Source organism: Saccopteryx leptura, chromosome 1, assembly GCF_036850995.1.
Source record: "Saccopteryx leptura isolate mSacLep1 chromosome 1, mSacLep1_pri_phased_curated, whole genome shotgun sequence".
Taxonomy (NCBI): Eukaryota; Metazoa; Chordata; class Mammalia; order Chiroptera; family Emballonuridae; genus Saccopteryx; species Saccopteryx leptura.
Genome location: NC_089503.1, coordinates 222078849 through 222150937, shown reverse-complemented (window position 1 = coordinate 222150937; position 72089 = coordinate 222078849). Strand labels below are relative to the sequence as shown.

Below are 72089 nucleotides of genomic sequence, written 5' to 3'. Positions count from 1 at the left end.
TTTCTGCCCAAAAGAAAGTTCTTCCTTATGTTAAGCAGGAATTTTTCTTTCTAAAATTTCCACTGAATTATTCATTCTATGAGGCCATTAGGAGGTAGAACTTAGAGAAACAAGACATGCCCCCCACAAATAGTAATAAAAATCCAGTGTTTCCTGGAGCTAGCTGCACATTGCTCTAACGAAGGAGGTGGGACACCGGACAGGAGTTCATTGTGATGGGGTTAACCCCTCGGCAAGCCCACAAACACAACTCAGAGAAGAGAGCTCAGAAGACTGGTGTGGTCAGGGGGTACTTTGCAGAGGTGGTACCAGAATGGCCATGTTCATAATAAGCAAATGATAAATTTTGTTGATAGATGGATTTAGTTTGTATTAGGCAACCTGGTGTCTAAGCACGGTTCCTTTATCATTATTCCTGACTTCTGCTTTTGATTGATTTTAATCAAGACTCAGCTGTAAAATGCCCCAAACGTGCCAAATTAGTTTCCTGCAGTTCGAGGTAGAAACACAACCCAGCAAGCCTTGGGTGATTATTTCATTCTTCTGGATCTGCCCCCAGCCTGCTGCTGATTTTGAATTGTAAGTTGTTGATTACCAAGTGGGCCACATGGAACAAGGCTGTTATGCATACCTGGGCAAAGTGTAAATAACAAATGACAGATTTGTCCACGTTAGAAAACCTCAGTCTTCATATTGATAATAAGAATAATGAAAAAATATTACTAACAAGAATGCTTGGGCAGTACTTTTTTAAATGCTTGTACTTTTAATTCAGATTCACACAGCATCCTTTGAATAAAGAGAATCACAGTTGGAATGCTTCTAAAATCAAACATTTAGTAAATATGAGATTTGATACCATAATTCAGATAGTCAGACACCCAATTCAAACAGTAAATCTAGGACCAACAATGAGACAACGCTGATCTGTAGACGTAAGGTTTGTGCATTTTACTGAGTAAGATTGTAACTCAGTAAAAATACGAAAAAGGCCCTGGCCGGTTGGCTCAGCGGTAGAGCGTCGGTCTGGCGTGCGGGGGACCTGGGTTCGATTCCCGGCCAGGGCACATAGAAGAAGCGCCCATTTGCTTCTCCACCCCTCCCCCTCCTTCCTCTCTGTCTCTCTCTTCCCCTCCCGCAGCCAAGGCTCCATTGGAGCAAAGATGGCCCGGGCGCTGGGAATGGCTCCTTGGCCTCTGCCCCAGGCGCTAGAGTGGCTCTGGTCGCAGCAGAGCGACGCCCCGGAGGGGCAGAGCATCACCCCCTGGTGGGCAGAGCGTCGCCCCTGGTGGGCGTGCCGGGTGGATCCTGGGGTGGATCCTGGTCGGGCGCATGCGGGAGTCTGTCTGACTGTCTCTCCCCATTTCCAGCTTCAGAAAAATACAAAAAAATAAAAAATAAAAAATAAAAAAATACAAAAAAATAAGACCCAGAAAGAGATAACGGAGCCTGGAATGAAGGCAAATCTACTGCTCACAAAAATTAGGGGATATTTTAAAATGAATACAAAGCGATAAAATATTCCCTAATTTTTGTGAGCAGTATAGTAAATGGAAAAAGAAATTTATCTATAGAGCATCTCCTCTGGACTCTACCATTTAGTCATTGAGTTCTGAGCATCATATTACTATCCTCCCTTGAAGTTAGGGATCTACCTTTTACAGATAAAGAATTTAAGTCTCAGAGTAATCTTCCCTTCTGGAAAGTCTAAGATGCGATACCAAACGTAGTAACTCCAAAACTCATGTTCTTTCTCTGTTACTAGTTTCCCCCAGAGTGTGCTAGGAATACCACTCGCAGTACCTAACATAATGTTTGGTGTAGGTGTATGTAGATGGGTCAGATTTTCTCTGTGTTTGTTTAATGTGAACTTGTGAAGATAAAACAGCTTTGTTTCAAGGGCATGGCTTAAAATGTCAGTAAAAATAAATTTATGGATTTAAAAGTTACCCAATTTAAAGAAAAATATGAAATATTACAAATAATAATACAATTGGTTTGCAGATGTGTTACCCCATGATGTCATGGCAAAAATTATAATGGTAGTATGGGATGTGTAAAGTGTGGAAAAACAGGGCCACAGCCTGCTTTCTTCCCACGGGTGGCAGTCAACAACTTTGTCAACAGCTTAAACTGAACACTGAACTGCTATCCACAATACATTCTACACATGCTAAAGAAAAGAATTCCAGAAAAGCTTGAATCACATTTTTGGCACAAATGGAATTTTAAGGACTTTCCATTCATAAATACACTCCACCTAAATTTTTGTATATTTTCTCTACCTCCTGGCACTACTTCCTGTCACGTCCTGTTTGTCTCATTCTGGGTCATTTGATTTTCCCTAATAAAAAAGGTTGGTCTCTGCCTGACCAGGAGGTGGCACAGTGGATAGAGCATCAGCTTGGGACACAGCGGACCCAGGTTCAAAACCCAAGGTCACTGGCTTGAGTCCTAAGGTCACTGGCTTGAAGCCCAAGGCTGCTGGCTTGAAGCCCAAAGTCACTGGCTTGAGCCCAAGGTTGATGCCTTGAATAAGGGGTCACTTGCTCTGTTGGATCTCCCCCACACCTGTGGTCAAGACACATATAAGAAAGCAATCAATGAACAACTAAGGTGCCACAATGAAGAACTGATGCTTCTCATCTCTCTCCCTTCCTGTCTGTTCCTATCTCTGCCTCTGTCTGTCTCTCTCACTAAAAAAAAAAAAAAAAAAGTCTCTGAAGAACCAGAATGTTAGGGGGATAAGAGAAGAATATTGTTCTAAGGTCACACAGAAAAGAAGTTTACAATTATAAATACAAACATTAATATTTTTATTACTGTAACCCACTCAAAAATGGTAAAGAGTCCAATGCCCCTGTTTGTGAAATACTAATGAGAGTTAGATGATAAAGAACAACAAGCCATACCAAAGGGGTTGGAGAGCACAGGGTACTGAATTATTCACTCATTCAACAAATATCAATTGATGACTATTATGTGGCCAAAGACTATCCTATCTGGAGAGGATATGTGGTGGAGAAAAAGCACCTAGACCTCCCAGTAGTGTGCTGGTAAACGTTTAAACAATCAGCAATTCAAGAAAAGGGGTGGGGAAAACAGTCTCTAACATTTGTGCATTTTCATGGCATAAATACTCCCACCCTGGCTAACTCCCAGCAATCAAAGTGCTGTCTCTGACTATGCAGTTAGAAAAGAATGCCCACAATAGATTCTTTTTTTTTTATTTTTATTATTTTATTTTATTATTTTAATGGGGTGACATCAATAAATCAGGGTACATATATTCAAAGAAAACATGTCCAGGTTATCTTGTCATTCACTTATGTTGCATACCCATCACCCAAAGTCAGATTGTCTTCTGTCACCTTCTATCTAGTTTTCTTTGTGCCCCTCCCCCTCCCCTTTCCCTCTCCCTCTTCCCTCCGCCCCCTGTAACCACCACACTCTTATCAATGTCTCTTAGTCTCACTTTTATATCCCACCTATGTATAGAATAATGTAGTTCCTGGTTTTTTCTGATTTACTTATTTCACTTCATATAATGTTATCAAGATCCCACCGTTTTGCTGTAAATGATCCGATGTCATCATTTCTTATGGCTGAGTAGTATTCCATAGTGCAGGGGTCTCAAACTCGTGGCCCGCGGGCCGCATGCGGCCCGCCGAACAATTTTGTGTGGCCCACAGACTAATCCACGAATTTCAAAATATTTTGGATAAAATTAAGTAAGCCTAGGGGCCTACTTGTATTTTTCATTTCTCTAGCATTCTAGCTAGATATTAGCTTAGTTAACAGCAGTTGTGATGCGAACTACAGTTTCTGGTCATTTTGTGACACTGAGTAAACTGCATGTACGATTGTGCTTGTTGTACTGATTTTTTTTTTGTTTTCAACTGCAGTGAGAAAAGTGTTGCATAACAGTTGCCTTTTGTAGACCTAGTGCAGCCCGCCGAACGGCTGTGGTCTTGCTCTGCGGCCCACATGCTGAGTTGAGTTTGAGACACCTGCCATAGTGTATATGTGCCACATCTTCTTTATCCAGTCATCTATTGACGGGCTTTTTGGTTGTTTCCATGTCCTGGCCACTGTGAACAATGCTGCAATGAACATAGGGCTGCATGTGTCTTTACGTATCAATGTTTCTGAGTTTTGGGAGTATATACCCAGTAAAGGGATTGCTGGGTCATAAGGTAGTTCTATTTTCAGTTTTTTGAGGAACCACCATACTTTCTTCCATAATGGTTGTACTACTTTACATTCCTGCCAACAGTGTATGAGGGTTCCTTTTTCTCCACAGCCTCTCCAACATTTGCTATTACCTGTCTTGTTAATAATAGCTAATCTAACAGGTGTGAGGTGGTATCTCATTGCAGTTTTGATTTGCATTTCTCTAATAGCTAAAGAAGATGAGCATCTTTTCATATATCTGTTGGCCATTTGTATTTCTTCCTGGGAGAAGTGTCTGTTCATGTCCTTTTCCCATTTTTTATTGGATTGTTTGTTTGTTTGTTGTTGAGTTTTATGAGTTCTTTGTATATTTTGGATATTAGGCCTTTATCTGAGCAGTTGTTTGAAAATATCATTTCCCATTTAGTTGGCTATCTGTTTATTTTGTTATCAGTTTCTCTTGCTGAGCAAAAACTTCTTAGTCTGATGTAGTCTCATTCATTAATTTTTGCCTTCACTTCTCTTGCCTTTGGAGTCAAATTCATAAAATGCTCTTTACAACCCAGGTCCATGAGTTTAGTACCTATGTCTTCTTCTATGTACTTAATTGTTTCAGGTCTTATGTTTAGATCTTTGATCCATTTTGAGTTAATTTTAGTACAGGAGGACAAACTGTAGTCCAGTTTCATTCTTTTGCATGTGGCTTTCCAGTTTTCCCAGCACCATTTGTTGAAGAGGCTTTCTTTTCTCCATTGTATGTTGTTGGCCCCTTTATCAAAAATTATTTGACTATATATATATGTGGTTTTATTTCTGGGCTTTCTATTCTGTTCCATTGGTCTGAGTGTCTATTTTTCTGCCAATACCATGCTGTTTTGATTGTCGTGGCCCTATAATATAGTTTGAAGTCAGGTATTGTAATGTCCCCAGCTTCATTCTTTTTCTTTAGGATTGCTTTGGCTATTTGGGGTTTTTTATAGTACCATATAAATCTGATGATTTTTTGCTCCATTTCTTTAAAAAATGTCATTGGAATTTTGATGGGAATTGCATTAAATTTGTATATTGCTTTGGGTAATATGGTCATCTTGATTATATTTATTCTTCCTAACCAAGAACAAGGAATATTCTTCCATCTCATTATATCTTTTTTTATTTCCCTTAACAATGGTTTGTAGTTTTCATTATATAAATCCTTTAGAGTCTTTGTTATGTTTATTCCTAGGTATTTTATTTTTTTTGTTGCAATCGTGAAGGGGATTATTTTTTTTTTTAGTTCATTCTCAGATGTTTCATTGTTGGCATATAGAAAGGCTATTGACTTCTGCATGTTAATTTTGTATCCTGCGACCTTACTGTATTGGCTTATTGTTTCTAGTAGTCTTTTAGTGGATTCTTTGGGGTTTTCAATGTATAGGATCATATCATCTGCAAAAAGTGATACCTTTACTTCTTCTTTTCCAATATGGATGCCTTTTATTTCTTTGTCTTGTCTGATAGCTGTGGCTAGAACATCTAGCACCACGTTAAATAAGAGTGGAGAGAGTGAACAACCCTGTCTTGTTCCTGATTTAAGGGGGAAAGCCTTCAGTTTTGTGCCATTTAATATGATGTTAGCTGATGGTTTATCATATATGGCCTTTATCATGTTGAGATATTTTCCTTCTATACCCATTTTGTTGAGAGTCTTAAACATAAAATTGTGTTGTATTTTATCGAAAGCCTTTTCTGTGTCTATTGATAAGATCATGTGGTTTTTGTTCTTTGTTTTGTTGATATGGTGTATTACGTTAACCGTTTTGCGTATGTTGAACCACCCTTGAGATTCTGGGATGAATCCCACTTGATCATAATGTATTATTTTTTTAATATGTTGTTGTATTCGATTTGCTAGTATTTTGTTTAGTATTTTATTAACTATATTCATTAGAGATATTGGTCTGTAGTTTTCTTTTTTTGTGCTGTCCTTGCCTTGTCTTTTTTTGTGCCGTTTTTGGTATGAGGGTTATATTGGCCTCATAAAATGTGTTTGGAAGTATTGCTTCTTCTTCAATTTTTTGGAAGACTTTCAGTAGAATAGGAACCAAGTCTTCTTTGAATGTTTGATAAAATTCGCTGGTATAGCCGTCTGGGCCTGGACTTTTATTTTTGGGGAGGTTTTTTAATGGTTTTTTCTATTTCTTCTCTACTGATAGGTCTGTTTAGGCTTTCTGCTTCTTCTTGACTCAGTCTAGGAAGGTTGTATTGTTCTAGGAATTTATCCATTTCTTCTAGGTTGTTGAATTCAGTGGCATAAAGTTTTTCATAGTATTCTACAATAATTCTTTGTATATCTACAATGTCCGTGGTGATTTCTCCTCTTTCATTTTGGATTTTGTTTATATGAGTTCTTTCTCTTTTTTCCTTGGTAAGTCTTGCCAAGGGTTTGTCAATTTTGTTGATGTTTTCAAAGAACCAGCTCCTTGTTCTATTAATTTTTTCTATAGTTTTTCTGTTCTCTATTTCATTTATTTCTGCTCTGATTTTTATTATCTCCTTTCTTCGGCTGGTTTTGGGTTGTCTTTGCTCTTCTTTTTCCAGTTCCTTAAGGTGTGAAGTTAAGTGGTTCACTTGGGCTCTCTCTTGTTTGTTCATATATGCCTGAAGTGATATGAACTTCCCTCTTATCACTGCTTTTGCTGCATCCCATAGATTCTGATATGTTGTACTGTCATTTTCATTTGTCTGTATATATCTTTTGATCTCTGCGCTTATTTCTTCTTTGATCCATTCATTTTTTAAAAGTATGTTGTTTAGTTTCCACATTTTTGTGGGATTTTTTTCCTCTTTTTTGCAGTTGAATTCTAGTTTCAAGGCATTAAGATCAGAAAATATGCTTGGTACAACTTCGATTTTTCTGAATTTGCTGATGTTATTTTTGTGGCCCAACATATGGTCAGTTCTTGAGAATGATCCATGTACACTGGAGAAAAATGTATCCCTGTCACTTTGGGATGAAATGTCCTGTAGATGTCTATCATATCCAGGTGCTGTAGTGTTTTGTCTAAGGCCAATATATCTTTGATGATGCTGTTTGGATGACTGATCTAGAGCCGTCAGTGGTGTATTGAGGTCTCCAAGTATGACTGTATTTTTGTCAGTTTTTGTTTTAAGGTCAATAAGTAGCTGTCTTATATATATTGGTGCTCCTTGGTTTGGTGCATATATATTAAGAATCGTTATGTCTTCTTGATTCAGTGTCCCCTTAGCCATTATGAAATGGCCATTTTTGTCTCTGAGTACTTTTGCTGTCTTGTAGTCAGCATTATCAGATATGCGTATTGCTACGCCTGCTTTTTTTTGGATGTTATTTGCTTGGAGTATTGTTTTCCAGCCTTTCACTTTGAATTTGTTTTTATCCTTGTTGCTTAGATGAGTTTCTTGTAGGCAGCATACAGTTGGATTTTCTTTTTTAATCCATTCTGCTACTCTGTGCCTTTTTATTGGTGAGTTTAATCCATTTACATTTAGTGTAATTATTGATACTTGTGAGTTCCCTATTGCCATTTTGTATATTGCTTTCTGTTAGTTTTGTGTCTTGTTTGATCCTTCTTTTTCGTTTTTCTATCTTTTGTTTTTATTTGGTTGTATTCCATACATCTTTCCTCTGTTGCTATCTTTTTTAAATCATGTGCTTCTGTGGTGGTTTTTTCAATTGTGGTTATCATTAAGTAATGAAAAGGGTTCCTACCCTGTTCATTGTAGTGCACTATCTTGTGAGTACTTTTGCACTCCATCGTCCTTTGCTACTGTTAATCTCTATCCTCTCCCCCCCTTTCTTTTTGTTGTTGTCACAGTTTAAATTTGGTTTTATTTTGTTCTTCTTGGAGCTTTTACTTGAGGCTTTGTTGTGTTTTTTTGTTCTTTGTATCTGATTGGAGAAACCCCTTTAGTAATTTCTGGAGTGGGGGTTTTCTGATGATAAATTCCCTCATCTTTTCTGTATCTGTAAATATTTTTATTTCTCCTTCATATTTGAAGGTAGCTTTGATTAGTATAATATTTGTGGCTGAACGTTCCTCTCTTTCAGGACTTTAAATATTGGGGTCACTCTCTTCTAGCTTGTCGAGTTTCTGTTGAGAAATCTGATGACAATCTAATGGGCCTTCTTTTATATGTTGTATTCTTCTTTTCCCTGGCTGCCTTGAGAATTTTTTGTTTGCTGTTGGTTTGTGTGAATTTCATTATGATGTGCCTTGGAGTAGGTTTGTTGGGGTTAAGAAAACTCGAAGTTCTGTTTGCTTCTTGAACTTGAGGCTTTAGTTCTTTCCACAGGCTTGGGAAGTTCTCATCTATTATTTGTTTGAGTATGTTCTCCATTCTATTTTCTCTCTCTTCTCCCTCTGATATACCTATTATTCTTATGTTATTCTTTTTGATGGAGTCAGATAGTTCCTGTAGGATTATCTCATTTTTTTTTTATTTTTGAGTCTCTTCTTCTCTCTGTTGTGCCTCAAGTTGCTTATCTTCTATTTCACTAATCCTACCTTCTATCTTGTTTTTCTAATAGCTAAGCTTGTTACCTCGTTTTTCAGCTCGTGAATTGAGGTTTTCATCTCTGTTTGATTTGTTTTTATAGTTTCAATTTCCTTGGACATATATTCTTTGTGTTCATTGAGTTGTTTTCTGAGCTCCCTAAATTGCCTTTCTGTGTTTTCTTGTATATCTTGGAGGATTTTTAGGATTTCTATCTTGAATTCTCTGTCATTTAACTCCAAGGTTTCCAATACATTAAATTTTTTCTCCATAGATTTTTCCTCATCTAGCTGTGTTACCTCCCTTTCTTTTGTATCCATGATATTCGATTTTTTTTTCCTTAATGGCATCTGAGGGTGGTTTTGTTGATAATATTAATGAGATTTAATAAAGAATAAAAAGTTAAAAAAAATAAAAAATAGAAAAGAGTTTTTTAAAAAATAAATTAAAAATTAAAAAAAAGAAAATTATTTCCCCCCCCCCTCCTTTTTTCCTCTCCTCTCCTCGCCCCTCTTTCTTGAGAAAATTTTGTGGTGAACTGTGAATTATATTGTACTAAATAGAACAAACAATGCCTGCAATGAAGGGCCTGAATTGGGGAGAAATAATAAAGGGGCAAAAGAAGGGGGTATGGACCCACAAAATGCAAATAAGGAAAAAATTTTTTGCATTTTGTCAAGGATAAAATGATTTGCTTTTAGGTGTTGGTTGACCAAGAGATATGATGAGAGGAATAAGAGGGAAACAGGAAAATCGGGGGGAAAAATTTAAAAATTACTATTGTATTTAGTGGAACAAGAACTAGATGAAATGGAGAGCCAGGGTTGGGAGCACTGCGAGTTAGTTAAAAAAGTGAAATAAAAACCCCCAAAATGCCACAAACATAAGTTTGAGTTCCAGATAAGATAATTTGAATTGAATGAAAGGAGACATAAAGGAGAAAGGAAGAAACTAATATAGAGGGAGAAAAGAAAGAGAGAGAGAGAAAAAAAAGAGGGAACCACTAAATGAAGAAAAAAGAAAAAAAAAGGAGAGAGAGAGAGAGTTAAGGGTTTTGGAGTGCAACCCTCATAGAGAGAAAGGAAGAGAAAAGAAAAGATAATGGGAGATGTAACACTTATGGGTAGTGTAGTTCAAGGAGAGGAGAGAGTAAGACCGGCAGAGAATTAAACGACCAAATTGGAAGAGGAAAAAAAAAAATCAAGAATGAAGATAAGAGAAACAAACAAACAAATATAATAAAATGGGATAGGTTATAAAGTCTGTGGATTATTCTTGATTTTGAGAGGTTATCTTCTTGCTTTTTCTTTTCTCTCCCTCTTCCTGGTTGGTGACTTTGTACCCTGGGTTCTGCCCCTGTGACACACTCAGGTAGAGGTTTGCAGTTGACAAGTCTCTATGGCAATGTCATGTATTGGGCTTCAGTCTCGTTGGCAGTCGAGGCTCATTAGCATTTGCAGGCTCTGAAAGTGAGAGAGTCCGTGTTCCTGGAGCCTCTCTCCTAGTCTTTCCTTCCTCAATTAGTAGCCTGATAATCTAGCTATGGGGTTGCTGCTGCCTCTGCCTGGATAGTAAGAGGCTCAAAGAGCTGGCAACTCCCCACTCTATTCCCACTCAGCACAGGGCTCTGGGTAAGGCTCAGTCAGTCAGAGCTGCTAGCATAATCAGGCGGGGCTTCTGCCCACATAAAGACCTCTGACTCTGCCACTCTGTCCAGTAACATGTTCAGGTGCCTGCTCCCGGGGCGCTCGGAGGAAACTCTCGCTCACTATCTGTGCATAGACCAGGATATCAGGCCGGCAGTCTCTCACTCTGAGTGAAACCCCCGCCCACACAGAAAAGTTCCAGTGTTGGAATTAGCTCTCACTCCCTCCCTGTGCGCGGCTTTTTCAGGGCACTGGGGCGGCCTGGAGATTCCGCTTTTGGCCCACACAAAGGCCCCTGACTCTGCCTCTCTGTGGGGTAACATGGACGCCCACACCCGAGGTGCCCGGAGGAATCTCTTGCCCACTCTCCATGAGTGCCAACCAGGAGATCAGGCTGGCAGTCTCACACTTTGAGTGAAACCCCCACCCGCACAGAGAAGTTCCAGTGTTGGAATTAGCTCTCGCTCCCTCCCCGTGCACGGCTTTTTCAGGGTGCTGGGGTGGTCCCGAGATTTTGCTTTTGAGCCCACACAAAGGCCTCTGACTCTGCCTCTCTGTGGGATAACACGGGCGCCCACTCCCGAGGTGCTCGGAGGAATCTCTTGCCCACTATCTGCGCACGCCGACCAGGAGATCGGGGCGAATGGCTGCCCGACTTGTCTTTCTTAGTCTGGGTTTGGCGTGAGTGTTAGCTTGTATTGCCTGGGTTGCCATAGGCACAGTTTTTCCTCAGCTTGGATCTCCGTGCCACAGCCTGGTTCGGCCATTTGTGCCGCGGCCTGGATCTATTTGCCCCCTTTTCCCGCCTTAGTTTCTATACTCTCAGTTCCCAGTGAAAGCAACCCTATTTAGGTTAGTGAGGAAGGCAGAGCATTTCTTACTCAAATTTCTTTGATTATATATTTAGCCAATTTTTTGCTCGACCATACCTTCGGGTGTATTGCGGAACACCCGGAGGCTCCAAGGATAGATTTTTCTGTTTCTGGTTGAAGATCTTGTTGAGTTTTTGGGGAGATTTATCGGTATTGCTTCCTACCACGCCATTACTCTGACATCATCCTCCCACAATACATTCTTACAGTTGTCTCTAGCATACCATGGAGCCCTCTCTATTGGCACTTAGAGACATTAGTCAAAAGTCAGAAGGAAGGGTATTTTATCATTTATTCTTCATCCATGTGTAAGGCATTGTGCTAAGTGCCCGCCCACATCAGGTAGGGCAGTATGCTTTATTTATTCTACTTATTTAAATGTTAATTCCATCCAAAAACACCCTCATAGACACATCCAGAATGTTTAACTGGATATGTGAGCGCCTTGTAGTCTGGCACGTTGACACATAAAATTTACCATCACAGTATTTAATCAGAAGAGGTTGTGATAAATTTTAGCTGGCAATTAACATTTGAATCATGCCTGGTTTATTGAACTAATTGATTTTTCCCCTAAATCCTTCCCTTATGGAAAACAACACACTTGAGTTACTTTTCACATAAGACTTACGTTCATGTCCATCATAAAACACTTACCTTGTTTCATTACAGAACTAAATGCCATTGAAATGAATTTCAAAGAAATGATTTCCACTTATCAGAAATGAAAGAGCACATGTCTCTTTTAGAAATAAAGTATCTGCAAACAACTTTTGGTTAAGTAACCAGTTATGCCAAAGAAGTCTAGTACTATTAAAAAGCAAGCCACCCCTAGGTGGAAAATTGAAAGTATATGTCCACAAAAACTTGTACATGGATGTTTATAACAACATTATTTTCAACAGCCAAAAAGTAGGAAAAATTGAAATGTAAATCAACTGAAGAATGGATCAGCTAAATGTGATATATCCATATAATGGAATATTATTGTTATAAAAAAATGAAGCTCTTACACATGCTACATCGACAAACTTTAAAAACATTATGCTAAGTGAAAGCAGCCAGATACAGATGGTCACATATGCTATGATTCCATTTGTATAAAATGTCCAGAATAGGCAAAAATAAGAAGACAGAGGTAGATTAGTGGTTTCCAGGGATTGGAGGGAGGGAGGAATGAGGAGTGACTGGTAATAGGTACAGGATTTCTTTTTTGGGTGATGAGAATGTTCTAGAATTAGATGGAGATGATGGACGTGCAACTTTGTGCATATACTAAAATACCTGAATTCTACATTCCAAAGAGTGACTTTTATTTCAATAAACCTGTTACTTAAAAAATAATATTCTATTGCACTTGCCCTCCTTAGAGATAGTATGCATTTAAAATCTTTTAAATATAAATGTAATTTAGGGAGAAATAAAGATTCAGAACGTGTCTCACCTAAACTCCAATAAAGTATTTCTAAAGATATTAACAAACACATTTAAGGAACAGTATGGTATTAAAAATTTCTGTTTCAGTGCTCTCATTTTTGTTTTTTTAATTTTATTTATTTATTTATTTATTTTTTAGAGAGGAGAGGGAGAGACAGAGAGAGAAAGAGAGAGAGGAGAGACAGAGAGAGAAGGGGGAGGAGCTGGAAGCATCAACTCCCATATGTGCCTTGACCAGGCAAGCCCAGGGTTTTGAACCGGTGACCTCAGCATTTCCAGGTCGACACTTTATCCACTGTGCCACCACAGGTCAGGCCAGTGCTCTCATTTTTAAAGAAGACTCAAGGTTTAATAAAATTCAATGATTTCAGGGTCAGCCTGACATGAATTCAATTTTTAAAAACTCAATCTTTGGTCACTGAAGGAAAAATTGCAGGTTTGTCGCAGAAAATGCGGCACTCGGTGGTAAAAAGCTTTGAAGCCACTTCTGGGAAGCAGAAGTGAGTGGAAATGTACCTACCATCCCGGGGGCGATGTAATTTGGCAAAAGTAAACAGCCCTCGACACTTTATTAGAAAACTTGTCCTTTCCGGAACTTCAGTTCAATTTCTGAACTGCTGAAATTCTCCATTTGAACTGAAATGCCTAACCATTGGAGAATTGCCCATTCTTCTATTGTCTGGGCAAAACAATGTCCACCCATAGAAGGCAAAAGATCTTTCCACTAGAGCTTTTAGAATATCCCATTTTTCTCTGAAATGATCAAATCTATAACTTTTCACTAAAAACATATAGCCTTTATTTCTCTTTCTGATAGGAAGGACTACATGAAAACCTTAAGCTACTGCCCAAATCTACCATATTTGTACATTGGCCTTCATGTTAATGATGTAATTAATGCCTCAAAAATAAGAGTAAGCATTACATGTAATTTCACGCTTTGTGGGCATACATTCACTTTTTTTTTTCAGTACAAAATAACAAAAAGCCCAAGATAAAATAGACCTCTGCTCTGGTATTGCAGACCTATGTGTCATTAACTAGCTCTGTGACCTTGAACAAGCCACTTGCCCTCTCTAGATCTCAGTGTCTTCCACCATAAAATAAGGCAGTGGTCCCCAACCCCCGGTCCATGGTGCCAGTCCGCAGAGAAAGAATAAATAACTTACATTATTTCTGTTTTATTTATATTTAAGTCTAAACAATGTTTTATTTTTAAAAAATGACCAGATTCCCTCTGTTACATCCGTCTAAGAGTCACTCTTGATACTTGTCTCAGTCACGTGATTCATTTATCCGTCCCACCCTAAAGGCCGGTCCGTGAAAATATTTTCTGACATTAAACCAGTCCGTGGCCCAAAAAAGGTTGGGGACCACTGAAATAAGGGACACGAGTGAGATGCCTTCTAGGCCCTGCAGTGGTGTGACTTTGATTCTGCATTTTGTCTCAGTGAGTGGATGCACACACTGGCTCAAACCATGTGGCCTGTGACCTGCAGGCAGGACAGATGTGCTTTCAGATACTTCTAGTTCCTGGTGTTTCCGCTTTCCTGTGCACTTCCTGAGGGTGCGGTGGCAGTGAGGCAGTCACAATGAGAAGGGCAATCTCTTTTCTTAATTACGTAATAGCTTAGAACCTTATGTGTTTTCCAGAATGAAGGTCTCAAAGTTGGCCTTAGCAAGGAGGAAATACGAGTCCTCTCATCTGAGTAGGCGATGGGGTGGAGGAGTTGTGAGTGAATCTGAACCCTCAGTGACCAGATCTGACATCCCACTACTCCTGATTCACCCCCGAGTCTCCTTCCATCTCTGAATTTCCAAGCAAGTTTGAATTCTGTAGTTCCAATTGTCCACTGAATGGCTTTGTTTAAGAATCCCTCTGAGGCCTCAAATTCAACATTCCTAAAACTGAACTTACTTTTCTTCTCCTCAACGAATTAATTTTTCCAATCCTTCACGTCAAGCCTTTGCACAAATAAATCAAAGTTTATTTGGAAAATTTACCTTCTTCTGTTTCCTTAACTAAAATATTCTTTTTTTATTGATTTTAATTTGTTTACATAGAGTCTAGTGTGGCCCCAAATGCATCCCCCCTCCCCCATATTCCCTTCAACATCTCCCTTGCCCCCCTCCACATAGAGCCCTAAAATATTCTTTAAAAGTATGTTTCAATCCTGTGTTTCTAAGACCATTAGATTTGCGTGGGAGTTTGGATATGATGATTTATAGCCCTATAAAGACAAAGGGAAGGTAAATAACAGTAAATCAGTACATTACTGTTTTGCCATGAAAAAAATTTATGTTTTTTATTTTAATCACCTAATTTATACATGAGTAATCCAGAGTGATCCCTTAAATACTTAGCTTCAAAAATATAGAAAGGGGGACGTCACGGAAATGGCGCCGTGAGCAGCGCGTCCGACAGATCTCCCCAAAACCACAACAAATTTATCAACTAGAAACAGGAAAATTTATCTTCGGAGCAAACTGAAAGCAAAAGGACTGTTATCACTCGAATCTGAGAGACGAGGGTGTGGAGGAAGCTACCTCAGGGGCGTTCATTCAAGCCGCGAGAAAGTGCACCGGTGGTAAGTCATCCCGCACTCAGAAACCGCCGCCGCCGCGAGCGGTGGGTCGGTTGCAGAGCCAGCGGCAAACAGCCGCTGGCGCGCTCCCGGTCTGGTTGCAGACCGAGCATTGCAGACCGAGCACCGCTAACGTTCCCAGCGGCCCGCGCACGGGGAGCGGGAGAGGCCCCAGGGCGGTATTCCCTACTTGGGAGATTCTCTCCGCGGGCGGGGCACCTCACCCAGCCATTCAAGCTAACAATCAAGCGTTGGGGGAGGGGCCCGCGCAGGCAGCCTGAAATACCTTCGGGAGCACAGCTGCGACCCAATTACTGAAATTAACTTAACCCGTGAAATCTGCGCACCCTTGGTTCTGGTTGATAGGATCTCTCTCAGTTCACAGACCCGGGACGGGAGGCGTGATATTTTTTGGTGCCTCTCGCTAAAGGGGCGGGGGCAACTTCTGATTGATAGAGCCTCCATATTCAGGGATAAACGCTGACAAGAAGGACTTGGCAGATAATAAGATCTATACCACACTAGTCGCAAGCAGAGACTGGTGCCTCTTTTTACCGGCCAGGACAGGCTGCAAGGTGTGGAAAGCCTGGGTTGAGAGGTCCAACGGAATGCTAGGCGCTGAACAATCACCTTGACAACAATTGACTCCCACCCCCGCCTGATTGTACTGGAGGCCCTGACTGTCAGAGCCCTTCCCAGAGCCTTGCACTGAGTGGGGATAGAGTGGGGATTTCCCAGCTCTTTGAGCCTCTTACTCCCCAGGCAGAGGCAGTGGCAGCCTTGGGGCTGGATCGCCAGGCTGCTGGTTCGGGAGGGGGGGACTGGGAGAGAGAATCCACGAAGGCGAACTCTCTCGTCATTGGACCCTGCAGACGCCGGCAGGCCTTGACTACCAACAAGACTAAAGCCAATTGTGTGACATTGCCATAGAGCCCCATCAACTGTAAGTCCCTGCCTGGGTGTGGCGCAGGGGCAGGACCTGGGGTGCAGAGTCGCCGACCGGGAAGAGGGAGAGAGGAGAAGGAGGAAGAGGTTGACATCTCAAAATCAGGAAAAATCCACAGACTTTGCAGCTTGTTCCACTGTTTGTTGGTTTTTTTGTTTTTTTTTTTTTTTTTTTTGTAGTTGTTGTTGTTTGTTCCTTCTATCTTATTGCCTTTATTTCCTCCACCTCAGCCCTTCTATTCTCTGCCCATCTTATGCTTCCCTTTTCTTGAACTACACTACCCATAAGTGTTACATTTTATTTCTCTCCTTCATCCTGACCCTCCTTTGGGGTTATACTCCAGGACACTTAATTCTCACTCTCTCCTCTTTTGTTTTTTTTGCCTTATTTTGTTTTTTTCTCTTCCCTTTTTATTTCTTCCTTCGTTTTTCACTTTTTCTTATTTTTTCCTTTCTATTCGTTTTTTCTTTTCTCGTTTTACTTTCCTCCCATTTAATCCTCAATCACGAACAAATTAGTTAATTTGGGACTCAAGGTTTTTTTTTGGCTTTGTTTTTCTTTTTCGGTTTTGTTTTTGTTTTTTTCTGGTTGGTTTGTTTTTGTGGCATTTTGGGTCCTCCCAACCCAGGGTCTCCATTGTATTTGGTCTTTGCTCCACTTAATACAACGTATTTTTACTTATTATTTTTATTTTTTCTTCTTGATTATTCCTTTTTTTGGTCCTTTTTTCTGGTTCCCTCTTGTCCCTCTCATTATATCTCTTGGTTGACCGTCACCCGCAGGCAAATCAACTTATGCTTGTCTAAGATTTTCTTCCCTTTTTTTTTTTTTTTTTTTAATTTATTTATTTTTATTTTTATTTTTTTTGCCCCCTTGAACTCTTCACCGCAAACCAGGCCCTCCATTATAGGCACGATATTTCCCTGAGGAGGGGAGAGGAGGGAAGGAGAACAAAGAAAAAAAAAAGGGGGGAAATAATAAATTATTACTGCTTTTTTTTTTGTGGGGTGTTTTACCCTTTGCTTTTTTTTTTTTTTTTTTTTTTTGTGTGTGTTTTTGTTTTTGTTTTTGTTTTTTACTTTTTACTCTTTATTAATTCTAATTAGTGCTATCAACAAGACCACCCGCAGATGCCAATAAGAAAGAGGAAATCGAATATTATGGATACAAAAGAAAGAGAGGTAACACAAATAGATGTGGAAAAATCTATGGAGAAAAGACTTAACATATTGGAAGCCTTGGAGCTAAATGACAGAGAATTTAAAATAGAAATCTTAAAAATACTCAGAGATATACAAGAAAACACGGAAAGGCAATATAGGGAGATCAGAAAACAACTCAATGAACACAAAGAATATATTACCAAGGAAATTGAAACTATAAAAACAAATCAAACAGAAATGAAAAACTCAATTCACGAGCTGAAAAACGAGGTAACAAGCTTAGCTAGCAGAACAACCCAGATTGAAGATAGGATTAGTGAAATAGAAGACAAACAACTTGAGGCACAACAGAGAGAAGAAGAAAGAGACTCAAAAATAATAAAAAACGAGAAAGCCCTACAGGAATTATCTGACTCCATCAGAAAGAATAACATAAGAATAATAGGTATATCAGAGGGAGAAGAGAAAGAAAATGGAATGGAGAATATACTCAAACAAATAATAGACGAGAACTTCCCAAGCCTGTGGAAAGAACTAAAGCCTCAAGTTCAAGAAGCAAACAGAACACCGAGTTTTCTTAACCCCAACAAACCCACTCCAAGGCACATCATAATAAAGATGACACAAACCAGTGACAAAGAAAAAATTCTCAAGGCAGCCAGGGAAAAGAAGAGTACAACATATAAAGGAAGGCCTATTAGATTATCATCAGATTTCTCAGCAGAAACTCTACAAGCTAGAAGAGAGTGGACCCCAATATTTAAGGCCCTGAAAGAGAGGAACTTTCAGCCAAGAATACTATACCCATCAAAGCTATCCTTCAAGTATGAAGGAGATATAAAAACATTCACAAATACAGAAAAGATGAGAGAATTTATCACGAGAAAGCCCCCACTCCAGGAAATACTAAAGGGGGTTTTCCAACCAGATTCAAAGAACAAAAGAAAACAACACCACAAGTAACAGCTCCACCAAGAACACAATAAAACCAAACTTAAACTGTGACAACAAAGGAAAAAAAAAGGGGGGGAGAGAATGGAGATTAACAGTAGCAAAGGACGATGAAGTGCAGAAATACTTATAAGATAGGGTACTACAATGAATATGGTAGGTACCCTTTTCATTACTTAATGGTAACCACCCTTGAAAAAACCACCACAAAAACACATGACTTAAAAAAGGTAGCAACAAAGGAAAGAAGTATGGAACACAAACAAACAGAAACAAATGATAGAAAAACAAAAGAGAAGAATCAAACTAGATACAAAACTAACAGAAAGCAATTTATAAAATGGCAGTAGGGAACCCACAAGTATCAATAATTACACTAAATGTAAATGGATTAAACTTACCAATAAAAAGACACAGAGTAGCAGAATGGATTAAAAAAGAAAATCCAACTATATGCTGCCTACAAGAAACACATCTAAGCAACAAGGATAAAAACAAATTCAAAGTGAAAGGCTGGAAAACAATACTCCAAGCAAACAACACCCAAAAAAAAGCAGGTGTAGCAATACTCATATCTGATAATGCTGACTACAAGACAGAAAAAGTACTCAGAGACAAAAATGGTCACTTCATAATGATTAAGGGGACACTGAATCAAGAAGACATAACAATCCTTAATATATATGCACCAAACCAAGGAGCACCAAAATATATAAGACAGCTACTTATTGACCTTAAAACAAAAACTAACAAAAATACAATCATACTTGGAGACCTCAATACTCCGCTGACGGCTCTAGATCGGTCATCCAAACAGAGAATCAATAAAGATATAGTGGCCTTGAACGAAATACTAGAACACCTGGATATGATAGACATCTACAGGACACTTCATCCCAAAGCGACAGAGTATACATTTTTCTCTAGTGTACATGGAACATTCTCAAGAATTGACCATATGTTGGGCCACAAAGACAATATCAGCAAATTTAGAAAAATTGAAATTGTACCAAGCATATTTTCTGATCATAAAGCCTTGAAACTAGAATTCAACTGCAAAAAAGAGGGGGAAAAACCCACAAAAATGTGGAAACTAAACAACATACTTCTAAAAAATGAATGGGTCAAAGAAGAAATAAGCGCAGAGATCAAAAGATACATACAGACAAATGAAAATGAAAATACGACATATCAGAATCTCTGGGATGCAGCAAAAGCAGTAATAAGAGGAAAGTTCATATCACTTCAGGCCTATATGAACAAACAAGAGAGAGCCGAAGTAAACCACTTAACTTCACACCTTAAGGAACTAGAAAAAGAAGAACAAAGACAACCCAAAACCAGCCGAAGAAAGGAGATAATAAAAATCAGAGCAGAAATAAATGAAATAGAGAACAGAAAAACTATAGAAAAAATCAATAAAACAAGGAGCTGGTTCTTTGAAAAGGTCAACAAAATTGACAAACCCTTGGCAAGACTCACCAAGGAAAAAAGGCACAGGACTCAAATAAATAAAATCCAAAATGAAAGAGGAGAGATCACCACAGACATCATAGATATACAAAGAATTATTGTAGAATACTATGAAAAATTATATGCCACCAAATACAACAATCTAGAAGAAATGGATAAATTCCTAGAACAATACAACCTTCCTAGACTGAGTCATGAAGAAGCAGAAAGCCTAAACAGACCAATCAGCAGGGAGGAAATAGAAAAAACTATTAAAAACCTCCCCAAAAATAAAAGTCCAGGCCCAGACGGTTATACTAGTGAATTCTATCAAACATTCAAAGAAGACTTGGTTCCTATTCTACTCAAAGTCTTCCAAAAAATTGAAGAAGAAGCAATACTTCCAAACACATTTTATGAGGCCAACATAACCCTCATACCAAAACCTGGCAAGGATGGCACAAAGAAAGAAAACTACAGACCAATATCTCTAATGAATACAGATGCTAAAATTCTAAACAAAATACTGGCAAACCGAATACAACAACATATTAAAAAAATAATACATCATGATCAAGTGGGATTCATCCCAGAATCTCAAGGATGGTTCAACATACGCAAAACGGTTAACGTAATACACCATATCAACAAAACAAAGAACAAAAACCACATGATCTTATCAATAGATGCAGAAAAGGCTTTTGATAAAATACAACACAATTTTATGTTTAAGACTCTCAACAAAATGGGTATAGAAGGAAAATATCTCAACATGATAAAGGCCATATATGATAAACCATCAGCTAACATCATATTAAATGGCACTAAACTGAAGGCTTTCCCCCTTAAATCAGGAACAAGACAGGGTTGTCCACTCTCTCCACTCTTATTTAACGTGGTGCTAGAAGTTCTGGCCAGAGCAATCAGACAAGACAAAGAAATAAAAGGCATCCATATTGGAAAAGAAGAAGTAAAGGTATCACTTTTTGCTGATGATATGATCCTATACATCGAAAACCCGAAGGACTCCACAAAAAGATTATTAGAAACAATAAACCAATACAGTAAGGTCGCAGGATACAAAATTAACATACAGAATTCCATAGCCTTTCTCTATGCCAACAATGAAATATTAGAAAACGAACTCAAAAAAATAATCCCCTTCACGATTGCAACAAAAAAAATAAAATACCTAGGAATAAACATAACAAAGAATGTAAAGGACCTATATAATGAAAATTACAAAGCATTGTTAAGGGAAATCGAAAAAGATACAATGAGATGGAAAAATATTCCTTGTTCTTGGATAGGAAGAATAAATATAATCAAAATGGCCATATTACCCAAAGCAATATACAAATTTAATGCAATTCCCATCAAAATTCCTATGAGATTTTTTAAAGAAATGGAACAAAAAATCATCAGATTTATATGGAACTATAAAAAACCCCGAATAGCCAAAACAATCCTAAGGAAAAAGAATGAAGCTGGGGGCATTACAATACCTGACTTTAAACTATATTATAGGGCCACAATAATCAAAACAGCATGGTATTGGCAGAAAAATAGACACTCAGACCAATGGAACAGAATAGAAAGCCCAGAAATAAAACCACATATATATGGTCAAATAATCTTTGATAAAGGGGCCAACAACACACAATGGAGAAAAGAAAGCCTCTTCAACAAATGGTGTTGGGAAAACTGGAAAGCCACATGCAAAAGAATGAAACTCGACTACAGCCTGTCCCCGTGTACTAAAATTAATTCAAAATGGATCAAAGACCTAAATATAAGACCTGAAACAATAAAGTACATAGAAGAAGACATAGGTACTAAACTCATGGACCTGGGTTTTAAAGAACATTTTATGAACTTGACTCCAATGGCAAGAGAAGTGAAGGCAAAGATAAATGAATGGGACTACATCAGAATAAAAAGTTTTTGCTCAGCAAGAGAAACTGATATAAAAATAAACAGACAGCCAACTAAATGGGAAATGATATTTTCAAACAACAGCTCAGATAAGGGCCTAATTTCCAAAATTTACAAAGAACTCATAAAACTCAACAACAAACAAACAAACAATCCAATAAAAAAATGGGAAGAAGACATGAATAGACACTTCTCCCAGGAAGAGATACAAATGGCCAACAGATATATGAAAAAATGCTCAGCTTCATTAGTTATTAGGGAAATGCAAATCAAAACTACAATGAGATACCACCTCACACCTGTTAGATTAGCTATGATCAACAAGACGGGTAATAGCAAATGTTGGAGAGGCTGTGGAGAAAAAGGAACCCTCATTCACTGTTGGTGGGACTGTAAGGTAGTACAACCATTATGGAGGAAAGTATGGTGGTTCCTCAAAAAACTGCAAATAGAACTACCTTATGACCCAGCAATCCCTTTACTGGGTATATACCCCCAAAACTCAGAAACATTGATACGTGAAGACACATGTAGCCCCATGTTCATTGCAGCACTGTTCACAGTGGCCAAGACATGGAAACAACCAAAAAGCCCTTCAATAGAAGACTGGATAAAGAAGATGTGGCACATATACACTATGGAATACTACTCAGCCATAAGAAACGATGACATCAGATCATTTACAGCAAAATGGTGGGATCTTGATAACATTATAAGGAGTGAAATAAGTAAATCAGAAAAAAACAAGAACTACATGATTCCATACATTGGTGGAACATAAAAATGAGACTAAGAGACATGGACAAGAGTGTGGTGGTTACCAGGGGTGGGGGGAGGGAGGACAGGGGGAGAGTTAGGGGGAGGGGGAGGGGCACAGAGAACTAGATAGAGGGTGGCGAAGGACAATCTGACTTTGGGCGAGGGGTATGCAACATAATTTAATGACAAAATAACCTAGACATGTTTTCTTTGAATATATGTACCCTGATTTATTAATGTCATCCCATTACCATTAATAAAAATTTATTTAAAAAAAAAAAAAAAATATAGAAAGGGAAAATAGGCATTCAAAATACCCTTTTTGTTACCCAATTTTTCTTTTACTGTACTTTAAAATTATTTCTCATGTATGATAAGGCTATGAAAAAAAAATAAACTACATGATTTGATTTATGAATACAATGCAATAATGGTGAAACCCTCTGTTCACATTGTTATATAAATTACTCCCAAACCAATATATTTTTTCTGTTCTTAAGATGCTGAGATTGGCCCTGGCCGGTTGGCTCAGCGGTAGAGCGTTGGCCTGGCGTGTGGGGGACCCAGGTTCGATTCCCGGCCAGGGCACATAGGATAAGCGCCCATTTGCTTCTTCACCCCCCCTCCTCCTTCCTCTCTGTCTCTCTCTTCCCCTCCCGCAGCCAAGGCTCCATAGGAGCAATGGCCCGGGCGCTGGAGATGGCTCCTTGGCCTCTGCCCCAGGCGCTGGAGTGGCTCTGGTCGCGGCAGAGCGACGCCCCAGAGGGGCAGAGCATGGCCCCCTGGTGGGCAGAGCGTCGCCCCTGGTGGGCGTGCTGGGTGGATCCCGGTCGGGCGCATGCGGGAGTCTGTCTGACTATCTCTCCCCGCTTCCAGCTTCAGAAAAATACACACAAAAAAAAAAGATGCTGAGATTATGCTCTATTCGTTTCTAGATGCCAGGGTATGGTAAAGAATAGCACAGAAAAAAATCACGACTCTTATGAAGTTCACATTTTATTTGAGACAAACAGAAAATAAGCAAGCAAATTGCCTGACCAGGTGGTGGCGCAGTGGATAGTGCCAGCCAGGAACACTGAGGACACAGGTTCGAAACCCCAAGAACCTAAGGTCACAGGCTTGACTGCGGGCTCACCAGTTTGAGTGAGGGGACCAGTTTGAGTGTGGGGTCGCTGGCTTGAGTCTGGGATCATAGACATGATCCTGTGGTCACTGGCTTGAACTCCAGGTCACTGGTTTGAGCCCAAGGTTGCTGGTTTAAGCAAGGGGTCATTGGCTCAGCTGGAACCCCTGGTCAAGGCACAAAAGAGAAAGCAATCAATGAACAACTAAGGTGCCGCAACGAAGACCTGATGCTTCTCATCTCTCTCCCTTCCTGTATGTCCCTCTGTCCTTTTCTCTCCTCTCTCCCACTTAAAAAAGAAAAAGAAAGAAAAGAAGCAAGCCAATGAATAAAGAGAACAGTTTCATAGCACTATAGAGAAAATCAGAAAAGGTGATCAGAGGGAGAGTGGCTGGCTGACAGGTATTATATATGGGGAAGTCAAGGAAAACGTTAGTCACAATGACAAGTAGAATCACCAAGCAACAATCTGCAATCCTACATTCCAGCTGGGAGAGCAAGAAATGCAAAGGCCTTTAGTCGGTCTTCAGTGACCACTCCAGGAAGAGGTCAGAAAGCTGGTGCAGAAAGAGTGGCTGGTTATGTTGCTCCAGATGTTATCAGCATTGACTATCAAAACTGTTGTGATAAAAAGCAGAATTCAGTTTTGATATCTCCTAGACAAGAACTTGGCAAAAAGAACATTACTCTTTTAATTTATTTTTGTAAGAGAGACAGAGTCAGAGAGAGGGACAGATAGGGACAGAGGAAGGGAGAGAGATGAGAAGCATCAAGTCTTTGTTGTGGCACCTTTGTTGCTCACTGATTGCTTTCTCCTATGTGCCTTGATGGGGGGCAGGGGACGGGGAAGGGCTACAGCAGAGCAAGTGACCCCTTGCTCAAGCCAGCAACCTTGGGCTCAAGCCGGCGACCATGGGGTCATGTCTGTGATTCCACGCTCAAGCCAGTGACCTCGGGGTTTCAAACCTGGGTCCTCTGCATCCCAGTCCAATGCTCTATCCACTGCACCCTCACCTGGTCAGGCAGGAGTATTACTCTTTCACACAACTAGATTCCTGTCTTGGACAAGTGTTGAGCCCTTCAAGACCATCAGAACAAAACTTTAAGGTGATTTAACTGCAGTGCTTACCTCTCTGCTGGTCTTTATCTTTATGAACTGCTTTCCTGCTAACCAGCTCATTGACGCATTTGAAAAGATAAGTTTTAAAATGTTTCACCCTGTATTTTTAGGTGTTTGCAGTCAGACTATCAGGGTGTTCTTTATAATGAAACTGGAAGCCAAGGAGATATTCTGTAAGTTCTTACTGCCTTGTAGTGAAATTCAAATGTGAACCTCATTGGGATAATTCTGGATCCCATGCTCTGAGCATTGTCCAATGTTAAACCAGTGGGCTTACGTCTTTTAATTCCATTATAAAAGACTCCTTTTTTAAAAATACAGTAGTCCAAAGGAAATTAATTTTGCTCCCCTTTTCCCCTCCTGCTGTCTGTGTCTATGGGTTATGTATCAATATATAAGTTTTGGGGGATAATCCCTTCACCTTCTTTCCTCCAGTCTGCTCTGACATCTGTCCATCGATTCCCTGTGTCCATGCCTGTTTCTATTTCTTTCATCAATTTATTGTGTTCATTAGATTCTATGTATCAGTGAGATCACATGGCATTTGTTTTCCTCTGACTGGCTTTTTGCACTTAGCACAATAATCTCCAGGTCTGTGAGGACAGAAAGAGGCTGTGCTTGGGGCTGAGGGTGCACGATGCGATGTGTAGATATTTTGTTATATTTAGTACACTTGAAACCTGATGGCTTAGCAAGCCCTGTCATCCCAATAAATTTTAAATTTTTAAATAAAACAAATTATATTAACAGGTAAAAAGTAAAGCAATTTTGAAATGCAAGGCCTAATTATAAATGCTTCAAGAACAAGGACCCTTCCTTATTCATCTTTTGTATTTCCAGGCCTGACCGGATAAATAAATGATGAAATTATTTACATTGAGTATAACTACATATGTGTTAGAATCTAAGAACCACTCTATGAAAAAGTAGAAGCAAGAGAAAGCAGGGTTTTACGTTTGTTTTTTGCCACTCAGACTAACATATATCACGTATATGATATATGCTATATATATGTTATGGAAGATGGAAATTATATAAATCGTTGTACTTCAGTTTTCTGACTATTCACCAAAATCACTGTAGAAAAAAACAAACTGTAAATAGTACTGCCAAACAAAATTGCATGCTTTCACTAGATTGAACAACCTTCTGTCCCTAAAATTTCTCAAACCTAGTGAGGTATGATGCTAAAGGAAAAGCAAGAGAAAGAATACCTACCATCAGTAGAACAACAATAAAAGAACAGAATTCTTAAATGACCCAACAGGAGAGCTGGAGAAAGCTGAGCACAGCATTTCACTTCAAAATTGCTCTTTAACAAACTGGGGGGAAAAGTAGGTGGAAACTACCACGAAACAGTTCTGAAAATCCTTTTGCCTCAAGTTCCTAGGGGCTTGCATGTTCATGTAATTCAACAAATATTTATTTAGTACTTACTGTTTATCAGACACTACAAGGCACTGAGCACATCAGAATGCTCGGAGATAAACAGAGCAACAAATATGTAAATATGTAAATATAACATACTAAAAAAATAAAGGCATGCATTGTGCTTTCTTCCTATAAGCTAAATAATCTATAAAGTCTTATTCAATTAAATGCTGGTTAGTTATAAACTAAAATCCACAAACATAGCTGTTATTTACCAGCTGGCAGCTAATGCTTAAACCAAGGTTGTCTAATTTAAAATTCATAGTGAGCCCTGGCTGGTTGGCTCAGCGGTAGAGCGTCGGCCTGGCATGCGGGGGACCCGGGTTCGATTCCCGGCCAGGGCACATAGGAGAAGCGCCCATTTGCTTCTCCACCCCCCCCCCTTCCTCTCTGTCTCTCTCTTCCCCTCCCGTAGCCAAGGCTCCATTGGATCAAAGATGGCCCGGGCGCTGGGGATGGCTCCTTGGCCTCTGCCCCAGGCGCTAGAGTGGCTCTGGTTGCGGCAGAGCAATGCCCCGGAGGGGCAGAGCATCCCCCCTGGTGGGCAGAGCCTCGCCCCTGGTGGGCGTGCCAGGTGGATCCCGGTCAGGCGCAGCGGGAGTCTGTCTGACTGTCTCTTCCTGTTTCCAGCTTCAGAAAAGAAAAAAAAAAAAAATTCATAGTGAAAATCTGGTCCTGAGGGTTCCTGCCTTCACAGGGTGTTGGTTAATTTGAATAAAGTGCTGTAAGTCACCTCTAGTCTTGTGCTGCCAATATAAAAAATATATATACACTCCATTATGCTGCCAATCTCTAAACTGTGGAACAAAGAGAGATGAATGAAACTAGGCATTGGATGTGAGTCTGTGAAATGGAAGCAGAGTCCCCTTCCCAGAAGTTAATGGTTCTCGTCAAAGCAGAAAAAGTAAATACAAAATCAAATTTTAATGAGCTTGAAAATCCCCTCCTCATAAACGTCACATTACTGAAAGTAAATAAAACTAAAGATGAAACAGAATGAGGGGCAAAATTGATATGTTTAGACTAAGAGTAACTCTAATGATGCCTTGAGTCCTTTGCGGAATGATTTTAATGCTTGATATATCAAAATAAATGTATTCGTTACATGTAACTGAAGGCTCAAGGAAACCAGAGAAATGTCTGCAGGAAAGTGGCTTGCCAGACCAGAGGGGAGCAAATGCTTGGGTGCTCTTGCTTCCCGGCCTATCAAGCATACTCTCTCCCTTAATAAGTCTTCAGAATTTATCACCTATACAAAGACGAGTACATGTGAATCAGTGATCAAAAGGGAGACAAAAAACACGATAATCAAAAGCTGAATGCTAGAACAACATGATCAATCACAGAAATTGGGCAGAAAGACCACCCCAGTGCAACGACGGAAAGACTCAGCGGAAAGGCAGATCAAGTACAACACAGTGGGCAACAAAACCACAGGTCCAGTTGACAAAGTAACGTGCTTTTGAGTCTTTGGACACTTCCAATTAAAATCTTACAATATATTAGCCAGCTTCTTAAATAGAGACTGGATTTACCTTTGGAGCTTACACTTCCTTAGTTTGGAGAATCATAGCAGTGGGTGTTCATTATGCAAGTCAAGACTTAAGTAACCACCTGTTGTTCTAGGAGGTGACTGATCTGAAAGTAATTCCAGGTTGTATGCTGTGGAGAGTAAATGTAGAAGGTGACATATCCAGGTCCCTTTGCATATGCAAATTGTAAAAAGTCTGTGAAAAGGGGAGGCATGGGAAACAGAAGAATAAGAAGAGGCTAAAGAAGCTTTGAAAACTCATTTGGTTTCATTTTTGAAAGATTTTTCCCCCTGGATATAACATTGTAGGTTGACCAAAGGGTATGTGAGGGCCCTGGTTGGTTGGCTCAGTGGTAGAGCATGGGCCCGGCATGTGGAGGTCCCAGGTTCGATTCCCAGCCAGGAACACAGGAGAAGCAACCATCTGCTTCTCCACCCTTCCTCCCCTTTTTATACATTTAAGGACCACCTGTCATCTGCCTATTCATATATTTTATCCATATTTCTCAAGTGAATGACTTTTTTTCTCATTGATATATGGACGTATTAGTAGAGATTAGTACTTTGTGAAATGATTTCCAATTATTTTCCTCACTTATTTCTCTTTTGACATAACCTTCGGTACTTTGTTGACATTCAGACTTTTCTTTTTAAATTGGACCTACCAACCTTTTTTATTATGGCTTCCAGAATATGAGTCCTACTTACAGAAATCTTTTCAACTCCAACATTGTCAATGAAAGAGAAGAGACAAAGTTATAGCTTGTGACCAACTGACTAAGGAAGCCCTCTTATCTTAGACTGCAAGAATTAAAGCAGCAAGTAACAAGTAGCTATGTTTATAAGCCAAATAAAATTTCATGTCTAGGGTGACAAAAATTAACTGCTCACCCATAACATCATAGAAAGGGACAGTGTTTGACATGAATGTAGTAATTTCTGTATTTCTGGTTGAAGGGGAACAGAAGAGATGAAAAACTGGCACAATGAAGTGAATACATTCTTTGTACAGTGTGAGGCAAAAGTAGGTTTACAGCTGAGTACATGAAACAGTTCATTCTGTTGTTACTGTGTTATTTTCCTTACCCACAAGTATAAACCTACTTTTTCCCCACCCTGTGTGATTATTCCAATATAGTAGCAGCTACTACTTGAGTCCGTTGTATCTGGCAAGTGTTTGACCTTTAACATTATGAAGTGCATATCACTATTTTACAGATGTAAAAGCATGGTTCAGAGATTAAAAAATGATTTTTATTCCTATATTTCATAAACCTAACAATCTTCTGTAATATCCTTTGTTTTGGTCCCATGAAGACACCAAGCCTATGACTGTGTACCCAGTAAGGGACCTGGTCTCAAGAAAAGGTCAAGCTTATTATGAGAGCTAATTTTTTGGTGAATAACAATAAAAAAATAAAACACATCCATTAAACATCACATATTTAATGTCAAAGAATTTCAATTCAAGTACAAAAATTAAACAACACATGATTTCAACATGTAAAAACCATAACACATTACTCAAACTACATAGTGAATATCAAAAACACAAAGCATAACTATAAAAACAAATACATTAACAGAAAAATTGTAATTTATTTCTATAACAAATAATTATTAACGAAAATATTTATAGATATTTTCAAGGACCACAATGGTAAATTGCTTTTTTTCTTTAGTACTAAGTAAAATTTTCATCTTAATCTTTTTGCCCTTCAGTTCTTTCTACATAATAGTTAGATGCTTCTGGTTATGTAACTGTTTTAATTTCTAATACAGATAGTGATCCTTGGTAATCCAATCTAGTGTAACCATTGTTTACAAGTGCTTTAATATTGTGAAATGCTACATAGCAAAGTTATTATGCAAAAATTTAACATAAACTACTGGGTTCTATTGTTCACTCAGAAATGAGAAGTATTTAAAGTCCCAAAAGTTTAAAAATAGTCGTTTGTTATACCTTTATCATGAGAAACCACTGAGTAACTTTTTAAACTTATAATTTTTACACGTTCTACAAATTCTGGGTTATTCTGAATTATGGCTGTTTATTTTACTATATTGAAATAAATATATATTTATCATTTTAAAACCAAATGTAGAAACCCAATTCTAAAATAAAACAGTATTTTAGCATGCTTTACAAAGAAACTTTTATATTCATGTTTTCAGTATTTCCTTCAGAAGAATGAGGCCTGATTGGAGATATACAGTCGCTGTCCAGCATGACTGCCATTAGCAAGTGATATTGTTGGTGACCAGGGATAGCTTGGATAAGAATAAGGCCTTGAAGTATAAGGAAGCACGCTGGGAGTCCCAGAAGAGAGGGTAGCACTAACAGGGGAAAGACTATTTATTGAGCTGCGGCAGAAACTGCAGTCTGTAAATAAATACATGAACAATTATGCTGCACATCTTTATGGATACAAATTTAATTCAAAGTGACAAAGCATTAAAAATATAATCACAGTTTAACATAATGTTCTAACACTCAAAATCCTGATAATACTATATTGCTGGTAAAGACTGTGCCAATATATTCATAGCATAGCAAATCCTGACAGTTTTATCAGTCAGTAATATATTTCTTTCACTGACAATGCTTCACAGATCTTATTAAAATGCATTCTTGGATATCTATTGTTTTGTCTTTTTTATTTTTATCACAAAAAGAGAAAAGCTCTGATTTCTCTTGTTCCGCAATAAAGCTCCTTTTAAATTTGCTTCTGACACTAAAGGGTAGTTCATGAAGAAAAGCTAAAACAGCAAATTCATATTTGCTTCGTTTTTGGAAATTGTATTATGTATCAAACCAGCAGAAACTTCACTCCTGGAGTACAAAAACTAACTGCACAGTATTTCATTATTTAAATACTAATGTAAACATTTATATAACTCAACACACCAATTTAATATTAGCACCTGGTTGGTACCATAAAACCGTAAAATGAATCATCTTTATAAAATAAACTTCAAGAAACCATTATCAACTTATAATATAGAAAAATCCAAAAATTTAACCAAATTTTTAAAAAACAATTACATTTGAAAATATTACTATTCCACAATAAACATTCATCTTATGCAGCAATAATCTCCTGCTTCATTAATTATAATGTTTATAGACATGTGAACTATTAAAGACCAAATTTGTAAATCCCATACTTTCCAAAAACTCAACTATGTTCTTTAGTGTAGAATAAGCCATGGGTATGACAATAACTATAAAATGATTTAGAAAAGTTATGGTGTTTCTAAGAATGAACAAAAGGAACAAGGTCATCTAATGTACAGGTAAGGCCTTTTCCTATATTATCCTGGGACTGTAAATGAGGCCTAAAACAAATGAGCATCCACTTAATGTTGTCATGGGACTTAATATTTAGCCAACAGGAATGAGATCAACTGCAGATGAATAAGCTCAAGCAACATCAGAAGGGACCTAGTTAAGAAAAAAAATGGAGAAAATAAAAATCAATTAAATATAGGTGTAATTTCTAGCATTATAAAATTCAAATAAGAATAATTTTATAATCTTTGTATTTTTATTAATGGTACCATAAGATTAATAAAAGCAGTTTGTTCCAAAAAGACATAAACACATTAAAAGCATTCAGTTCAAAATATTTCCAGTATTTTAAAACTGGATAATAAATTACTTTGATACCAAAGTAGGATAACCCCAGGTATCACAGAATTCTTCTCTTAAAGATCCACTTTGCCTGAAGGTATTAAGTATAAAGAGGAAGTTAATGTTTCTATAATTCAAATAATTTCTTTACACAAAGTTCTGGTTCTCCTAAAGATTTTCACACCAAGACAGTCAACTCCTTTTTAGCCATGGGTCTATGACAACCAGCTCTTTCCACTTTGAACAACGTAGTCACAGACAAGATTTAGAAGAGATCTTTAAATAGTTATACTTCTGTACATGAGGAAATGTTCTTCGGAGAACTCACTTTCACTTTGGGTTTTTATCCATTCAAGGGCTAATGTAGCCATTCATGAAATGTGGATAGAAGAGTTCTCTTCAGAGGAAAAGCCACAAAGATAGGCAGACAACTGAATATAGCAGAGCGTGCTTAGGTCGTAAAATGGGTGTTTTCTGATAGTATCATACTGTAAGCCTTTAATTTAAAAATTAATCAATTGTGTGTTCTCACATTTTTAAGACTAAACCAAAATATATGCAAAATTAGAAATTGACACTGATAACTTTATTCATAAATGATAAATCAAGAGAAGAAAATTTTCTCCAAATACTGATATATACCCAGAACGAAAAATACAGTTGGGTTCAAACATTAAGATAAAAAAATCATCTATATTAAAATATAAATAACACTTGTCATTACTTTGTACTTTCTATCCTAGTACAGAAAATTAAAAGGGCAAATTAAAATAATTTTCAGAATTGCTAGTTATTAAGAAACTTAAAACCTATGAAATATTTAAAAATCATTAACTAGAAATTTTAAAGTAGTATGTTTGGCTAAAATACATTCGTATTATCAAATTTGCTGGTTTTTATCTCATTTTCTTTTCCTATTACAATTTTATTTTCACAAAACTTAAAAAGGTCTTCCCCCAACCCCTTTTATCTAATTTTTCCTATCAGGCAACTGGCAGCAAAGGGCAAGAAGTAGGTAGATCTGAAGTGACCAATGTTTTCTTCCCTGAGACTAGGCCCACAGAGAAGCTGTCAGCCTTTTGGTTTTAAGATGATTTACAGGAGGCTTTGAGTATGCTTATCTTAGTAATGAATGGCTGGATAAGAAAGTTATCATCTGTAACTGCTTTCTTATTAAGTTCTAGTTGGTTTATTCTCTATTTTTATTAAATATATTTTTCAGATTCAATTTCAGAAAAAAATAATCTGCTTTTGTAAATTTTTAAGTAAATTATTTTTAAAATTTACAATATATTGTCTGATATAATTGTGAAAGAGTAATTTTGGTTTTAAATTTGTGTTGTAAAATTCTGATAGTGTATAACAATTATCAAACATAAAAGCTGCCAGATGTCTGTATTTTTATTTTTAAGAAATTACATATATAGGGCCTTACCACCCTGAACACACCTGATCTTGTCTGTTCTCAAAAAGAAATTACAGCTGTGCCTGACGAGGCAGTGGCGCAGTGTCAAACAGTCTCAATCCCAGCATCAGACTGGGATGCTGAGGACCCAGATTCAAAACCCCAAGGTCGCCAGCTTGACTATAGGGTTGCTGGCTTGATTGTGGTATCATAGACATGACCCCAAGGTCGCTGGTTTGAGCCCAAGGTCACTGGCTTGAGCAAGGGGTCACTGCTGGCTGGAGCCCCCTGGTCAAGGCTCATATGAGAAAGCAATCAATGAACAACTAAGGAACAGCAACAAAAAATTGATGTTTCTTATCTCTCTGCCTTCCTGTTTCTCTCGCTCTCTCTAGCCCGCGTGTGTGCGCACACAGAAAAAAAAAGAGAAAAGAAAAAAATTACAGCTGTTTCATTTTAAATTATCTGAAGATTATAATTTAAAGCTTCAAAAACAGGAGGGTAAAATTGCAAACTAATCTATAGTGATAGCAATCATATCAGTGGTTGCCTGGGAAAGAGAGGAGGGGAATGCATTACATTAGGGGTGACAGAAATGCTTGTTTTCTTGATTGTGATGTCATTTCACAGATGAATACATAAATCAAAACTGACCACAGTGTGGACTTTAAATATGTGCAATTTACTGTATTTCAAATTATACCTCAATAAAGTTATACACAAGCCCAAGTGTTTCCTAGCCTACATCCCATACAACTGAAGTACATCAAAACAAGAATCTCTTAGCCAAAGTAATCTTGGGAAAACTTTAGGAAAGATGAGTTTAACAGTAAAACAGATTGCTACTACAATGATCCAACCTGTCACATGCATTAGGGTTTCTGAGGGGAAGTGCACAGCACAGGTTTTCCAAACTTGTCTGACCTTAGAAACAGTTATTTCACCGAAGAACTTTATAAATCATTTCGGGAAGGACATTTAATGAAAATAATATGTAATAAAAAACTTTAAGAGCAAGCCAGAAAAATTCTTGAAATATGTGAAACAGAGTGATTACAACCTCAAATGCCTTCAGAGGCTAAGCTGTAACAATAACAACAAAAAGAACTGAAGAGAACCAAATGGAAAACAATAGATGTCTAGCTTTTTTAACTGAAATTAAGCCTGCTTTCCTGTCAAAAAGCTGAGGAGACTAAACAAACCATATCTAGAACTTCCAAGTTTGTCACCTTTATATTAAGAGATTAATTATGTCTGGCCCTGACCAATTGGCTCAGTGGTAGAGCACTGGCCCAGCGTGTGGATGTCCCAGGTTTGATTCCCAGTCAGGGCAACAAGAGAAGCAACCATCTGATTCTCCACTCTTCCCCCTCTCCTTCCTCTCTGTCTCTCTCTTCCCCTCCTGCAGCCAAGACTCCACTGGAACAAGTGGTTGCAGGTACTGAGGATGGCACAATAGACTCGCCTCATGTGCTAAATTGGCTCCAGTTGAAACAGAGTAACGGCCCCAGATGGGCAGAGCATCGCCCCCTAGTGGGCATGCCAGGTGGATCCTGGTGGGGCGCATGCAGGAGTCTGTCTCTCTGCCTCCCCGCAAGAGATTCATTATGTCAAATTTCTTTTAATGACAGTTCCTAAACAACTAGAAAAGACAGTAATAGAACAACAGCCTATAAGAGGGAAAATTATCATCTAAGCTAAAACAATCTAGGCTTCATTATTGTAGCTCACTAGAAATACATCTGGGCCTGACCTGTGGTGGCACAGTGGAAAAAGCATTGACCTGGAACACTGAGGTCACTGGTTTGAAACCTGGGCTTGCCCAGTCAAGGCACAAACTAAGAAGCAGCTACTACTACAAGTTGAAGCTTCCCACTCCCCCCCCCCCCCCACTACCATCACCACAGCCTTTCTCTCTCCTCTCTCTAAAATCAATAAATAAAATCTTTAAAAAAATAGAAAAGAAATAATCTGGCAAAAGTGAAGATAAAAGCCTTAAAAAAGATAACTTTTTCCAAGTTTCATTTCTATCAAATTAGTCCTCATGATTCAAAATTTCAAATATAAAAACTTGTAGAAAAAGGTAGTTCTGAGAATAGTATCACATATTTAAATTTTTATGCTAAGATTAAGATTTATAAAAATAGTCTCAAGCATAACAAATATATTTCTTTGAATCTGCAGTATGAGGTATATTAATAAAAGCTAATATTTATGAGCACTTATTAAGTGCTAAAAATAACTACATACGATCAGCACTATTTAATCCTTACAAGACAGGTACTATTATTTTCCTCTTTAACAGTAAGTTAATTGAGGCACAGAAAAATAAAGTAACTTTTTCAAGAACACAGAATTAGTCTGTTACTCACAGGACCAAAATTATTTTTGCCTCTACTGTAAAAAAGTTTAGATAGTAAATAATCTTTACTCAAACTATAAACTATCTTTAACTTCCTCCTAAAACTTATTATCTTCAGTACCATGCTGAGAAAACTAAACAGTGAATCCTCATAAATATAACTTTCATTCTAAACCGTATCAACAATTTCATATTGATAAATTTGGAAAAAAGAATAGAATTCTATTTTCAGATAAATGCTAGATAACCTATATATATAATATACCTATTCCTACTACATCTACTTTAAAACAGGTTAATTATCTTAGTGGTTTACAATGTACACTAGCATGTTAAAAGTTTTGAGAAGACCTGAAATACAAAAACCAGTTTAACTTTTTAAAACTTCACTTATTTAATAAATCATAATTAATAAAACTATAATAATCAAAATATTTTACAAGGTTGATTCAGATTATTTTAATCATTTCTCCTTAAAACTATAAGGATAATAATTTGTAATGTGCTTTCTGAAAACTAAATATATCACTAAATATTCCTAAGAGACTTTTTCTTACCTGTTTATTTTCTCCAAATTCTTCTATATAGGTCCAGGCTGAAGAGATTGTGTTCCCTGTCTGTAAGCAGTGAAGACAGAAAAGGATTGAGTCTTTTGAGTGATGTTATCCCTATCTTGTGAGTGCATGGAATCCTTGTTAACTTTAGTTAAAAAACTTTCTGATCAGTAAATAGAAAAATAAATTTAGAGAAGTGACAAATAGTTATCATTTCTGAAGTTCTGCAAAGGTGAACAAAGACAACAGTATTTTGCTATTTGAATGAAAATCATGAGTTAATATATTATCAGAAAAAAATTATATCTTTCTATACAAATTAAATCCATCTTAGTTTTTCTAAGAAGGGCTACTTAAGTAAAATTTAAAAAAAATGAAAAGTAGATAATTACAAAGAACAGAAGTCACAGATATACTGATTCATTTCAATACAAGAACTTAAAAATCTTATCTACTACTAACTAAATTGTAAGAAGTGAAGAAGCAAAAATAATCATGGTATACACGTGTAAACCCCCTCAGAAGCTAAGAGAATGCTTTCACAGGGTAACTAGTCCTATATTTGCTTAGAAGCTCCTCTTTCCATCTAAGATGTCTTTCTTCTTAAGATAAGAGAAGTAACTTTCCAATGCTCTGTCATCACTATTTCTGTAACTATAGTTCATTCCAAGGTTTCCTTCAAGGGACTCAATCACTCAATGAAACAAATGCAGACCTAATTAATATACACAGGTGAAACTCACAGAAATAAGCATTTCCCTGCTTGAATTATTTATCTTTTGTTTTTTGGTAAAAAAAAAATTATAGCTTTCTAGTGCAGAATATAATTTTAAATCTGTTTTCCAAAGATTCGTAACAGCTCTTCCGGAACTTTATAATTCTGTGCCCAAAATAATACAATTATTTCATAAATCCAATATTTGGACCAAAAATTAATATAGCAGTGGAAGAAATAAAAAGAGCTACACACATATGACACATACTGAAAAATTATTTGTTTACTCATAACATGACCAGTAAACAAGCAGACTAGAAATATATGTTGCTGAAACAAAGGTAACAAGAAAAAATTAAGTTAATAAGCTTGCAGTCTTGTAACAATCCATACAGAATTACAAAAAAAAGAGTAAAAAAAAGTAAAGTATCTCTAATAATAACACCCTTAGAAAAATAATAGAAATAAAATCAAAATCTGCAAAATAAAAAGTGAAGGTCAACATAAATATCTATTAAAAAAGCTGATTTATACATCCTGGCTTAGATTTTTTTTTTTATTCAAGTGTCAATCCCTTGAATTAATGTGTGCATAAAAATCAAGCTATACTGTTTAAACATATAACAAAAGACGTATTTCAGAGTACATTCATCAAATTATCAGGTAAGACACTTAAAACAGATGTTTCTAATAAATGCATTCCTATATCGTTTTCAACCAAAGTTATAGATTCAAATTATATTAGAAATCATTATCAGTGTGGTATACAGATTCTATTTACTGAATCAAAGCAATACAGGAATGTATATAGCTAGGCAAATAGTTTCATAAAATATGAACTATTGCGTGTATACAAATCCATATGCAGACCATTTTATAGCTAAAATGTCACTTGCCATGAGAAATAATGGAACACAAGTAACTAATATATCTTTAGCCAAATACTACAAATTTAAGGAGCTAGAAAAAACAAGTAGTTAATAATATTCTGGTGACTTAAAGCCTCTAATTAGTTAGGAAGACTAAGTTTTTTATTTTGTGTTCTTCTGTTTCAAATCCCCAAAGGGAAGTTCATCATTCTTGGAGGTAATGTACTACCAGGTCTTAGAGAATTATTACTCTAGGATAGATGGTATATACAAAATTAACTAATAAAGAGTAGATTGCATATTTAATCTTAACCAAAAGCCCAGAAGCAACTGACTCTGAGTAATTTAAAGTGGTTAAAAGTACAGATGATCACTTGAATAAATTCATTACAGTAAAACCAATTTTCCAAAACACTTTCTGTCTCTATTTGCTAGTTCATTCATGAAATTATACTGCTGTAGCAATCACTGTCTACTAAATATTAAATAGGAAACACAAATAAAGGCATAAAAGCAGCTTCTAACATAGACTATACTGATTCTAAACCCCCCAAAATAAGTAAGCCACAGAGGAGAGGAAAATCAGTCTAACACTGAAATTCCTGTTAAAGCCAGGTTAAGAAATATTTAGATGACACCATGTGGCAAAATTATGAATTGCTATTGACATCTAAGAATGGAACATAAAGGACAAAGTTTATTGTGGCATTTTTTCAAGAAGGGAAATTTTCAAACCATTATTCTCTAAATATTAAATGATAAAATCAGATGTTAACTTTATAATAAAGCCATAGCTTCTGTTAAAACTACTGTAACAGAACAAGTATTTTAGGAAAGTAATCACCAGAAATACTAAGAAGTTACAGGACAGAGGATCAAGCACGATCGTATATTATACAAATGTATGAAAGTAAATGAAATCACATGATCGCTTTCACAGTTAATATAACTATGGAAAATACTGGTTAGATAATATGTTTTAATACAATCTAGATTCTGCTACAAAAATAAAATTAATTTCAAAAAATTTAAGTAATTAAATTGTATTATAAAGTCTTAATTTTGATTTGAATTAATAAGTTCAGTTTAGGAAATAACCAAAAAGTAATTACTTGTTCATACAAATAAAACAGGTGACTGACTGAATCCTTCTTTTTTTTAAATCCAGTTGTTCTGCTGTGAAATAGACAGATATAAGCTTTGAATTATATAAAGTAAGGGATATTAAACTGATAGAGTTAATTCATGCAAAAGCACCTCTTAATTTTAAACTCTTTGAACTCAAGTATGTATCTTGATAGACAGAAAAATTTTGTGTTAATTTTTTGTCCTTCAATATTCCTAACCATAACTTAAACAAAACCATGAATTTTGGGGATAAGAGAGTCCTTAGAGATCACCAAATGAGGCTCTTATAATTTAGCGGTCAAGGCCCTGAGATCCTTGAAGAGTAAATGATTCATTTGCCATTCCAAGGTCACAGTTTGCTGATGGCTCAGACTAGGTTCTGGTATTTCTATTTGATTACTCATTACTGTATTAAATAAGCTGCTTCTCTCACAGTACTAACTCCATAATAACTATGGTCTGTTCATACAAGTGTTAGTAAGATAAAAATTATGAGGAAAACTACATGCTGGTCTTTTAGAAAAAAATATTTAAGTTTCAAGAGGAATAAAAATATATTTTCATGAATACTGGGCCCTTCGGGAGGGTCAAAGACACATAGTTGAGTTAATGGAATTTTTGTCTCACCACTTGACCATATGAAAACAAATTAAAGTATAAAATGTTGATGTTGGTACTACTTCTTATTTATCTAAGTTAATTTTAAAGCAAATTTAGCAAATTTTGTTCTTTAATATTCCAGTTTGAAATACTATCATAAAAGTTAAACCTGTAATTAAAACGGGAAAAAATACCTTTCTAAATCTATGATTATTTTTCTTCTAATTATTTATAATTAAATGTTTCATTAAATATGTCACCATTACTGTATATTGTATCTAGCTTCAGAGTCTCCTAAATTTATGTATTTCTTAAATTTTAAAAAAAAAGTTGAATGTTTTTCTTTGTTTCAAAGAAATTTATTGGCAAATTATTAAAATAAAATTTTTTTTTTTTTGTATTTCTGCCCATCAATCTGGAAATAACGATAGCTCATAAGAAAAAAAGCACCTTATTTTTCACATTAAAACTTCTCATAGTAGTATACCTTTATCCTGCTGTTTTCTATTTGGTAACTTTTAATTAAATTGTAAGTAATAACGGAAATCAAAACCTAATTTAAATATCAAGAAAATAGAAAACATAATGGTTATCATACTTAGAATATATATACTACTACTATTTTACCACTCAATGACCAGAAAAAGTTAAAGATTTTAATAATGTATGTCACTACAAAGTCAAATATGAGAAGAAATGCAAGTCAGTCACAAATGAATACTTTCTTTTTGCGAGAGAAACAGAGAGAGGGACAGATAGGGACCGACAGGAAGGAGATGAGAAGCATCAATTCTCTGTCGCAGCACCTTAGTTGTTCATTGACTGCTTTCTCATTTGTGCCTTGACCAGGTGGCTACAGCAGAGCGAGTGATCCCTTACTCAAGCCAGCAACTGTGGGCTCAAGCCAGATGACCATGGGGTCATGTGTATTATACCAGTGGTCCCCAACCCCCAGGCCACGGACCGTTATCGGTCCGTGGGCCGTTTGGTACCGGTCTGCAGAGAAAGAATAAATAACTTACATTATTTCCGTTTTATTTATATTTAAGTCTGAACGATGTTTTATTTTTTTTAAATGACCAGATTCCCTCTGTTACATCCGTCTAAGACTCACTCTTGACGCTTGTCTCGGTCATGTGATACATTTATCCGTCCCACCCTAAAGGCCAGTCTGTGAAAATATTCTCTGACATTAAACAGGTCTGTGGCCCAAAGAAGGATGGGGACCACTGTATTATACCACACTCAAGCCAGCGACCCCACGCTCAAGCTGGTGAGCCTGTGCTCCAGCCAGATGAGCTTGTGCTCAAGGCGGTGACTTCGGGGTTTCCAAACTGGGTCCTCTGCATCCCAGTCTGATGCTCTATCCCATTGCGCCACCACCTGGTCAGGCACAAAATGAATACTGAAATAAAGAAAGTGCAGAAGATATTAAAAAAATGAATATTCACACTTAAAATGGTCCACACAAATGAGAACAGATTCTTTAGAGAAAAAAAAAATCACTTGCTCAAAGGAAAAGCAGTATTAACAGAGTTGTACTAAAAAAATACTTGCAAAATTTTAAAAAGCAGAACTTATGAAATTTCAGTTACCATATTTCCCATGTATAAAACACACCATTTTTCAAAAAATTTGGGGTCTATAAACTGGGTGGGTGCGTCTTATTCCGTGGTTGTAGATTTTTTTATTTGCATTTCCTGCTTTTTCATGCTTGTTTTTGCGCTCATTGTTGCAGTCTGGTTCATCAGACACAGATGAGGACAAGCTAATGGATGGGAGTTTTGACAGTGATGAGGAGTTGTATGAATTTTATGATGAATAAAACTTGAGTTCAATACTTTATGTAATACTTTTTTTTTCAAATTTCAGGCCCCAAAATTAAGGTGCGTCTTATACATCAGAGCGTCTTATACATGGGGAAATATGGTAACTCAAGTCCAATTCCTTTCAATTTCTAATTCTTAAAATCTGACTGAAATGACCAAAGCAAACATTATAGAGAACTGTTGGCCATTAACTCACGACCATGCTGTTTTTCTAAGAGTCTGCTTATGTTGTGCCCTCTCTGGCCATAAACTCTTTGCAGGATTTACGACACAGATCAGGTGGGAGGGGGGCCTTTCTTTAGTGCTCCCAAAATGACCTGTGAGAGCTCTGTGCCTCTCCTCTTCAGTAGGCTGTGACTCCTTAAGAGCAGAAGATACTGTCTGATTTATCTTAAGCTCCAGATTGCTTAGGAAAGTACACTTAGCACAGGAGAGTCATTCAAAAAAGATTTATTCTTTAATTAGACTTGATCAGTCATGGCCAAACAACAGAACACTCAGCTGATATTAAATCAATGGCATAAGCTGGGTTTGCGACTGAAGCTCTTCACACCTGCCTTAAAGCTTCAGGTGTTGATACAAGTTAAAAACTTCTACTTCATCACTATTACAAACATAGAAACAAGAAAAGAAATGTCTTGCCTACAGTTTTTAATAAATTATTTAACAAGGTAAATTATCAACACACACTGAGGTGACTGACCTCCTTCCAGTACTTACTGGATCTTTGAAAGTGTGACTTTTGTTTTCTGATCAAAAATTCCCAGACTCCTGATCCCTGACTCTTCCAAGTCCCTGAATTCTCTCTCCTTCTTCTCAGTTGCCTCTAACTCAACCTTCACTCTTACTTCTAGACAATTACAATAAGGATTGTTCTGTTCCTGTCTGTAGACAAAGCCTCAGGCCTTGTGTACTGTATCCACGACTTTCTTCTTCAAAACTATAATTCTCCAGAGTTTTTCTTTATCTCCTTATCTTTGCTTATTCCACTCTTAGACGGTGAAGAATCCTCCAGGAGAAAGCAGTAGGAATATTGGAAGGCCCAGATTTAAAACAGAGGCAAAGTTTTAAGAAAAGCAGGATTATACAGAGTGATAGTCTGATATATTATTAAAGACAGAAAATTATGAGATGGAAAAGTCTTAGAGATGATATTGAATGATCCAAGATGTCTCCATTCATCAAATATTTGATATTGAACTATCTCCTATGCCCCCAACTCTGTATTCCAGACATTAAACCCACTGAGTTTCCCACTTATTACAAGTTACTAAATATAACCAGGTAACACATAATTTCTTATTGTATTGGTTGAGGTTTAGGGAGGTGATTCTCCGTCATTAGAAAACAGTCTCTAACACTGAAGTAAAAAAAGAAATGAGGGTTCAATTTTGGCATTAACCACCAGCTTTCAGCTTTTCTTCTATTTAGGTGCATTTTGCTTAAAATAGAGCTCACTTTAAATGGGAACCAAAAAACCCCCCAAATATTTTAAAATTGATTTTAAGGGACTAAATACCAAGAATAACTGGGGTTCTGTAAGAAGATTAAATGGTCACCAGAAGTAACCTGATTTCTAGTGCTCAGTAAGATGTCTGTTACACCTTAAAAAACCTTCTATTTTCTTGATAACACCAATGACAATCATTTAACTAGATAAAGTCTAATTTTTTTTCTTTTATTTTTCAAACTTGAAAAATGGGAATGGTAATGCCAAAAATATGTGGACATTAGAAGCACATTCTTAAAGAGTTCTGAAATAAAAAGATAAATGGCTATATTACATATAAGTCAAAAACAAGGTAAGACTGGATAATAAAGCTCAAAATATCGAGAAACTGAAATTAATAGAAATGTAATAAATAAAACAACTTTTTAAAAATTATTACACGCAAAGAGATAATTTTAGAATAGTTAAATTCACTATCTAGGAAATTATATTCAAATTCTTTAGAGAAAATAGAGCCAAAAGATTATTTAATACTTAATGAACTCCATCTGAGGGATTCCAGAAACAAACCAGTAACAACATCTCAAGAAATCAGAAAAGTCCAAGACTTGAAATACAATATGTAAATATTTAGTAGGATATCAATAACAAACACAACATCCCTTTCCCTCGAAGAACACACCACTACCACCATGATCTCAACCTGGAACCATCCAATGAAACCTTGCAAATTGGACACTCCACGTAAAAACTCATCAACTTTTTAAAGCTCAGAGACTCCAATATTATCAGAAGGAAAAAGCAAGCCAGAGTTTTGCGACAATGAAAGTAACTCTATCCTTACCCTGCCATGTGGCAACATGTAATAATCTTCTAGCTGTCTATATCACCTGTCATTACTGAAATGCTCACTGAAAGTCTGACATTTAGTTTTCAATCAAAAATTCCTACACCCCTGATCTTTGTTTGATTTTTCTATGTCCCTGAATTTTCCCTTTCTTTCTCCTCAGTTGTCTCTAACTCAACCGTCTCATATTTCTAGACAATTATAGTAAGAATTTTTCTGTTACTGTCTATACACAAGGCCTTGTGTACTGCATTCAAACATCCTAGTGTTTAAATGAAATTTTTGGCTTATATTTAGATCTCTGGCTCTTTTAACTGATGGTGAATAGAAACTAACATAAACTGTTCAACACTTTTTATTATAATCAGCTTTAATATAAGGTTGGTAAAATCTGAAATAGATGACAATAAAGCTAACTGCCTATGTCCTCTAAGCAGTGGTCCCCAACCCCCGGGCCGCGGACCCGTAGCGGTCTGTGGGCCATTTGGTACTGGTCCGCAGAGAAAGAATAAGTAATTTACATTATTTCCGTTTTATTTATATTTAAGTCTGAACGATAATTTATTTTTTAAAAATGACCAGATTGGCCTGACCTGTGGTGGCGCAGTGGATAAAGCGTCGACCTGGAAATGCTGAGGTTGCCTGGTCAAGGCACATATAGGAGTTGATGCTTCCAGCTCCTCCCCCTTCTCTCTCTCTGTCTCTCTCTCTCCCTCTCTCTCTCTTTTCTCTAAAAATGAATAATAAAAAAAAAATGACCAGATTCCCTGTTACATCCGTCTAAGACTCACTCTTGACACTTGTCTCGGTCATGTGATACATTTATCCGTCCCACCCTAAAGGCCGGTCCGTGAAAATATTTTCTGACATTAAACCGGTCCATGGCCCGAAAAAGGTTGGGGACCACTGCTCTAAGGATTTCATTCAGTGAAGTTCATTTTATCCCTTCAGGAAACTATACCTGAACAGGGGTTTGCTTTGGGAATTAAAAGCTACAAATTAAGTGCTGCCCCAGAACTCAAGTAAAAAAATATTTTAATCGTAAATTCAAAGCTGATGAAAAACCTCTGGTTTCATACATCTGATCTTCTTTATGGGATAACCAGATGGGCAAACAGAAAATATGACATAAAATAACTTAGAAGACTGTTTTAAGAATCGTGGAGATTTAAGTTAAATCTATAAGGAAAATGAGTGAGGATAGGAATAAAGCAGATTCCAACATTACCAGGCTGGATCGGGCACAGTGTCCTGGGGAAGTTCTGTTCAACAACTAATTCTATTTCACTCCAAAAGAAAAGTTTGATCCATTTTCTCTAAGAAACTTCATTTGAATTATTTGCTATATCCTTAATTTTATATTTAACTTTCATTATCTTAATTTAAAAAATTGGAAGGCTTTTCTATATATTAGCGAAAGCCAAACCTAATAATTTATTAACTTAAATGACTACAATACCAAAATATTTTCAAAGTAATAACTGAGGACACTGCTGAAAAGTTTCATTGGTACCCTACCTTTAGTCCTAAAATTATGACAAGATCTCCAAATCAAAATCTCCTCAAAATATTCCTAACACTTTGGGAGCCAGTATAATGGATAAGCAAGTCTATACATTATAAGTTACTTTCCCTTTTGCCAATGTTTTTCCTTTTTGACTGTGTTCTCTTAATAAATTTGAGGATATCAATTTTAAATAGATATAGTATGGTCTGCAACCATATAACAAATCAATTTTAAGATAAGAGTTTGACAATTATAATTAAAAAAATAATTATAATCTTTAGTAGGTGACCTTTCCTCTTGACTACTCATTTTCAAGAAACCACTGTTCTGCCTGACCAGGTGGTAGCACAGGGGATAGAGCACCGGCCTGGGACACAGAGGACCCAGGTTCAAAACCCCGAGATCACTGGCTTGAACGCGAGCTCACCAGCTCCAGTGCAGGGTTGCTGGCTTGAGCGTGGGATTATAGACATGACCCATAGTTGCTGTCTTGAGCCTAAAGGTTGCTGGCTTCAGTAAGGGGTCACTCGCTGGATCCCCTCCCCACCCCTGGTCAAGGTACATATGAGAAAACAATCAATGAACAACTAAGGTGCCGCAACTATGAGTTGATGCTTCTCATCTCTCTCCCTTCCTGTCTGTCTGTCCCTGTCTATCACTCTCTCTCGGTCTGGCTTACAAGAAAGAAAAGAAACCATTGTTCTAATAAATATTATTTGGGGCACAAAGTCATGACCAACTCAAATATATACATAGCTACATTAAAAAATGAGACAAACTGGCGGGAAGGGGGCATCTAACAAAACAGTGAAAAACAGCACGTAGGAAAATACCAGTAATATCACATCTCTTTCTTCACAATGCCAAACATTTAGTTAGCATGTGGCCCAAAGCTTTTCTTAATTATACTTCAAATGCTTTAGAGAAATTCACTTTTTTAAAAATATGAAATTAAAGAGAATAGTCATAAACCTCTCTTAATGATGCTTTTTGTCTTTCATGAGTAATAAGGACAAATTTCCAGATTGGTGAGCATAAGGCTGAATCTACACATAACTCATCTGGAATGCCTCTGATTTTAACAACTTCTTACCCCTACTCCCTAAAAAAGATTATTGGGTAGGCTTCACCAAAGATTCAGGGACACTCATAAACTGGCTTAAGTAACAAATCCTGTAACTTATATAGAAATTATTATTTCAAATGAGGATGAGTCACTATAAAACAATAAACTAATGAAACAGGACCATGAACTCTAAAGTAAATAACGTTTTTAAAAGCTAAATATAGGAAGTCTCTATAGAAGAAAAGTCTCAACAAAATTTATCGCAAATTCATAAAACTGAGATAAAATTTGTTAAATACTCACCACTAATGTTGAATTCAAAAGAAATGAATTTATGAATAACCTAAATAGTTCAAATTCTACAGTATTATCTACAGTATTTTTAAACTTACCCAAATGAAGTAATGTAAACTGGGCTGCTAGTTCCTTTGCATCCTCTAACGTAGTACAGAGTTTGTCTGGCATGAAGTAACTCTGGGATCCATTTACAATAGCAGGAATGACGATTTTATATACCAAGAGTATTTTCCCATCTTGACTTGTTGTTGAATATAAATAATATTCTGGTGGTGCCCAATTATTTTTGTTGCAGTAATAATCCAAATGCATTACTGCAGAATTGAAATGATTTGATTTTAAAGAATACATACTAATTGGAGTAAGCTTTGTTCCAGGAAAAAATGGGTAAGTGCATCTATCGATTTCAGGGGGGGCTGGGCTATGCTGACCATTGAGGCGAGCTGGAAGAGCTGGTGGTTTGCCCAGAGTTTTTGGATGGTTCTCCTCTTTGTTAGCAAACACAATCAGGTTTTCAGAATTGGGGCTGATCTGACCATTAAGATGCTGTCTCCAGGTGTTTTCTTTATTTACTGGTTTTGCCAGTGTTACCTCAATACTTGCTCCATCAATGCACTTTCCATTCATAACAGACATAGCAGCCACCGCATCTTCTCGGTTGAAAAAGTGAACAAAAGCATAATCTCTAAGTTTTTTTACTCTTTCAACTGCACCAGGTTTGAATTTATTGAATTCTGCTTTAATTGTTTCCTCTGCAGTTGAGATCATTAAATTTCTAACATAGAGAACTTTAACTCTCTGCATGGTTTCCTCATCAACCTCTTTCTCTGGGTCAGCCCAATCTACTTGAATGGTATGGCCCCACAGTTGGAACGTTCCTGTAAAAAAAAAAAAATTAATCTGAAGACAATTAAAACAAAAGCCAAATATTAAAACTGTTTCTTCAAAGAAGCAGAAACTCAAATACATATCAACACATTTTGTTAGGCATTATAGTTTCCTACTCACATGAAAATATACTGAGGCAAATCTAACCGAAACTTACGATGAAATTAAGTCAAACAAATATAACTCAAAGACAGAATTTTATAGAAGAATTAGAATTACAGTATGTCTTTTGGATTTTTGTCAAACAACAGTTACCTCAATATTAAGTATATCATTCAGTAATCAGTAAGTTATTATAATTAATGACTCATTTTATAAAAACAACTTCTTGTCTTTCAAAATCATTTAATTCCTTACTTAATCCTTATTCCTCTTTAATGGCATCAGGTGTTTTCATAGTATCGACCTATGAGGCACTGTCATTTTTCCATATTTATAATAAAGGGAATATGGAAAAACCACCTGTAAAAGGATAGGCTTACCTGGAATTAGTTTTCTTCGGGCCATTGCTGCAGCTCTGTGAGATTCATACTCAACAAATGCAAAACCGCGATTTTTAGTCTTATCGGTTGCACTTGGATAAACAATGACATCTACAACTCCTTCTGTAACTTTCTTCATTTCATCCAAAATTTCTTCTTTCTTCTTTTCCTTGGGAATAGCTCCAATAAATAATCTGCAATTATCCAAGCTTACACACACACCAATAAACTTTCCTGGTCGAATCTCATAATTATTAAGAATTCTGATGGCTAACTGGGCTTCTTCTTTTGTAGTGTACATCACAAAAGCATAGCCTCGATTTTCACCACTAAATTCCATCATAAGTCGAAATTCATATATCTTCCCAGCTCTTTCAAATACAGGGACTAACTCATCTTCATACATATCACGTGGTATTTTTCCTACAAAAACTTCACAGCCCCTAGGTGGAGGTGGACCTTCCCAACCTGAAAGACAAAGTCAATACAGATAAATTCTAGTAACAGATCTGTATTTACTATTCAATCACTCATCCATTGCACAAACGTCCTGTGGGCCATCTGTGTCATGCACCAGTCTAGGCCCTAGGGGATACAGTAGGGAAAACAGAAGCCTGTTCCCTTGTGAAGCTTGTGTTCAATACAGAAAGTAGACAATGAGTGGTGAGTGCTATGAAAATATAGCCACAGAACAGTTGATATTTTTGATAGGTAAATCATTTCTGAGAACATGAAGTTTAAGCAGACACCTGAATGAAATAAGGAAATAAACCTTGAGGATATACCAGGAAGAAGAAAAAACAAGTGCTTTATATGTTAGATTAGAACAACTGAGAGCACAAAGGCTTGATGGCTAATGCGTACTGAGGGAGGAGTCAAGTGGTAAGTAATGTGACCATCAGTGTAGCCAGAGGCCAAGATTTCATTTTAAGTCTGACAGAAAGAGGGTTTTGAGTAAAGAAACTGCACTTGCTATTGGTAGAAAAACAAAACATTATACCTATTTCCCTGTTTTCATCTAATATAGACACCACTCCTCTAAGACTCACTGCTCTTTCAAATTCCTCCCCAAATGACCTCCCCTTAAATAGCTAGAGTACCCTTTGCCCTACTGACCCAATTCTGACTTCTTTCTAAACTACCTAACTTCTTTCTCAACTGCTTCCTAAACCAAGAGCAGAACTGAAAAATGAAAGGGTAAAACATGCATAAAATTATAAAACCTACCTCTTTACCCTAACATTAAAAATGACTGCTAAATTCTTAAAGCAATTATAAAGAATAGGGCTATTGTTTGGAATACTTGTGGAGATTTATACCAGTAAATCTATGTAAATGACTACACTGGAGATTCAATGTTATTTCATTTTTTTAGCGAGAGAGACAGAGAAAGGGACAGACAGGCAGGGAAGGAGAGAGATAAGCAGCATCAATTCTTCGTTGCGGCATCTTAGTTGTTCATTGATTGCTTTCTTATATGACAGCGGTTCTCAACCTGTGGGTCACGACCCCGGCAGGGGTCGAACGACCAAAACACAGGGGTCGCCTAAAGCCATCGGAAATACATATTTTATTTTAAAATGTATTGTATAATAAATATGTATTTTCCGATGGCTTTAGGCGACCCCTGTGTTTGGTATTTTCCGATGGCTTTAGGAGACCCCAGTGTTTGGTATTTTCCGATGGCTTTAGCGACCCCTGTGTTTTGGTCGTTCGACCCCCGCCGGGGTAGTGACCCACAGGTTGAGAACCGCTGTTATATGAGCTTTGACAAGGTTGGGGGTGAGAGCTCCAGCAGAGCAAGGAGTGACCCTGGGCTCAAGCCAGTGACCATGGGGTCATGTCTATGATCCCACACTCAAGCCAGTGACCCTGCACACAAGCTGGTAAAGCCCATGCTCAAGCCAAATGAACCCGTGCTCAAGCCAACGACCTCAGGGTTTCAAACCTGGGTCCTCTGTGGCCCAGTCTGATGTTCTACTCACTGTACCACCACCTGGTCAGGCAAAATTCAATGTTTTTTAACATAAACAAATCCACACCTGGAGGAGGACCACCAAATTTCCTTTGCCCATTTTCTTGAACCATGTTGTAACCAGTCTTTTCCATCAAAGCAAGTAATGCTGCTTCATTCTGAGTACCCGTTCGGACTTTACTGCATCCATTTGTTCCATCTATATTTTCTTCATTCATGGTTGCCGTTCCTAAAATAAAGTATAAAAACAGTGATTATGAAATGGAGCATCAGGAACCTATGAAGTATTTATTTGGGTTGCAAGAAATCAAGGATAGCTGTAGCTACTACATTTGGTGATCACTGTAGTCCTGCCCCCCAAAGTTCTCTAGAATGGAAGCTGGAAAGTTCTTTTAATGTCAATTAAGCAGTAGCTTTATAAGGCCTAAGCTACAAGAAATGAAGGCAAGACCCTGGCTGAGTAGCTCAGTTGGTACATCATCCCAATACACCAAGGTTGCACGTTCAATACCCAGGCAGGGCACATACAAGAATCAAACAATGAATGCATTAATAAGGGGAACAACAAAATTGATGCCTGTCTCTCCCCCCACCCATTTCTCTCTCTAAAATCAATAAATAAAAAAAGGGAGGTGAAAGCAGTACAGATAACAAAAGGGCAAAAACCAGAGTGGAGAAACAGAAGTGAAAGAGAGTTGGAAAAGAAAAAAGAAAGCAGGATAGTAACAAAATAAAAATACTATTGTCGATGAATATATGATCATTGTCAATCTATACAGCCCAAGGTTTAAATTATTTTGCCATATAGTCTAACTGCATTGTTCTGTGCCTTATATTTGTCACATAAATGTAGTCTATGCCAATACTGCTAATGTTGTAAGCAATCCTGAAGGGTTCCCCCAGTTATCAGAAATTGAACAAATGCTTGGAATAAGTAAACAGAGCTCCAGTTCAACCCCTGTTCCTATCTACTGGAAGAAGCTAGTAGAGAGAAGAGGAATCACAACCACCACTTGCCCTCTCAGGAGAAACAGGAAGCTACTGTGATTTCCAACTAGCAGCAGGCTAAGAAACTGACATTAATAGGTGGGCAGGAACTATAGAAGAGGAATTGAGATCTATGTGGACTACTGAATATAAAAATGTTTTTAATTTTTTTAAATAAACTTAATTACCATATTCTTAGTTTGTCAGAAAAATCACAGTGATCCTAAAAATAATACTGTAGTTTCTTAATTTTATGCCTCTCTCATTTGGTGCTACCATGAACAAATATAAAAATTAAAACCCACAGTAAAGGAAATGCGCTAAAAAAGCTATCTTGGCTTTCAATACAAATTTTCTAATTACAAATGGAAAGTCACTGTAGCACAGCATTTTAAAAAATATGAAATTTGCCTGACCTGTGGTGGCGCAGTGGATAAAGCGTCGCCGGTTCGAAACCCTGGGCTTGCCCAGTCAAGGCACATATGGGAGTTGATGCTTCCTGCTCCTCCACCCCCCTTCTCTCTCTTTCCCCACTCTCTCCCCCCCCCTCCTTTCTAAAATGAATAAATAAAATTAAAAATTAAAAAAATATATATGAAATTTTCAGCCACAGCACCTCAATTTCAGACTTAGCTCTGCCATTTCCTAAATACGCAACCTTGGGAAACTTTTCAGTTTCTTTATACTTCGGTCTTTTTGTTTGAACAGTGGGAATACCAATACAAGTTACCACAAGGCTGCTGTTAGGATTCAATGAGGCAATGTACATAAAAGGCTTTCTGTTTACATAAAGCTAAATCAAGGTTAGCTCTGATGAATACTAGAGAACAGTAAATCTTAATATTTCATGCACCCACATTGTTGGCACAGGCAGCAGCACATTTTGATGGGTTTGTTTTGCTCTGAGAAACATTCATAGTTCAAAGGTGAAGGGGTGAGTATGATACGGTAGACATATCTAGGGAAGACTATCAGCATCACTAAGGTGGACAGAGTGGGAGTGGAAAGGACATCACCAAAGATTCACTACTCTAGAGCAAGTGAAACTGTCACTACAGTTATACTCATACTTAAAACAACACAGTGGCTCTGGAGCCAAACCGCTTAGTCTAATCCTTTCTTTTACTATCTATACAGTTCTAGTAAGTTATATAGCCCCTCTGTACCTCAGTTTCCTCAGTAAAACACAATCAAGCTGCCTATTTCATAGTCTTTATGACTACTAAATCAAGTTAACTATTGTTTAAAAAAATAGAAACAAAAACAAAAACTTCAAGGACTCTTCTATGGCCTTGAACACAAATACTAATTTTTATGCATATAGTGGAATATTTTAAATGATTAAATATCCACAAATAACTGGAACTTAGAACTCAGATACTCAATTTATCTTTATAGTAATTGATTTCAAAACATAATTGTGACATCAGATAGAAATAGGCTGAGAATACTATCATGAAAGGTTCAGTTTACTTAAAATATCTATTATAAATGCCAGGGAATTTCTACACATTATCTCCAGTCTCTACAACAGCTAAAAGGGAGTCTCAACCTTGCTAACTTATTATTTCCACATTTGAAAAAACTGAGGTGAAGAAAGATAAATTATCCAAGATCAGAGCCAGAAAGTGGCATCGACAATTCAAACCCAGGTCTGCTTGATCTTAAACATCCCCTCCTGTCAAGGAAAAAAATGATTTTGACACGTTTTGCCACAACTTTACTTTTAAAAGTCTCCCAAGAAACAAAGCCCCCAAATTGATTTTATGCAAATAATATACTCAAAAATTATAAAATAATACAGCTAACACTAGGTGACCTCTCAAGTCTTTCATAGTTTTAAAAATCTGGGCTTGTCCGCTGGCGCGCGGGTTGCTGGTTTGAGCACAGGATTATTAGCATAATCCCAAAATCACTGGCTCGGTTTAAGCCCCCCCCCCCCCACCTCCACCCTGCAACCCCCTCCTCTCCCATCAAGGCACATCTGAGAAGCAATAAACAACTGCCTGTCTCTCTAAATAATAGATAAATAAAAATCTGAATTTTTCTGACTGATGATGAATATAGCTACAAATATTCATATCATATATATCACACAATCTTTTTATAGCCTTTAAATCTCCTTCCAAGCTATTATATTGTATCCAATGAAGTAATGCTGAAGAAAACCAGGTAGGAAAGTAACTCATCTCCCCGAATAGCTTCTGCCTGACATCTACCTCATTTCTTTACACTTAGTGTCCCATTTTTCTTTACTAAGCAAAGATTCATTTATCAAATTGTGTAATGCAGTGGTTCTCAACCTGTGGGTCGCAACCCCGGCGGGGGCCGAACGACCAAAACACAGGGGTCGCCTAAAGCCATCGGCCCTGTGTTTTGGTCGTTCGACCACCCCCCACCCCCCCACCCCCGCCGAGGTCGCGACCCACAGGTTGAGAACCGCTGGTGTAATGAAAGTGAAGTATTGAGAATGAGACCTTCAACAGGCATCCTGACCTCAACATATCTAAAATCAGTGGTGGGATTCAAATAATTTAACAACCCTAATGACCATTTTAAGTATTATATAAAAAAACCGATAAGCTGAAAGGTAGTTTATTATTTCATGCATTTAATACTTAGATAATAAAAGAGGTACACAAACCTAGATTATACGAGTTTTAAAATATTAATGAATATTAAATAATACCTGACAAAAAAAACAGTAAAACTGTTAAATAAGATATTTCCAATGAGAGCTTGTCACCCCCTGGTTGTTTGGCACTTTTTCTCTTTATATTAAATGTTTGTTTACTGAAGTAACAAATGTGACTGAATTAAAATGTAGTATTGCATCAAAGGTATAATGAGTTTTATGAAATGAATAAATATTACAAGCACAATTCTGTCAAATTTTTTTCACCTATGGACAAAATAAACATTACTATGGGCATTTAGAATATGCTGTTGCACAAATGAACATTAAAAAAGAGTAAGGAATGTAAATTTGTGATTTCCACATTGAGCCAGTGCCCGGGCGCCCCCATTAGAGAGAAACCAGATTACAAGTGCCATTTTAACAACCGGTTCGTGAAACTCAACAAAAAATTAGGTATCCGTTCTGCTGAACCAGTGTGAACAGGCTGAATCCCACCATTGGTCGCTGGCTTGAGCCCAAGGTCACTGACTCAGTCCCCACCCCTGGTCAAGGCACCTATGAGAAAGCAATCAATGAACAACTAAGGTGCCGCAACTACAAGTTGACGCTTCTCATCTCTCTCCCTTCCTCTGAGAGATCTCCCAAAAAGTGTCCTTATCTTAAAACTTTCAAAAAAAAAGTATCGATAATATATACACATCTCTAATTCACAATAAAGAAAATTTAAGAACATCAACTTTAACACAATACTTAATTTAACCAAAATACATGTCTAAAAGAGCCAGAATTCAAGAACTAGAACCAAAGAATTGTAAATCTAAAAGTGGCATCGGATATCTTTATATTCACTCTAAAATATTCTAGAATCAGTCTGAGAATTACCAAAATCCCAATCCTATACATATGACAAAAATGATAGACCATGCCCTGGCCGGTTGGCTCAGCGGTAGAGCGTCGGCCTAGTGTGCGGAGGACCCGGGTTCGATTCCCGGCCAGGGCACACAGGAGAAGCGCCCATTTGCTTCTCCACCCCTCCGCCGCGCTTTCCTCTCTGTCTCTCTCATCCCCTCCCGCAGCCAAGGCTCCATTGGAGCAAAGATGGCCCGGGCGCTGGGGATGGCTCTGTGGCCTCTGCCCCAGGCGCTAGAGTGGCTCTGGTCGCAACATGGCGACGCCCAGGATGGGCAGAGCATCGCCCCCTGGTGGGCAGAGCATCGCCCCTGGTGGGCGTGCCGGGTGGATCCCGGTCGGGCACATGCGGGAGTCTGTCTGACTGTCTCTCCCTGTTTCCAGCTTCAGAAAAATGAAAAAAAAAAAAAAAAAATGATAGACCAACTGAAGCTTCCAGGCTCAATTAGTCCTCTGACATTTACTGCTGTCGATTCACATTCCAAAGTGTTCTACAAGCTTTAATCTTTGCCTTGCTGACCCAAGGAATCCAAGTAAGGGAAGGAGGACCCTGAGCAAAAGAAGGACATAAATGGTTTGTACAACAACAACAAAAAGTGGGAAGGGTAGATTAAAAATTGTTGTACCATCTTTAATTTTAGCTTTCACAGATAAATCCTTTCTCCTAAACTTTTAAAAATTCTTCTCCAAATCATTTTAAAAAGTAAAAAAAGAAAAAAAAATCTACTAAGTTATAAAGTAGAAGGCCAAGATAGCATAGCCAATCACATGATAGATATTCAAATAGCAATTTAAATTAAGGCTTTAGCTTTAAATGAATGCTAACTATATCTTCATTAATTTTAAGTATCTTAAGTTAAAAATATAAATTTTCAAATTTGCACTGCCTTTCAAAATAGAAATTATTAATGAAAAAGGTAAGTAAAGTTTTAGCAAAATATCAACGGAAATTCATCATTTATCTAAAGAAATTTGTGTTAGCCTGACCAGGCGGTGGCACAGTGGATAAAGCGTCGGACTGGGATGCGGAGGACCCAGGTTTGAGACCCCGAGGTCACCAGCTTGAGCACAGGCTCAGGTTTGAGCAAGGATCACCAGCTTGGACCCAAGGTCACTGGCTCGAGCAAGGGGTTACTTGGTCTGCTGTTGCCCCACGGTCAAGGCACATATGAGAAAGCAATCAATGAACAACTAAGGTGTTGCAATGAAAAACTGATGATTGATGCTTCTCATCTCTCTTCATTCCTGTCTGTCTGTCCCTATCTATCCCTCTCTCTGATTGTCTCTGTAAAAAATAAAACTAAAATTTTTAAATAAATAAAAACACATTTAAAGAAATTTGTGTTAGCTTAAATTACTTAAATTGAAACTTCATCTCCTGAATTACTATAAAAATTTATGAAGTTATGAAAATGAACACTTCATTAGTTTTACTATAATTTTAAAAAACTGAATAGTAAAAAAACAAAGTTTAAGGCATCGGAACACTTATAGAGAGTAAAGTCTTCAGGGCATTCCTTAAATTACAAGGTATTAAAATGCAGATTTGTTGGTTCAGTTGTTGTTGAACACGGTACACTGAAATCATGGACGCCAGGTATATGGGTATTTTTTAGCAGCAACTTATTTTGGTGACAGATTGGACTATAGCAACATGGCTAGAAAATGGAAAGAATTAGTCAAAAGTATAATGATATTAAGTCTAACATTTCAAAATAAGGAGGAATTAGAGGGCTCAGTTAAATTCCATTTAAAATTAGTTTTATTTAGGAATGAGAACGCATTTTTATTCTTGTAAGTTAAATTATAATGTGTAAAAAGTTTTAGTACCAGGTGTTTTACAACCTCTAGTAATACTGTAGAAAGCAGGTTTAAAATTAGAAATATTTTTAAGATTGAACTATTTTTTTGGCAACTCTAGTCATTTTTTAAATATTGCTTTGAAAACAATAGTGTAATGCTCTTTGAACTTAGGGTAAAGATATACACACAGAACCAAAATTCTTTGTACACTACAACAAAATAGTACACTAATATTCCTTACATGGTTATCTATAATCTGTCATCTGAAAACTGTTAAAAATGTTAACACAGAGATATTATTTTCTTCCCTTTTTTCCTTGCTTCACCAACCATCAGGCAGTAAATGGGAAACAACACCCAGCATTACTATGAAAATCTGAGCATATTTTACACCAAGTATTTGATCTATATTCATAAACCCTCCTTAAACCGACATGTCTAAGATTCCTAACAACAAAAATGACACCATGAAAATATGATGCTGTTTTAATCCATAAATTAGGTATAGTCTTATGAATAATGATTACCTCATAATATATCCAGGAATACATATACTGCTCACAAAAATTAGGGGATATTTTATCGCTTCATATTCATTTTGAAATATCTTCTAGTTTTTTATGAGCAGTATACGTTTATATTTCAAGTGTTTTTACCTATTATAATCTTTGGCAATAACGGCGAAGTCCAATATTCTGCCTTAAGTCAAAATTAAACTAGTGCCTTAAGCAGAAACAAAGGCAATGCTAATATTTAATAACCGCAGCACAGTCATCTTCATGTCTGTAACAGCACATAATTGCATAAAAAACTAATTTTTAAAATAGAACCTTTTAAATGTGAATCCTGGAAAGGAATCTATCATTAGAGGCCATAAGGTGCTTTAATATTGAAAGGCTCCAAATGGAAGTTTGTCCAACTCCTCAGCTACACGTTGTAGTGCTTCTTAAAATGAAAATATCTTCCCACTACTGAAATAGGCAAAATTCTGCCGACAAGCAGATCTGTCATTTATATAGTATTACACCGCAACATGTCCTGCTTCCTGGTTCTAACGCCATATTGAAACACAAGCCGGGCCAATTTGTGAGCCCAATTTTAAAAGTTCCTGCTGATCCTCCATATTAGCAGTATTATAATCACCACATAGTATATATAACGGCTATAGAGTATTTATCAAGAATGTGTGAGCTTGAAGAGGCTTCAACATCTACAACTGGGTGCCCAATTTACGTCAAGAGGCTTCATAAGGACCTCAGAAGTAGTATCAGTGCCGGGATTAAAGCCGAAGTCTCCTGACCGCACGTTCAGTGGTCCTATCAGTACCCCAGAGAAACTCTTCCACAAATTAGTTAAGTCAAACTATCAGCAAACCGATGGTACTACCGGCGGTACTGCCTTCAGGACGGACCGTTACCTGTCCCGTACGCCCGCCCGCAGCCTCTAAGGTTCAGAACCCAACAGACGGGAGAGCGCCAGCGAAGAAACAGGAAAGGGGTCCAAAGCCGAAGAAAGTTCGAGGCTCCTCCGCAGTTATTACTCGAAGAAAACCAGGACGTGATTGCCAAATCTCACCCTGCAGCCAGGACGCTCCGCCGTCTGTCCCCCCAGAGCCTCCGGAGGGGACGTGTGGGTTCAACAACGGCCGACGGGTGGGGAGGTACGAGAGCGGCCTGACCTCCCGTGGCCTGCGGGGGATGAGGGTTAGAGGAACATGGAGGGCAGAAGGTGGGAAGCGGCCGGAAGGCGGCGGGGAAGAGCGGAAATAGGAGGAGAGAGGGCAGGGCGACGTGGGGTGGAAGGAGCTGCCGGCAGCCCGAGGAGGCGAGGAGACTGCGAGCTGGGGGCTGGACGGCCGGGGCCACGCGCCCGGAGGGGTGGTGGCAGGAGCCGGCGGGCCCGCAGATGCCCCTACGGCCGCACAGCGCGCCCCGAGGGGTGGTGGCAGGAGCCGTCGGGCCCGCAGATGCCCAAAGGGCCAGCACAGCGCGCCCCGAGGGGTAGTGGCAGGAGCCCTCGGGCACACAGATGCCCTCCGGGGCCGGGAAGCCGCGCCCCGTGGGGTGGTGGCAGGGGCCGTCGGGCCCGCAGATGCCCTCCGGGGCCGGGAAGCCGCGCCCCGTGGGGTGGTGGCAGGGGCCGTCGGGCCCGCAGATGCCCCTACGGCCGCACAGCGCGCCCCGAGGGGTGGTGGCAGGAGCCGTCAGGCACACAGATGCCCTCCGGGGCCGGGAAGCCGCGCCCACTATGGCACCGGCCCTCCCGCTGCTCGAGGGGGCGGGAGGATAAGGCGGGCCAGCTCCGCAGACACCGCCTCAGGCCGGGAGTGGGTCCTCTCTGCGACTTTGGCGTGAGCGACTAGGACAAGGCTTTTTGCGGTCGTGAAGCAGGGTCCCCGGCAGTTACCAGCGGTTTGGCAGTGACCCCGCTGCCCCCATCCCCTCCTCACCCCTTCGGGTCTTCAAATGTTGGTCTTAAATCCCTGGGACCAACGACCACAAACCGCCGCCACCGTTTCGGGGACGTGTGGGTGGGAGGGGGGGGGTCGCCGCCGGGGGGCAGGGGAGCCCACACGGAGCAGCTCGCGCCGTCCTCGCGCCTAACTGGGCTCCCAGCGGGCGCCGCGCGCGGTGGCATAAACAGCCCCACGCGGAGCAGTGCCTGGACCAATCAATGACCAGCCTCAGGGAGGAGCGAGGGCTAGTAGGTGGGATCGTGGTTGAAATCCAAAGAAGGCTATCGGGAGGAGAGTAAAAGTGCTCGGAGTGACAGGCATCTTAGCCAATTGGAGCGAGGAAAGCAAATTTTGGCAGACGGGGCATGGAGTGATACCAAAAGTAGATCCTACGAGTTTTGACAAGACATTTAAAAATGAAGACTGTGATTTGAACTTACTTTTCTTACTGAAGGAATTATAGGTGCGTGGTAAAGATTCTTTTTCTCGGTTTATGCTTTCAAGTATTGAACTTCTAATTCCACCCCGAACAGCCAAATGTTGTAACTATGGACCTTTTAAAATAAGGACTTTGAAGTAATAAGGCTAAAAGGCTGATTTGTAAATAGTACTGGACTATAAAGGGCGGTACTTTAATATTAAAAAGGCTGACTCTACTTCTGATCAGTTTGGAGAGAGATTTGGCTGTGGCAGAGCTGAAAAACTAGATTCTGTGCTGTGTAAAACCAACTCTTCTGATATGGTTGTGTGGCATTCTACACACATACCATGGATATTGTTTTCTTTAAAGACAGAGCTCAGGCCCTGAGCAGATAGCTAGGTTGATTGGAGCATCATTCTCCTTCAGGACACGTACAGGAAATGATGTTCCTGTCTTTCCCACTCTCTCCCTTCCTCTCTCTAAAATCAATAAAATAAACATTTTTCAAAAAGCTAAGTATCGGCCTGACCTGTGGTGGCACAGTGGATAAAGCATCGACCTGGAAAGCTGAGGTCGCTGGTTCAAAACCCTGGGCTTGCCTGGTCAAGGCACATATGGGAGTTAATGCTTCCTGCTCCTCCCCCTGTTCTCTCTCTATCTCTCCCTCTCTCTCTCTCTCCCCTCTCTCTCTAATAAAAATGAATAAACAAAATTTTTTAAAAAGTAAATTTTTTAAAAAAGCTAAGTATTAAGTAGCGAACAAAAAAAATGGCTTTAGGAACCAACTCTGTAGATTCATAGACTTACGGACTGTTACAACTGAAAAGAACATAGTTCATGTAGCTTCTCCTTTAATAAATGAAGAGTTTGGCACCCAGAATAATACATAGTATGAAAGGTCTCCTAATTCCCAGCTTCAAGGTGCTTTATTCCTCAATAACTCGTTATTTCAATTTGTTGTCTCCAAATGTTCAAGGCACTAATGAGTGTCTTCTTATTTTAACATACTCCAACAGTGAAGAATTAGCAAACTAGAATCAAACGGATTGGGGCTCAAATCCCGCTATTACCATTTTGTGATTGTTACACATTGGGCAAATAACTTCTCTGAGCCCCAGTTTAAAATAGGGATTGTGGGGATTAAATGATAAATAATGTTAACCAATAATGAGCACTTGTTATGTGCCAGAAACAAGTCTAAGGGATTTTCACCTATTCATTTAATTTTCACAGTAGCTTTGGCAAAGATACTAGCCTCATATAGCCCCACAGTTACCAATGAGGAAACTGAGACACAGAATTTAAGTAGCCAAGGTCATACAGCAAATAAGTAGCCCCAAGTTGACTTAGAAACTAGTAGACATAACCACTATTCTATACTGTATCAAAATGTGTCCAGAAATAAGCGGTATCAAACCCAAACCACACGAGCTCAACAACAAATATTCTCTCCTACACTCTCTGTCCCTCAGTCAGTGAATCCCATCACTGTTTCTAGAGGCTGCATGCATCAAAATAAAGCAACTGGAAGAAACCTAGACTGATAGACTGTATCTACTTAGCTTTTTTATTTTTATTTTTTTTCAGCCAAAGAGAGACAGAAAGGGAGAGAAATGAGAAATGTCAATTCTTTAGTTACAGTACCTTAGTTATTTATTGATTGCTTTATCCTATGTGCCTTGGATGGGGCCTCTAGCCAAGCAGTGACCCCTTGCTCAAGTGATGGATTCATGCCAATGACCTTGGGCTTCAAGCCAGTGATCATGGGGCCATGTCTATGATTCCACGCTCAAGCCAGAGACCTGACGCTCAAACTGGTGAGCCTGCGCTAGCCTGCACTCAAGCCTGCAGCCTGAGGGTTTTGAACTTGGGCCCTCTGTGTTCCAAGTTGGTGCTCTATCCACTGCGCCAGCGCCTGGTCAGGTCAGCTTTTTTTATTTTTAGCATGTCATTTCTCCACCTCAAGAACTACAAGGCTGGTCATTGTTTTATTATATTGATTACTATTTGTGGCTGCTTGTTTATTTTCCCATAAAAAAGATTTATGTTGGTGCCTCTCAATTCCTAGTAATTAATTCTAAATACATGTTTAAAGTTAAACTAATCGAAATTGTGTGAAATATGTCAGTCTGGCAAGTTAAACGGAACCGTTTTTAGGATAGGCTGTAGGATCCGTAAAACATCACTAGGTGGCGATGTTATCTCATGAGTTGCAAAAGATGTTCTTGCAAGTAAATTAACCTGAAGGATTGTTTTATATTTCCCTCCCCACTTCTTGGCAAGTATAAAGAAAACCATAAAAATAAACAAAGGCTTCTCAATAGGCATTAGAGTAAGGCCATAAAATCCTGCTTTAGAAAAGACAGTGTTATTTAAAGATCATTCCAGTGCTTAACATTGTATGTCCTTTGGGTTAGATTCCTCTAAATCTTTTATTATCCATGGTCTATAAATACAGTGTGTCCATAAAGTCATGGTGCACTTTTGACCGGTCACAGGAAAGCAACAAAAGACAATAGAAATGTGAAATCTACACCAAATAAAAGGAAAACTCTCCCAGTTTCATACCTATTCAGTGCAGTTTGATGTGGGCTCACGCACAGATTTTTTTAGGGCTCCTTAGGTAGCTATCCCGTATAGCCTCTACAGACTCATCACTGACTGATGGCCTACCAGAATGGGGTTTCTTCACCGAACTGCCAGTTATTCCTATGTGGTAGTGCTGGGTTATAAATGCGCCGATATTCATGTTGCACTTTGGTCACAGATTCTAATTTAGTGAGCCACAGAACACACTGAACTTTCCTCTGTACCATCCACATCTGGACTGGCATGGCACTGAGCTGCTCCGCTGTATACACAGTGTTACGTCATCATCTGCACATGCGCACATGCTGCCACATCATCCTACAGAAACTGGGAGGGTTTTCCTTTTATTTGGTGCAGATTTCACATTTCTATCGTCTTTTGTTGCTTTCCTGTGACCGGTCAAAAGTGCACCATGACTTTACCGACACACTGTAGATGTATTTTTCTTTTTTTTCTTTTTCTTTTTTTTTTTTTTTAATGGGGCGACATCAATAAATCAGGATACATATATTCAAAGATAACAAGTCCAGGTTATCTTGTCGTTCAATTATGTTGCATACCCATCACCCAAAGTCAGATTGTCCTCTGTCACCTTCTATCTAGTTTTCTTTGTGCCCCTCCCCCTCCCCCTCCCCCTTTCTCTCTCCCTTTCCCCCTCCCCCCCCCCCAACCACCACACTCTTATCAATGTCTCTTAGTTTCACTTCTATGTCCCACCTACGTATGGAATAATGCAGTTCCTGGTTTTTTCTGATTTACTTATTTCGCTTCGTATCATGTTATCAAGATCCCACCATTTTGCTGTAAATGATCCGATGTCATCATTTCTTATGGCTGAGTAGTATTCCATAGTGTATATGTGCCACATCTTCTTTATCCAGTCATCTATTGACTGGCTTTTTGGTTGTTTCCATGTCCTGGCCACTGTGAACAATGCTGCAATAAACATGGGGCTGCATGTGTCTTTAGGTATCAATGCTTCTGAGTTTTTGGAGTATATACCCAGTAGAGGGATTGCTGGGTCATAAGGTAGTTCTATTTTCAGTTTTTTGAGGAACCACCATACTTTCTTCCATAATGGTTGTACTACTTTACATTCCCACCAACAGTGTATGAGGGTTCCTTTTTCTCCACAGCCTCTCCAACATATGCTATTACCTATCTTGTTAATAATAGCTAATCGAACAGGTGTGAGGTGGTATCTCATTGCAGTTTTGATTTGCATTTCTCTAATAGCTAAAGAAGGTGAGCATCTTTTCATATATCTGTTGGCCATTTGTATTTCTTCCTGGGAGAAGTGTCTGTTCATATCCTCTTCCCATATTTTTATTGGATTGTTTGTTTGTTGTTGAGTTTTATGAGTTCTTTGTATATTTTGGATATTAGGCCCTTATCTGAGCTGTTGTTTGAAAATATCATTTCCCATTTAGTTGGCTTTCTGTTTATTTTGTTATCAGTTTCTCTTGCTGAGCAAAAACTTCTTAGTCTGATGTAGTCTCATTCATTAATTTTTGCCTTCACTTCTCTTGCCTGTGGAGTCAAATTCATAAAACGCTCTTCACAACCCAGGTCCATGAGTTTAGTACCTATGTCTTCTTCTATGTACTTAATTGTTTCAGGTCTTATGTTTAGATCTTTGATCCATTTTGAGTTAATTTTAGTACAGGGGGACAAACTGTAGTCCAGTTTCATTCTTTTGCATGTGGCTTTCCAGTTTTCCCAGACCATTTATTGAAGAGGCTTTCTTTTCTCCATTGTGTGTTGTTGGCCCCTTTATCAAAAATTATTTGACTATATATATGTGGTTTTATTTCTGGACTTTCTATTCTGTTCCATTGGTCTGAGTGTCTATTTTTCTGCCAATACCATGCTGTTTTGATTGTTGTGGCCCTATAATATAGTTTGAAGTCAGGTATTATAATGCCCCCCAGCTTCATTCTTTTTCTTTAAGATTGCTTTGGCTATTCGGGGTTTTTTATAGTTCCATATAAATCTGATGATTTTTTGCTCCATTTCTTTAAAAAATGTCATTGGAATTTTGATGGGAATTGCATTAAATTTGTATATTGCTTTGGGTAATATAGCCATCTTGATTGTATTTATTCTTCCTAACCAAGAACAAGGTATATTCTTCCATCTCATTATATATTTTTTGATTTCCCTTAACAATGGTTTATAGTTTTCATTATATAAGTCCTTTAGAGTCTTTGTTATGTTTATTCCTAGGTATTTTATTTTTTTTTGTTGCAATCGTGAAGGGGATTATTCTTTTGAGTTCATTCTCAATTGTTTCATTGTTGGCATATAGAAAGGCTATTGACTTCTGTATGTTAATTTTGTATCCTGCGACCTTACTGTATTGGCTTATTGTTTCTAGTAGTCTTTTTGTGGATTCTTTGGGGTTTTCGATGTATAGGATCATATCATCTGCAAAAAGTGATACCTTTACTTCTTCTTTTCCAATATGGATGCCTTTTATTTCTTTGTCTTGTCTGATTGCTCTGGCTAGAACCTCTAGTACCACATTAAATAAGAGTGGAGAGAGGGGACAACCCTGTCTTGTTCCTGATTTAAGGGGGAAAGCCTTCAGTTTAGTGCCATTTAATATGATGTTAGCTGATGATTTATCATATATGGCCTTTATCATGTTGAGATATTTTCCTTCTATACCCATTTTGTTGAGAGTCTTAAACATAAAATTGTGCTGTATTTTATCGAAAGCCTTTTCTGCGTCTATTGATAAGATCATGTGGTTTTTGTTCTTTGTTTTGTTGATATGGTGTATTACGTTAACCGTTTTACGTATGTTGAACCATCCTTCAGATTCTGGGATGAATCCCACTTGATCATGATGTATTATTTTTTTAATATGTTGTTGTATTCGATTTGCTAGTATTTTGTTTAGTATTTTAGCATCTGTATTCATTAGAGATATTGGTCTGTAGTTTTCTTTTTTTGTGCTGTCCTTGCCTGGTTTTGGTATGAGAGTTATGTTGGCCTCATAAAATGTGTTTGGAAGTATTGCTTCTTCTTCAATTTTTTGGAAGACTTTCAGTAGAATAGGAACCAAGTCTTCTTTGAATGTTTAATAAAATTCGCTGGTATAACTGTCAGGGCCTGGACTTTTATTTTTGGGGAGGTTTTTAATGGTTTTTTCTATTTCTTCTCTACTAATAGGTCTGTTTAGGCTTTCTGCTTCTTCTTGACTCAGTCTAGGAAGGTTGTATTGTTCTAGGAATTTATCCATTTCTTCTAGGTTGTTGAATTTAGTGGCATAAAGTTTTTCATAGTATTCTACAATAATTCTTTGTATATCTATGGTGTCCGTGGTGATTTCTCCTCTTTCATTTTGGATTTTGTTTATATGAGTTCTTTCTCTTTTTTCCTTGGTAAGTCTTGCCAAGGGTTTGTCAATTTTGTTGATGTTTTCAAAGAACCAGCTCCTTGTTCTATTAATTTTTTCTATAGTTTTTCTGTTCTCTATTTCATTTATTTCTGCTCTGATTTTTATTATCTCCTTTCTTCGGCTGGTTTTGGGTTTTCTTTGTTCTTCTTTTTCTAGTTCCTTAAGGTGTGAAGTTAAGTGGTTCACTTGGGCTCTCTCTTGTTTGTTCATATATGCCTGAAGTGATATGAACTTCCCTCTTATCACTGCTTTTGCTGCATCCCATAGATTCTGATATGTCGTATTGTCATTTTCATTAGTCTGTATATATCTTTTGATCTCTGCACTTATTTCTTCTTTGACCCATTCATTTTTTAAAAGTATGTTGTTTAGTTTCCACATTTTTGTGGGATTTTTTTCCTCTTTTTTGCAGTTGAATTCTAGTTTCAAGGCTTTATGATCAGAAAATATGCTTGGTACAACTTCGAGTTTTCTGAATTTGCTGATGTTGTTTTTGTGGCCCAACATATGGTCAATTCTTGAGAATGATCCATGTACACTGGAGAAAAATGTATACTCAGTCACTTTGGGATGAAATGTCCTGTAGATGTCTATCATATCCAGGTGCTCTAGTGTTTTGTTTAAGGCCACTATGTCTTTGTTGATTCTCTGTTTGTATGACCTATCTAGAGCTCTCAGCGGTGTATTGAGGTCTCCAAGTATGATTGTATTTTTGTCAGTTTTTGTTTTAAGGTCAATAAGTAGCTGTCTTATATATTTTGGTGCTCCTTGGTTTGGTGCATATATATTAAGAATTGGTATGTCTTCTTGATTCAGTGTCCTCTTAGCCATAATGAAATGGCCATTTTTGTCTCTGAGTACTTTTGCTGTCTTGTAGTCAGCATTATCAGATATGAGTATTGCTACGCCTGCTTTTTTTTGGATGTTATTTGCTTGGAGTATTGTTTTCCAGCCTTTCACTTTGAATTTGTTTTTATCCTTGTTACTTAGATGAGTTTCCTGTAGGCAGCATACAGTTGGATTTTCTTTTTTAATCTATTCTGCTACTCTGTGCCTTTTTATTGGTGAGTTTAATCCATTTACATTTAGTGTAATTATTGACACTTGTGAGTTCCCTATTGCCATTTTGTATATTGCTTTCTGTTAGTTGTGTGTCTTGTTTGATCCTTCTTTTTCGTTTTTCTATCTTTTGTTTTTATTTAGTTGTATTCCATACATCTTTCCTCTGTTGCTGTCTTTTTTATCTCATGTGCTTCTGTGGTGGTTTTTTCAATGGTGGTTACCTTTAAGTAATGAAAAGGGTTCCTACCCTGTTCATTGTAGCGAACTATTTTGTGAGTACTTTTGCACTCCATCGTCCTTTGCTACTGTTAATCTCCATCTTCTCCCCCCCTTTTTCTTGTTGTTGTTGTCACAGTTTAAATTTGGTTTTATTGTGTTCTTCTTGGAGCTTTTACTTGTGGCTTTGTTTTTTTTTGTTCTTTGTATCTGATTGGAGAACCCCCTTTAGTAATTTCTGTAGTGCGGGTTTTCTGATGATAAATTCCCTCATCTTTTCTGTATCTGTGAATGTTTTTATTTCTCCTTAATATTTGAAGGATAGCTTTGATGGGTATAGTATTCGTGGCTGAAAGTTCCTCTCTTTCAGGACTTTAAATATTGGAGTCCACTCTCTTCTAGCTTGTAGAGTTTCTGCTGAGAAATCTGATGATAATCTAATGGGCCTTCCTTTATATGTTGTATTCTTCTTTTCCCTGGCTGCCTTGAGAATTTTTTCTTTGCTGTTGGTTTGTGCCAATTTCATTATGATATGCCTTGGAGTAGGTTTGTTGGGGTTAAGAAAACTCGGAGTTCTGTTTGCTTCTTGAACTTGAGGCTTTAGTTCTTTCCACAGGCTTGGGAAGTTCTCATCTATTATTTGTTTGAGTATGTTCTTCATTCCATTTTCTCTCTCTTCTCCCTCTGATATACCTATTATTCTTATGTTATTCTTTTTGATGGAGTCCGATAATTCTTGTAGGGCTATCTCATTTTTTTTTTATTTTTGAGTCTCTTTCTTCTTCTCTCTGTTGTGCCTCAAGTTGCTTGTCTTCTATTTCACTAATCCTCTCTTCTGTCTGACCTGTTCTATTAGCTAAGCTTGTTACTTCGTTTTTCAACTCGTGAATTGAGTTTTTCATCTCTGTTTGATTTGTTTTTATAGTTTCAATTTCCTTGGAAATATATTCTTTGTGTTCATTGAGTTGTTTTCTGAGCTCCCTAAATTGCCTTTCTGTGTTTTCTTGTATATCTCGGAGGATTTTTAGGATATCTATCTTGAATTCTCTGTCATTTAACTCCAAGGTTTCCAATATATTAAATTTTTTCTCCATAGATTTTTCCTCATCTAGCTGTGTTACCTCTCTTTCTTTTGTATCTATGATATTTGATTTTCTCTTCCTTAATGGCATCTGAGGGTGGTTTTGTTGATAGTATTAATGAGATTTAATAAAGAATAAAAAGTTAAAAAAATAAAAAATTGAAAAAAGTTTGTTGTTTTTAAAAAATAATAATAATGAAATAGAGAAAAATGAAATAAAATAAAAATTTTAAAAAAAGGAAATTATTCCCCCCCTCTTTTTTTCCTCTCCTCTCCTCTCCCCTCTTTCTTGAGAAAATCTTGTGGTGAACCCACAAAAAGCAAATAAGGAAAAAATTTGGGTCAAGAATAAAATGATTTGCTTTTAGGTGTTGGTTGACTAAGATTTATGATGAGAGGAATAAGAGGGAAACAGAAAAATGGGGGGACAGATTAAAAAATTACTATTGTATTTAGTGGAACAAGAACTAGATAAAATGGAGAGCCAAGGATGGGAGCACTGCTAGTGAGTTAAAAAGGTGAAGTAAAAATCCCCCAAAATGCCACAAACATAAGTTTGAGTCCCAGATAAGATAATTTGTTTGTTATTGAGGTTTGAATGAGAGGAGATGTAAAGGAGAAAGGAAGAAACTAATATAGAGGGAGAAAAGAAAGAGAGAGAGAGAAAAAAAGAGAGAACCACTAAAAGAAGAAAAAAGAGAGGAGAGAGAGAGAGAGAGAGAGTTAAGGGTTTTGGAGTGCAACCCTCATAGAGAGAAAGGAAGAGGAAAGAAAAGATAATGGGAGATGTAACACTTATGGGTAGTGTAGTTCAAGGAGAGGAGAGAGTAAGACCGGCAGAGAGTTAATCGGCCAAATTGGAGGAGGAAAAAAAAAATATCAAGAATGAAGATAAGAGGAACAAACGAACAAATATAATAAAATGGGATAGGTTATAAAGTCTGCAGATTATTCTTGATTTTGAGAGGTTATCTTCTTGCTTTTTGTTTTCTCTCCATCTTCCTGGTTGGTGACTCTGTACCCCAGGTTCTGCCCCTTTGGCACGCTCAGGTAGAGGTTTGCAGTTGATAAGTCTCTATGGCGATGTCATGTATTGTGCTTTAGTCTCTTTGGCAGTCGAGGCTCATTAGCATTTATAGGGTCCGACAGTGAGAGAGTCCGTGTTCCTGGAGCCTTTCTCCTAGTCTTTCCTTCCTCAATTAGTAGCCTGATAATCCAGCTATGGGGTTGCTGCTGCCTCTGCCTCTGCCTGGATAGTAAGAGGCTCAAAGAGCTGGCAACTCCCCACTCTATTTCCACTCAGCACAGGGCTCTGGGTAAGGCTCAGTCAGTCAGAGCTGCTAGCATAATCAAGCGGGGCTTCCGCCCACTCAAAGACCTCTGGCTCTGCCACTCTGTCCGGTAACACAGGCGGGCGTCCACTCCCGGGGCGCTTGGATTAAACTCCCGCTCACTATCTGCGCGCGCAGACCAGGATATCAGACCGGCAGTCTCACGCTCTGAGTGAAACCTCCAACCGCATGGAAAAGTTCCAGCGTTGGAATTGGCTCTCGCTCCGTCCCCGTGCGCAGCTTTGCAAGGCGCTGGGGCGGCCCGAGATTCCGCTTTGGCCCACACAAAGGCCCCTGACTCTGCCCCTCTGTGCGATAACACGGGCGCGCACTGCCGAGGCACTCGGAGGAATCTCTCGCTCACTATTTGCGAGCGCAGACCAGGATATCAGGCCGGCCGCGTTTCCCTCTGAGTGAAACCCCCACCAGCATGGAAAAGTTCCACTGTTGGAATTAGTTCTCGCTCCCTCCCGTGCGCGGCTTTCCCAGGGCGCTGGTGCTGCCCAGAGATTCCGCTTTCAGCCCACACAAAGGCCTCTGACTCTGCCTCTCTGTGGTACAACACGGGCACCCACTCCCGGGGCTTTGGAAGGAATCTCTCGCCCACTATCTGCGCACGCCAACCACGGGATCAGGGAAAATGGCTGCCCTGCTTGTCTTTCTTTGTCTGGGTTTGGCACGAGTATTAGCTTGTATTGCCCGGTTTGCCACAGGAACAGTTTTTCCTCGGCTTGGATCTCCGTGCCACAGCCTGGTTCGGCCATTTGTGCCACGGCCTGGATCTATTCACCCCCTTTGCCCGCCTCAGTTTCTATATTCACAGATCCCAGAGAAAGCCGCCCTGTTTAGGTTAGTGAGGAAGGCGGAGCATTTCTTACTCCCTATTTCCTTCGGGGTTTGGTTATATATTTAGCCAATTTTTCGCTCGACCATACCTTCAGGTGTATTGTGAAACATCTGGAGGCTCCAAGGATAGGTTTTTCTGTTTCTGGTTGAAGATCTTGTTGAGTTTTGGGGGAGATTTATCGGTATCGCTTCCTACCCCGCCATTACTCTGACCTGTAGATGTATTTTTTAAATGCTGTAATACTGTATTCTCTCTATGTAAAAATTAAGGCCTTTAAGTTCATTTCTCAAGGCTCCTAGAAAAAAAGATTTAAAATACTTATACCAACTAGAATTCTTTTTTGGGATAAATCCAAAATTAGGGTTTGTTATACGTTTATTTGCAAGTTTATGGGAGGAGAAAGTGGCCCAAACGAATAGGAAGAAAAAATATAAGATTCACGTGTCTGTACAATTTGCAGGACAACCCTTAAATCACTGACTGTTTATGTTTTGCCAGCTTTTATGTTTTATTCCAAGTCTCATTCTTTAAAAATGAGATACGTTTACATCTCAACCTGTGTCTTAGCACCACTGAATTACTAAACCCTTGTGACTAAAAAGAAAAAATATCTTGTTCTGTTACTAATGTATTTAAATGTAAACTGTGGAAACAATTACAAAATATAGGATTCATGAAAGCAGAGATTTCTTTTAATTTCTTGTTCTATTTCCAGTGTCTAGCACAATGCCTTTAGTAATTATTAGTTAAATGAATGAAGGAATGAATAAAAGATTAAAATTTTAGAGGTAGCTTATTTTACTCTCAAGTTTGATTTCTTTTTTTTTATTAAGTGAGATATGGGGAGGTAGAGACAGACTCCAGCTGGTGCCCCAATGAGGATCCACCCGGCAAACCCCTACCAGGCAATACTCTGCCCATCTGGGGCCTGCTGAGCCCTTAATCGGCAACTGAGCTATTTTAGCACCTGAGGCAAGGCCATGGAACCATCCTCAGCACCCGGGGTCAACTTGCTCTAAGTGTTTGAGCCTTGGCTGTGGGAAAGGAGAGAGAGAGAAGAGAGGAAGGGTGGAGAAGCAGATGGTCACTTCTGTGTGCCCTGACCAGAAATCGAACCTGGAACTTCCACACTCTGGCCTGGTGCTCTACCACTGAGCAAACCGGCCAGGGCCATCATGTTTGAATTTTTGAAGTGACCTAATGAAAGTAAACTAATTCCTATGTGATTTCCTGAAGTACTAATATGTAGAAATAAAAAGACATTAAGTCCATCTCCCTACTACCTTTTTTTTTTTTTTTTTTTTTTTTTTTTTGTGACAGAGACAGAGAGGGACAAATAGGGACAGTCAGACAGGAAGGGAGAGAGATGAGAAGTATCAATTCTTCATTGCAGCTCCTTAGTTATTCATTGATTGCTTTTTCACATGTGCCTTGATTGGAGTGGAAGGGGCTGTAGCATAGTGAGTGACACCTTGCTTAAGCCAGTGACCTTGGACTCAAACCAGCGACCTTGGGCTTCAAGCCAGCGACCTTTAGGCTCAAGCCAGACCATGGGGTCATGTCTGATTCCACGCTCAAGCCGGTGACCCAGTGCTCAAGCTGGTGAGCCCATGCTCAAGCCGGATGAGCCCACACTCAAGCCAGTGACCTCAGAGTTTCTAATCTGGGTCCTCTGTGTCCCAGTCCAATGCTCTATCCACTGCACCACCACCTGGTCAGGCCATCTCCCTACTTTTATAGAAAACTTAGTGTACTGTACTCATTTTAAAATTTGAGTGCAAAGACCTTCATAATGTCAGAGATTGGAGAAATTATAGCTAAAGTCTTTAGAAACTGATAGAAATTTGACTCCAAAATTAGCTTTTGACCAATTTATGCTGCTCTGTTTATTTATTCCTTGATTGGAAATTATGGTGAAGCTTAAATTCCTGCAGACCCAAAGAAACTTTCACATCCAGGCTTCTCTTTAGTCTCTATATATGTACTTAGCTGGCACAGTAGAGGACTCTATCCTTTCGTTAACCCCAGAGTAGTTCAACGGCATGGGAAATATGCCGAGGAGGTTTAATGAGTTGTATCAAAACATTCTTTTTCTGTCGGAAGGACTAGGTGGAACTACAGTGGGCTTTGGAACAAGACAGTTCAAATGCTTACAGTGTAAGTTTGGATGCAAATTATTTAGCCATCTAGAGTCTTCATTTTCACATTAATTGCATTTATAACAATATCTCTTGCCTTGTATGTTGGTCCAGATTTAATAAGATACTGTAGCAGTCAGGGTAGGCTAGGTTATACTACAATAATAAACAATCCCACAAATCTCAGCTTAATCTAACAAAGATTTATTTCTCCCTTGGGCTACAGTAGTCATGGCTCTACTCCCATTCCTCAACTCTTTACGAAGGAATTCAGCATAATAGGACATCACTAAGGAGAGCTCTGGACCGTCTCACATGACAAATGCATGCCAGATTCTAAACTAACACATGTCCCTTCTCATTGCATTTATTAGCTGGGACTGTTCACATGGTGCCACCGACAAAGGGGTTTAGGAGGTATAATTCTAGGTAACCAAAGCATGGCACTTGTATTTTTGCTGAACAGCATCAATGACTACCGTGGATATTAAATGTAAAGTGTCAAGTATAGCATCCACCTGGTATTCATCCCTTTCCTCTCTAAGCTATTCCCTATATGTCTTCTGGTTTATAAAGTAGAGATACCTATATTACAAAAGTATTATTCTTGAGTTCTCAAACTGTGTTTAGTACAATGTTTGAACCAGAAAAAAATGCTCCTTGAAATAAATAGTCATGTAATCAAATTAATTTTAAAAATACCACATATTCCTTCTTAGAAATTCTCAGTGCAAAACAGCTTATGAAAGTTCAGAGATGTCTTTTTTAATAAATAAGTCCTAACCCAAGACTTAACAAACTTATTTAACAGGTTGATACTGTGCCTATTAATGTCCTAAGGTTGATACTGTGCCTATTAATACCCTAAGAAATACCTATTCAATACTTGTTGGAAAATGCTGCTCCAATGAATATAAGACTAGCCTCACTAAATTTCCAAATGACAATTAAGCATTCTT

At 38.1% G+C, this 72089-nt stretch overlaps 1 protein-coding gene across 1 annotated transcript; it reads right to left on the bottom strand.

Moving 5' to 3' along the window:
* Positions 1 to 29822: 29822 nt before the first annotated feature.
* RBM46 (RNA binding motif protein 46) lies at positions 29823 to 49477 on the bottom strand. Its single transcript, XM_066386900.1, has 4 exons — positions 49315 to 49477; positions 47273 to 47740; positions 45998 to 46780; positions 29823 to 30022 (listed from the first exon to the last, which is right to left on the bottom strand). Exons 1-4 carry the CDS (start codon positions 49463 to 49465, stop codon positions 29823 to 29825), a joined length of 1602 nt encoding a protein of 533 aa, XP_066242997.1. The 5' UTR covers positions 49466 to 49477.
* Between the last annotated feature and the right edge of the window lie 22612 nt (positions 49478 to 72089).

What these genes read in the sequence shown, in the direction of transcription:
- RBM46 (XM_066386900.1), bottom strand. Translation starts at nt 49,465, where the DNA reads ATGAATGAAGAAAATATAGATGGAACAAATGGATGCAGTAAAGTCCGA. An exon ending in ATTTGGTGGTCCTCCTCCAG is followed by an intron (nt 47,741 to 49,314) that starts GTGTGGATTTGT and finishes TTTGTCTTTCAG; the next exon opens with GTTGGGAAGGTCCACCTCCA. An exon ending in GTTTACATTACTTCATTTGG is followed by an intron (nt 30,023 to 45,997) that starts GTAAGTTTAAAA and finishes ATTTATTTACAG; the next exon opens with ACTGCAGTTTCTGCCGCAGC.